The sequence below is a fragment of the Chelonia mydas genome, chromosome 2, assembly GCF_015237465.2.
Source record: "Chelonia mydas isolate rCheMyd1 chromosome 2, rCheMyd1.pri.v2, whole genome shotgun sequence".
NCBI lineage: Eukaryota > Metazoa > Chordata > Testudines > Cheloniidae > Chelonia > Chelonia mydas.
In genome coordinates this window covers 124,390,931-124,463,019 of record NC_057850.1, presented here as the reverse complement: position 1 = coordinate 124,463,019, position 72,089 = coordinate 124,390,931, and positions in this window count along the sequence as shown.

Genomic DNA, 72,089 nt, shown 5'->3' with positions numbered 1-72,089 from the left:
ATGACAACTTTTTTTTTCTTTTTTTTTGTTAGAGTGTGCTACTTTTCTGGTACCTCTTAGCTCTGGGAATGTTATTGCAAAAAGTAGGACACACTGTATTGACTAATGCAAAGAGGATAGTGTCTATGGGCCAGATAGTCTCTGGTTCTTTGCATACAAGCACTAGGGTATAATGGCTGCAAAGGAGTTTTCTTTCTTCCTGGTACACTCCTTACAAAGGCAAGAGTTAAGCTGATGCTTTTAGGCAGGAAGACACAGACTAATATGAAATCAATCAAACAAAAACATTCAGCAGACAGATACTTATGGCCTGTGAGGGAGGTAAGGGAGAAGTAAGTAGTGACCAACATTCTATTCCGATGTTAGGAAAAAATTGTGGTATCTCCAATGTTGGCAAATAGTGACTTTTAAGTGGTGATCAGTTAAAATACTTGGCATAGAGAGAGAATGATTTTGCAAGATTTGTAACTGAAACTTTAATCACTAGCAGTGTGTGAAATATTCTCAATGAAATATTTCTCATATCTTTTATGAATATAAAATGGGTCCTTTTTAAAAAAAAGTCATACAGAGTTGAAAGTGATTTCATAATTATTTGAAAGTCAAGTTGTTTTTTTTTGTCATTTTCTTTTTTTCTGTGTGAAAATTGTAGAGGTAATTTAACTGAATTACACAGAAGAGCAAAATCAGATGGGCACAAACTCACCCAAACTGGCAGAAAATTTCAAGAAAAATTTAATAGACTTTTTTTTCACCAGTTTTACATTTCTCTTAATTGGAAACAAACAAACCCCATAACTTGAGTTTCACCCATTTCTTAGCTTAACATATCCAAAGTCCTATTTGATGTTTTCTAATGGTTCCCACTCAGTTTTTTACCTACTATTACCTGGAGTCTTATTTTGGTTTTATTTATATTGGTGTAAATGTAGATTTTTAAGAAAGAGTAGAGATCTGTTTTCAGTGCAGACAAAATATGTATCTTTAACATTTATTCAAGGAACCATGAGTTTGAGGCATTTTTGGCCCTGATTCTGGAAGGTGCTGTGTGGGCAGCCTGACCTAAGGGTGAGTGTTGGGTGCAATTCAAGGGTCTAGAGGCCGGGAACCAATTATCAGGAATCAGGAGAGGTTGGAATGCCAGGCGATCAGAATTGAGAGAAAAACCAGAGGGCAGGGATCAGGAGTTAGTTACTATGAGTCTGGATACCAGGTGGTCAGGTTTGGACAATGGAACTAGAGGGCAGGCCCAGGAGGTTAGGGTCAGAAGGCAGGAACAGGTAAACACCAGACCAGTGGTCCATTGCATGGATAAAGACTGGTTTTATAGACAAGTTCATGTTCCTCCTTTGGTTTAAATGGGGGCTGTAGCCTAGTCAAGTCTTGGAGATCTCCCAACAGTGGCCTTGTGCCCCAGTTGGGCTTCAGGGACATTCCCTTTCAGCTGCTGTCTGTGAGATGCCAGGTGGAGAATTTGAATGTAGTGATTCCCCAGGATCCCTACAGACCCAGGTTTGAGACTCACATGGTTTGAAAGGTACTTAAGCATGTACCAAACTTGAAGCATGTGAGTAGTCCCATTTAAGTCCACTAACAGAGCCAGCCCTAGGGGTGGCGAGCAGAGTGGTCACCCTGGGCACAACCTTCTGGGGACACCATATTCCTATATCATGCAGCTCTGGGTTTTTTTGCTTGGCTGACCAAATGTGTGTGTGTGTGTGTGTGTGTGTGTGTGTGTGTGTGTTGGAACATGGAAAAAACTGTCCACACTGGGGCCAACTCTGTCACACTGTTGACTTTCCTGTGCTTCAAGTCAAGCATGTGTGTAAGTGCTTTGTTGAGTCAGGGCCAGAGTTCTCAGCACCTAGCAGGAGTGAGCGAGTAAGTCTCAAGATATCACAATTATTAAATATGAAAAATTATAGGTTAATGATGCATCATATTTTTGTAAATACTGTTTAATAGTAGAAATTAAATAGATTAGCAGATTGATCTTATGCAGACATTTAATTTAAAGTAAACTTAATTTGTTGTAGCCGTATTAAGCTGCATTGACAATGGTGATTGCTAAACAATTCAAAAAATGAGCATTAGGAAAATGTGTAATATAAATAGATAGTTTTGTTACTGCATAGTAGTTATTGTATACATTGGTCCTTCTTCTATGGTAACTATTTAATTATTAATGTATTAATTAGCGACTCTAAATGCTACACTTAATTAAATATGTCTATTAGAACTATATTTTAAAAAGCTTTATTCTGTTAGTTGTTAGATAATTCTGACATCACAACACAATTCGTACAAGACTCAATACATCTTCTTGTTCAGTGATCTCCAAAGGAGCCACTGAGGACAGAAATGTGTGTGCCTATTTCTTTTTAACTCCGAAAGTTCTGATCCCAAACCCATTGAAGCGAATGGGAAGACTCCCACTGACTTCACTGGACTTTCACAGGAAACATCATGATGTCTTACTTTGCATGCCTAAGGGCAGACTCAGAAGACGGGAAGAAGTACAATTCAAAGGCAGTTGGCTGGCAATATAGTAATGAACTGGAAGAAATAGATTTTCAACAATGTAATGAAATTAAAATACATTTTCAAAAATGCATGCCTAAATTACAAGTATAAAGTCTGAAGCTGCACTTGTAACACTCACAACAGGGTGTGAAATTTCCAGGTTTCTATTGTCTAATTTGCGATAGCATGTGTAATTGCCTTTTCTGGGGAAAACAGCTGTTGTTTCACATGCTGAGCTTAAGCGCACCTTTATAAAAATGTAGATATAAAAAGGTAAGTATATGCAAAACCTGTTCACAAATTATTTGTATGGTTTCTTTTGCCTATGTCTTTGTCTGTTGTTTTTGTTTCCTCTTTACAGGCCAGATCTAGTTCCCAGTACTTGTCTCTTCCCAATTCCATTTGACTTTCCTATTCTTTTGACTTTCTGTCTTCTGAGAGTTTTCTTCTCAACCACATGCTCATACTGTAGTAGTGTCTCAGTACAGAGGATAGTACCACTGGAGATATGTGTTAATTACAAAATAATGTGACTCCATTACACCTGTATACCATTCACCTGCAGCACAAACACCAACCATATACTCCCAGTACTCTGTACCACACTCAACGTACATGTACATTTACCATCCTTCCACTACTTAGTCCCTCATTCGTGACCACAAATTATCTTCCAATTTATCTTCTATGACACAATAATATCTTTCCTGTTCCATTTTACATATACATTGAAGAGCTATCCAATTCCCTTCCTGCGTTTCTGACATATTGTGTTTCTGTCATGCTAAACATTGGCAACTTTGCAGCCATTTCAGCCATTTACTACTCATAATGGTTTAGCTTCCTGCCTTTGTGAACATCTTCATACGTATGTGTATATTGGTATCTATATAGATATATACACCCTGGCAGTAAGCTATGTAAACTCTGTTGGGTAAAGCACAAGGGACATGGTTTAAGATATCTGCAGGGGCTGGTGAAACTTAACATATAAACTTTGTAAATATTCCTAATCCACAGGGTTTCTGGCCAAACTATTAGGTGTTCAAAAATGAGCAAATCTGATCTGGAAAGTCTTGAGACACAATAAACACAAACCCACAATTAAGTTTTGACAGTCACTTTATCAATTAGAACGGCTCAGATTCCACAGTCAAGTTGTTATGAGACATTGGACAATTCTATGGTTCCAGAATTGTAGAAAACACAGGGGCCTGTCTATTGCAGTGGTTTTCAAAAAAATTTCTGGCGATCCAGTTGAAGAAAATTGTTGATGCCCGCGACACAATGGAGCTGGGGAGGAGGGATTTCGGGTGTGGGAGGGGCTCAGGGCTATGGCTGGGGCAGAGGGTTGGGGTGCGGGGGTGAGAGCTCCGTGGTGGGGCTGGGAATGAGGGGTTCAGAGTGTGGGAGGGGGGCTCTGGGTTGAGGTAGGGTGTTGGGGTGCAGGAGAGTGTCAGGGCTCCTGGCTGGGAGTGCAAGCTCTGGGTTGGGGTTGGGGATGAGGGGGTTGGGGTGCAGGAGGGGGCTCTTGGTTTGGGGAGGCCCAGGGCTGGGGCAGGGGCAGGGGCAGGGGATTGGGCCGTGGGGTGGGGCGCGGGCTTACCTCAGGTGGCTCCCAGTCAGCATCTCAGTGGGAGTGCTAAGGCAGGCTTACTGCCTGTCCTAGCACTGCAGACTGTGCTGCACCCTCCCCAGCCCCCATTGGCTGGTTCCCAGCAAATGGGTATGCGGAGCTGGTGCATGGGGTGGAGGAGGTGCGCAGAGCTCCGTGGCCTCCCTGCCTAGGAGTCGGACCTGCTGCTGGCCACTTCCGGGGCACAGCGCAGTGTCAGAACAGGTAGGAACTAGCCTGCCTTAGCTGGGCAGCATTGCCCACGGGACTCTTAACCGGAGCCGCCACCATCCAGGGCCTTACATTCTGTGACCCAGTACTGGATCACAACCTGCAGTTTGAAAACCACTAGTCTACAGTACACGCTACAGAGTTAACCCCTCTCTCGCTCTCTCCCTCCCTCCCTTTTCCAGGTTGTCACCTCCTAAAAGGTGGACTTCCCTTTATTCTGAAACGCCGAATGCTATATACTCCTACAACTTCTTAAATATAACCTCACAACAAATGCAGTGAATTGAATGAATACGCCACACAGTTGAAAAAGACATCCTTAGAGACAGATTGTGTTGAGGGAAATGGAGAGCCATGTTGCCTCAGGAGGCACAATCCCTCTTCCCAGTAGGCAGAGCAGGGCAGCGCATGCTGCACTATCCCTGCAGGTTTCCAACACCTGCTGAGGGGCTGGGGCGACAGGAGAAGCCTGCTACTCTGTTACATTGCATGAATCCCAATGAAGCACACACAGTGCTTGCATTCAGGAAAATATTAATGAATCAGCCTCTCTTATTTCTGGTCCCAAAAGCCAATCTCAACTAAAACCAAGTCTTTCAAGTATGTCAGACTCTTCAAAAAGATTCGTTTTGAGTTTGGTTCTAATGATGGGGAAAGGTTTGAAGGGCTTTTGTTTTTAATCCCCAACCTAGTTCATCTGTGCCTTATTTTGATATCAATGCATTAATTAGTAAGGATGGGAAAGCTGTTATAAAGTAACCTTAGGACTGCAGGGGGAAGTACTTTGGAAGTCAGCAATGACAGGGAAAGAAATATAGAAACGTTACATGCACAATTTTAATATGGTTTTAATGAGCTGTAGTTTTGCTTTGGTATATCACTGGCCCTTTCATGTGGTCTGCTCAGGGCAGCCTTTTCCTTTCCATAGGCTAGCATCTTTAATGTCTGTATCTCTAATCAGTACAGTATACAATTTCCATTTTTTTTTGTTTTCTTTTGATTTATCTCTACAGTCTCAATTTTGATGTTATTCAGGAGCTATGAAAACCCCCAGATTAAACTGGTTTAAACGGAATTTTTATTTGCTTAATTAGCTTCCCTAGAACGGCTTAAGAACCACACAGTCGGTACTGTGAATCATGTAATTATTGTTACATTAATTCTCCTATTTGAGTATTTTACTCTTGATGTCATCTCTCCCTTTCAAATTCTGGCTGGTGAGTTTACTACTGCAATGAACTGAGCACCATCAGAAGTGTTCAGATATTATTGAATGTCATCAATGCCCTTCCATGTGATGCAGAGATTGTATACATAAGCAGTAACGACACCCTATTTATGTGGTATAAAGTGTTAAAATAAAATAGTAATAAGTTTCAGCAAATATGTTAAACCCATTTTTAAGCTGTGCAATTGCTTACAAATTTGTCAGGGTTGGCTTAGTGCCCCAATATACACAAAGCTCACAAAGTTTGAAAAGTCATGGTTCACCCTGAAAGAAGATTTTGTCTGCTGTACTTTAATATTTTATAGACTGATCTTTAAGAATATATAGCCCTCATGCTCCCATCTGCTTTAAGCTATCTTCGTGGTTCCCTGAACCTGGCCTTGCTCTGGTGCAAGGCAGAGCAGCCAAAGGATTCTAAGGTGTCTGCCAGCAGCCATGGATTAGCCAGACACAAGTATTGTAGAAATATGTTTGTAGGAGATTATAATTTAGAGATGATTCCTCATAAGAAACAGTATTATGAACACAGAAATTTGGAGTTGTGCCCTGGAGCAAGGGGTGGGGAACACCGCATGGCTGTGTGCAGCAGCTCACTACAGAAGCTCTCCAGTTTGTTTTATTAAAGTTTTATTCCTTTCTTATGCACTGGGTTGTTATTTAATGAACCACAAGATCATTACACGTATGTCCAGGCCACACCCCTTTTTGCTAGGCATGACCCCTACACTGGGGATCAGGAGGGGAAGTGGCAGAGGAGCCAAAATGGTTATTTTATCCAAGGATTATTCAAGGATTCCCTGAGGTAGGAGAAATTCTTCAGTGGTCAGATATGCCAGGTTTCAGGTTGCCTTGCGCTGCTAGACTCGTTCAATGCAGGCCAAATGGCTTGGAGAATCAGGTCCAGTTTGCATTAATGTATACAGAGTGAGGCTTCTGGGAGTGTCATTTGAGGTTCTCAAAACAGTAATGCCTAGAGGCACTTGGGTGCCAGTAGATTTGGGCCTCAGTCTAGATGTTCTTTGGCTCCAGAGGATCCTCTGGGTTGTGTGGGTTTGGGGAATGGTGGTTTGGGGAATGGAACCACCAGTTTCTAGTTTTGTGGTAGAGGGCAAGTCTGCTTGCCCTCTCCCTCAGGGCTTGGAAACGTCTTGTTTGCATTCATATTTTTGCCATACTGGCACCTCTTTGAAGCTACTTGCTTGTTCTCAGCTTTCTTTTCACTTTTTTAAAGTAAATCTCTGGCTGTTATGGTTTCAAAGGAAACACAAAACATTTGAACCAAGCACATACAATTCAGAAATGTCTGCATGAGTCTGCAAAGAACCTAAACAAGAGTTCTGAGAGATGTGAATTCCACCCACTACCTCAATGAGATGTTAACTCACATGCCCAGTGATGCTAATGTAAATGTCAACACTGTTAACTATTTATTCTTTATATCAGAAAGCAGATGATAGATCTGCAAAAATTTACTGAAATGATGTCTAATTCTGATGACCCAAGTGGGATGAGTTTACTTTGTGGGAGGAGCTTGGAAGAGTACCACCGTCTCTCTCCACCCCTCCCCACCCCACCCCAGTCTTGCCCCTGCCTCCCCAGTGGAAGAATTAACAGAAAACTCTATAGAGTTGCATTCCTCTATGTAGGTTATTCCAGTCTAAGGTAAAATAGGTGCTAAGTATTTAAGCGTGTTTACTATGTGGTATTCCTAAATTTCTAGGTACAGTTCATAATGTCTTGTTATAATGTTTGCTTTTAAACAACCATCTTAGGCTATTCCAGTATTAATGGATGGCATTTTTCCACCGTATACATAATCAGAAATTTCTCTCTTCATTGCCAAGTCTCGTTATATAAATTTATATTGCCTGTATTTGGACTGTTAAAATCTAACTTATAGTTTCTGCCCCAAGAGGATAAGAAGTTGTGCCTATGTGCTCCACTGTGTATCCCTGAGAAAAAATTCACTTTCTAACTGTGAATTTTTTCATGGTAAATTGATTCTGTGATCGAAAAATAAACAGCATTTGCTTTCATGAAATGCTGTAGGGAAAGAAAAATAATCATTTTTTTCTAGACAAAGGCACTATAATAGAACCAATATCTATATTAAAAGTGGCCATTTTTGTATTTTACATGAGGAATACACTGGGGGTTTCACCTTTAAGTACTTGATTGTTAACAAATTCATGGGATGAACCTTCTGTACTGTTAAATAACACCTGATAGCTGAACCAGCCAAAAATAATAATTCTGATGTGGCAAAGCAACCATAACAGAAAACAAGCAAAATTACTGTTCCACATGGAAATTCTAGGTACTTTAGTTAATGTTTCCATCACATAATACAAGCAGATTTTTCTTTTTTCAAGATGTCCATAGATGTTCCTTTCTAGGACACCTTCCCTAATAGAACTACCTCTTCACCTTGAGTCTGAATGCTATTGAATATACAACAAGGAAGACTTATCCTGCAAAAACATGTTCCATCAACTGTGCCTTTTGTCTTTTCACTTTCAAGGATAGTTGAGGTCACTCTGTGTAGCCCTATACTTTTTAAAAATAGTCTTTGCCAACTGTGTTTCATTAAGAGAAAAAAAAGACATTTTCAGGGATAACAAGAATACCCAGAGTTATAATAGTTAATGCCAATAAAAATTTTGGAAGGGATATTAAACCTCATGCTCCAAAGTTTATATCAATTGCTAATTATCAGATATCAGGATGAGATATGAATGTGTGTGTGCCTGCGATGGTGGTGGAAGAGGGGCTGGGGGGCGGGACAGATTATCCCACACCTGCCTACCATGGAAGAGTTGTACCTTCCTCTGAATCTTCTGTTGTTGGACATTGTCTGAGAGTGGATATTGGAGTAGGTGGACCTCACATTGGATCCAGCATGTCAATTCGTATTCTCCTATGTTTTTAAGACTTTTTAGGGAAAACCTTTTGTTGATGTTATAAAATTAGTTTTTTTCTGAGTGAAGAGTTGTTTTTATTTATTGAAGTACTGACTACGGTGTGACAGATGTGGAATTGCTGTGTATTAATCTGTGAACAATGAGTTGTAACCATTTTATGAGCACTGTATGTGAACTTGTCAGCCATGGGAGATATGGTATATTTGATTATTGGAATTTCCTGCATGACTATATTGATCTAACTTAATTGGAGGCTGTGGGAAGAGCAATCAGGAAAGCAACACAATACATCTAGATAAAGACACCCCAACACATCTGAAAGACAATGAGCCAAGCTGTTAGCTTCAAGAATTCTGTCTCGATCTCTACTAGGTTGCAAGCTTTATTCTGCCAAAATGAGGAGGTTAGCAATCAAAAGAATCCTAAAGAGTTAAAAAAGTCTTTCTTGGGGGAAAGGGGTATAATTTGTCAGCAGCTATCTAGTGAGACAGGCTGACTCAGAGAGAGTGTGGCTGTGGAGGGGAGCTGAAACAGTAGGTCCTTCCCAGATTCAGGAAATGGTAAGCATTAGGGGAAAAGCAAGATATGCCTATAGTCTATTTTGCTTTTTTTAAAGGTATGTTTTCTCTGAAATGCTTTTATTCTAAATAAAATATATTTAGCTTTATTAAGTATTAGTTGTATTAAGCACTGTCATTGTTATGGAGGTTACAGAAGTGTAAGCAGGGCCATACAGGTTTTGGGGGGCCCAGGGAAAAATCTGAAACTGAGACTGCAGAGGGGGTTGGAGGCAGGGTTGGAGAGTAAGCCCACCTCTGCACTAACTCTGCAGCAGTGGCTACTTTCTCATAGACTTTAAGGCCAGAAGAGACCATTGTGATCATCTAGTTCAGCAGTTCTCAAACTGTGGGTTGGGACTCCAAAGTGGGTCCCCACCCTAGTTCTGGGGTCATGTAGTAATTTTTGTTGTGAGAAGGGAGTTGTGGTGCAATGAAGTTTGAGAACCCCTGATCTAGTCTGACTCCTGCACATCTCAGGCAATAGAACCTCCCCTTGCCACTCCTGTAACAGGTCCACAACCTCTGGCTGAATTACTGAAGTCCTCAAATCTTCATTTAAAGACTTCACGTTATAGAGAATCCACCATTTACTCAAGGTCAAACCAGCAAGTGACTTTATGCCCCATGCTGCAGAGCAAAGCAAAAACAAAAAAACTCAGGGACTCGGCCAGTCTGACCTGGGGGGAAATTTTTTCCCGTCCCAGATATGGTGATCAGTTAGACCCTAAACATGTGGACAAGAGCCACCAGCCAGACAGATGGGGAAGAATTCTCTCTAGCAACTCAAAGCCCTCCCCATATAGTGTCCAATCTCTAGCCATTGGAGATATTTCCTAAGAGCAGTTGTGGATGGGCTACATACCATTGTAGGCAATCTTGTCATACCTCCATAAACATATTGAGCTCAGTCTTGAAATGAGTTATGTCGTCCCCCCCCCCCACTATGCCCCTTGGAAGACTGTTCCAGAGTGCCAATGTGACCTAGTACACAGGGTATGGTACCACACAGATCTGGCTCAGCCTTCTCTCTGTCATTACAGAGGTGGCTAGGTCAAACCTGAGTGGCACTGCTGTCCCCATGCATCAGGTCACAATACTACTCAATAAAATTCTATGGATTTTGGGGCCCCTCCTAGACCGGGGTCCCAGGGCAAACCCCATCAGTCAGATAGTCCCTGGTTCTTTGCATACATGCACTAGGGCACGATGGGTGCAAGGAGTGTTCTTTCTCCCTTGTGCACACTATACAAAGACCAGAGTTAAGTTGATACCCTTGTCAGTGAGATGATGTCAGATATTCAGTTAACAAATGGGAATAATGCCTGTTATTCCTCATTTTCCTATGGCATCAGCTAAACTGCATCAGTTTGTGCAAAAACTGTTCATAGGCTTCCACAATGCCATTCACTTGTTTTGCCTTCCTCCCAGCACCCCTTTGGAACAGCAGTAGCAGAGCTGGCTTCCTGAACTTTATCCATCTTTCTCATCCCATGGAACTTCTCTGGAACAGCAGCATCTCCCCTCCCCACCCCCATCTCCCTGGGTGGTCAGCCAGTGTGCCCCGTTTTTTTCTTTAGACCCTTTAAAATATAGTCTGTTACCACATCTTATTCAGCACCAGCATCTAGTTCAAAAGTTACGGAAGTTCCATTTCTTCCTAAGGTAATAGTCCAATCATTTGGTGCAGCGACTTCAGTTAAAGCTCCTAAAGAAAACTCTTCTTCTGTGCTGTTAGCACCGTTCTTCTCCTGCTACACAGCATGAATATATTTTTTCTTTTTGTGCATTCACTGTTCTTGCTTTAACCCTTGCAGAATGATTGATTTTTTTGCACTTGTTGCAATGTTGTGCAAAGGAAGGACATTGCAGAGGTCTGTTTGAGCTTCCACACCTTGTACAATTCTTTATGTTGTCCTCAACAAACTTCTTTCTTGAAACTCACTTTTTGAAGGCTTGTTGTAAATTTCTGCTGTGTCTTGGTGCTTTCCCTTTGCAATATGGATTTGTGATTCTGTCCACAAAAGCAGTATCTTGTTTTCCCTCCAAAAGTGTAAATCTGTTCTGGGTAACCTCTGCTGCTGGACATCGTCTTACTATCTTGTCCAGGTTCAAATATGGATCTTCCAACTGTCTTTTTCTAATCTTTGGATATCAAATACTTAGCACTGTTTGATCTCTGAGTATTGAATCTGAAAGCAGTCCTTAATTACACATTTGGCTCAACAGTTTGAGATCCAAAATAAATTCTTCAAACGACTTTCCTTTTCTGAGTTCTCATGTGAAATTTATATCTTTCAAAAGTTTCATTTGTCTTGGGTGTGCAGTAGTCTTCAAACTTCTTATAACCATCTTAGAATGTGCTTGCTCTGCCTGACTTACCTCCATAATATTATAAACCTCTAGTACTTCTGTCCCCACAATATCTTTAAAAAACTTACCTTCTGCTTATCTTCTTTTATAATGCAGCCGCTCACTTGCATGTACAGGTTGAATCTGCTGAAATCTCTTCCAATTGTCTGCTGCATTGCCAAATAATTTAAACTCTGTTGGAGAACTCAGCTGCTCCATTTTCTTTACCCCTTTTATCCTGTAGTCTCTTCTCCAAGCACTCTTATCTGTCCTCTTCTGGTACCAGGTGGTGGTTGTGGGTTTTGCGTAAGGCAGTTGTTCTCACCCTGCAGCCCAACCAACACAAAGCTGCGGCCCCTGTGACATCCTCAGGGCCAAATAGGTAGTATATATATTGTGTGGATGAGGCCCATATAACACAGAGAGAGCTGCATATGTGGCCCACAATGGAAAATAGGTTGAGGACCACTGGAATTAGAAGACTCAGTCAGGACATTAGGAAGATCAGAATATATTATTTATTACAGATTCAGCTCAGCAACTCAAAGTATGGGGTTATAGCTCAGATGGCCGTATCAGAACTGCTCACAGCAGTTCCTAATGTATCTCAGCTGGGTGCGACCCTTAAAGGGACATATCCTCACAGAAAAAAAAGGGGGCATTGAAAATGAAGAGCTAACTGGAGTTGCCAGTACTGGCAATTCCCATGAGAGCTGGTGCATAGACAGATGTCCAGGAGGAAGAGAGGGGTGGAGGATGAAGGAGGCTAACAGGTAGGGCTGATCTCACTGTTCCTATTGTCTCTTCTTTTTTTCCCTTTTTAGTAGTCTTTTTAAGAAAATTACCATGTTAGCTTGGATAAAAGGTTTAAATCAAGCAGGGTTACTCAAGGAGCTTGAGCCCTCAAACACTTACTCACATCTGTAATTCTTATTCATCTGAGAAGCCAAATGATTTCAATGGCAATATTCATGTGAGTGTTTGCAGGATCAGGCCCTAGATTGTGACGGGTTACATAATTATGGACCTCATTTTGCTCTCAAACCAGGCACAAACTTAATGGAATAATACAGGTGTAAATACTGTGTTTGGTGAGAAAATAATCAGACCTCTCTGTCTTCCAGCTCCCTTTCTGAGGAGAAGAATCAAGGTTTTCATGTTCAAATTAGGTTTGTTCAGGGTACGTTAAAACCTCGAGGTTATTCAGGCTTGTTTAATAGAGCCAGAGTGAGTAATGGACTAAAGTACTTTTGTTTTTAATTCATTTAATTTATTTTTTCTAGTAGCTTTAGGTCTTTATAGTACTACTAGATATAGTTCCTTGCCACTAAATCTCAATTCTCCCTGTTTGCTGGAAGAACATTTATTTCTCTGTTGAAAGTTGCTGCCTTTGGGCTCAGTCCCACAAGCCTTATGGACAAATGGAATTTTCATTGACCTCAGTGGGAGTACGGACTACTCACTGGAGTGTCAGGGTGCCTGATAGGACCCCCTTTTCATCAGAAAAGGGAAAGCAATGACAAAATCAATAGGCTGCCTAAAGAGAGAAAACTCATTGCTTCCACAGCTACCTGAGAAATTCTGCAAGGGTTAGAGGAACATATCTTGGAACCTGAAGGGACTGGGGAGAAGCAGCCCTTTCCCTCAAAAGTAAGCACATCTGGTCATGGGGTGGCAGGAAGAACACAAAGGGTACTTCTAACTGAAATAAAAGACCCATGGCATGGCTGCAGTTGATGTAAATCAGCTGACTGGAGCTTGCGCAGTTTGGGCTTCAGAGCTTAAAACATTGCAGTGTAGATCTTTACACTGAGGCTGAAGCCTGATCTGAAATCCCATGTAGGGGATGGGTCCCTGAGCCTTGGCTCCAGCCCAAGCCTGAATGTCTATACTGTAGTTTTTAGCTCTGTAGTCTGAGCCCTGCAAACCTGAGTCAATTGACCCATGCTCTGAGACTTGGTGCTGTGGGTTTTTTGTTGCAGTGTAGCCATATCTAAAGCTGTCATATACCTCTCAAGCATGTAGTGAAGCCAGCTTTGAGCACTGACTACCACGTTGCCTCCCAGTTTGAGTGGCATTAGAACTAATGCTTCTGGGCTCCACTCTCTGCTGACAGCAGGAAGCAGGGATAATAAGCTAGGATTTGTCTTCTGATCAGCCCACTTGTCATTCTCTCTTTCTCTCCAGCCCTTCAAAGAGAAGAATTGAATCCCACAGTCTCCATGAGAGGTCACGGTGGATGGATACAGAATTAGTTTTGTTTCTTCTCCCTTTCCAGCAACAGTATAAAGGGACAGCTGCTCTGCAGGAAGAAAGATCTTGTCACTCAGGGCTTTGTTGCATGCAGAACGTGAGCTTCTCCAGAAATTTCTTTTCACCCTCCCCACCCGATACTGCCACATCCATCTCTGATCTTTTGGAGGGGATTGTGCTTCTGACCACAAACCACAGGCTGCCAAATGCTTTTGGAGGCAGAGAAAATGTTTCTGCATCCCTGTCCTCCTACAAAAATTCCAAGACTTTGATTCTTCTCCTTTTAGGCAAAAAGTACCCCTCCAGTGGTCTTGCTGCTGCCTCCCCTATGTTGCTGTTTTACACAATAGGAGTGAATCTGCCTTGTAGGGTTTATTCCAGAAGCTTGGCAGCTTTGGTTCTATGAATGCAAAGCTTCAGGAAGATCCCCCCATGCCTTCAAAATGCCCCCAACAATCTGCCACCTCAGAACCTAGAATGCTCCACTTCCCTCATTTTTACCATTTGTTGTCTTCTGGGGAGTTGGTTATCTCATCCTCCCATTCCACACTCACTTTAGGAGGAGCTGGGTTTCATCTTTCTCATGAAGATGCAAGAAGATCCTTGCATCTTCAAGAGGGACAATGGGTAAAGGGGACTGCTTCTCTTAAATTCATAAATCCCTTCGGGGGGCAGAAGGAAAATGATCCCCCAATGGGGCAGCAAGGAAGGAGAAACACCATGTTTCCCATTGCAGCTTGCTCTGTACTGAGCCCAGCTGCAGATATTGCCTGATTTTTAGAGGGTTAATATATATTATAGGCTCACCAATTGATCTGACCAGAGGATTATAAGGTTCTTGTCCGGAATCAAGCTACACAGAGTTATATGTAGTGAATATATTCAGGAACAGTCAACATGGATTCACCAAGGGCAAGTCATGCCTGACCAACCTGATTGCCTTCTATGATGAGATAACTGGCTCTGTGGATATGGGGAAAGCGGTGGACATGATATATCTTGACCAATGTTCCCTCTAATTTTTGACAGGCCATGTGTGCAAAAAATTTCTTCTGTGCAAATTGTGCTTCTGTGCAAATTTTTGTGCATGCAGTTTTTTGCCATGTGTGCGGGGTTTAGGAGCTGTGTGCGCGTGCACACACGCACAGCTTAGAGGGAACAGTGATCTTGATTTTAGCAAAGCTTTTTATATGGTCTCCCACAGTATTCTTGCCAGCAAGTTAAAAAAGTATGGATTGAATGAATGGACTATAAGGTGGATAGAAGGCTGGCTAGATCATCAGGCTTAATGGGTAGTGATCAACGGCTCAATGTCTAGTTGGCAACCGGTATCAAGCGGAGTGCCCCAGGGGTCAGTCCTGCGGCAGGTTTTGTTCAACATCTTCAATAATGATCTGGATGATGGGATAGATTGAACCCTCAGCAAGTCCGCGGATGACACTAAGATGGATAGATCTTGGAGAAGAGATAGATACGCTGAAGAAGAGGGATAGGGTCCAGAGTGACCTAGACAAATTGGAGGATTGGGCAAAAAGAAATCTGATGAGGTTCAACAAGGACAAGTGCAGAGTCATGCATGGGATGGGAGAATCCCATGCATTGCTGCAGGCTGGGGACCAACTGGCTAAGCAGCAATTCTGCCAAAAAGGACCTGGGAATTACAGAAGACGAGAAGCTGGATATCAGTCAGCAGTGTGCCCTTGTTGCCAAGAAGGCTAACGGCATATTGGGCTGCATTAGTAAGAGCATTGCCAGCAGATCAAGGGAAGTGATTATTCCCCTCTATTCATCACTATGAGGCCACATCTGGTGTCCCTTTTTGGGTCCCTCACTACAGAAAGGATGTGGACAAATTGGAGAGAGTCTAGTGGAGGGTAACAAAAGAGATTAGGGGGCTGGGGCACATGCCTTATGAGGAGAGGCTGAGGGAACTGAGTTTATTTAGTCTGCAGAAGAGAAGAGTGAGGGGGGATTTGATAGCAGCCTTCAAATACCTGAAGGGGGAATTCCAAAGAGGATGGAGCTAGGCTGTTCTCAGTGGTGGCAGATGACAAAACAAGGAGCAATGGTCTCAATTTGGAGTGGGGGAGGTCTAGGTTGGATATTAGGAAGAACTACCTAGGGAGGTGGTGGAATCTCCATCCTTAGAGGTTTTTAAAGCCCAACTTGACAAAGCCCTGTCTGGGATGATTTAGTTGGGGTTGTTCCTGCTTTGAGCAGGGGGTTGGACTAAATGACCTCCTGAGGTCTCTTCCAACCCTAATCTTCTATGATTCTGTGAATTCAATATCTTGTAAGGACCATCAGGGTGTGTGGCAAGAACACTCATGCTGAGGACAAAACACAGCCTTGGAGACTTTTATTAAAATAAATGAAAAGTTTATCAAAGCTCCAAACCACAGAACCAAAAGGAAATAATACAGTTCTGGGTGTATCTGTGATATCATCCTTTACAAAAGCTTTGTAAATTAGCATAGCCACATCCTTTCTTGGGGAGCTGGTGGTAAGACAAAGGACCAGCTTTATCCCTGGTATGTGATAGTGCAGGTACCTCAGTGCTTGTCTGATAGTGAATAATAGAGCGGTAGTGTCAAATGATGAGTAGCTGAGTTAACAATAAAGAGCTAAAAGACCCAAAAGCTAAAGAAGATGAAAAAGCATAAAAAAGCTTCAGAGCTCAAAAGCTGCTCCCACAGGGTGGTCTGGCCTTACAGGGCCTGAATATTCATGTTAATGCTCAGCCTTTCATGCCCAAATCTAATTTCCTCACTCACATATTATTGGGGGGCACTTATTATGTAGGCTAGCACATTCATACATATTAATGCCAATTAGTTCATTCTTGAAACCTGTTACTTCTGGCCTGAACCAGTTTCTGGTTGTTACTTCCATGTTCTTGTGGTGTACCTTGCAGTTACCGTTAAGTCCCAAATTTCTTTAGGTAAACATGTCTAGCTCCCCAAAATCTAAAAGGGGTAACCATTAGGCAATTTATCTTTGCCAAAGGTTACAAGCCAAATTTATGCTAACGTGCTTAAGCTATCATACAGGATACAGGCCTGTAGGTTCCTTGTGTTACAGCCAAACATCATAGAATAATCCACTATGAAAATACAGGCCAAATATAATAAAACAAACAGCAAACCAATAAATGAAGGCACGATATAATAAAGCAAGCCAGCAGGCTAGCCCTATGGGTTACCCAGATAACACTTCAAATCCTTGGATGGTAGAGAACACAGGCAGTGGCCACTGACTCATGTACCACATGAAGCTACAAGTTAAGTGAAATGGCCAACCAGAACCCTTTGGCAATCTTGTGGAGAATGCTGCCCGATTTTAGATCGTGGAGGATTAAGCATGTCTGAGGATGTCATTCTCCGAGAACACCACAAAGGTAAGGTTGAAGAAAAAAGTAGCTGGGGTGTGTAGGAAAGTATATGAACAACAGCTATCAAAATTGGTCACTGGAACCCGAGCCTAACTTACGTTCTGAGGGGCTGAGTGTGCTGGTGAAAATTTTCACACAGCCCTAGAATAGAAGCAACTAAAACTAGAAAGAAATAAAACTAATTAACTAAAGTTATTTAGGTTTCAGAGTAACAGCCGTGTTAGTCTGTATTCGCAAAAAGAAAAGGAGTACTTGTGGCACCTTAGAGACTAACCAATTTATTTGAGCATAAGCTTTCGTGAGCTACAGCTCACTTCATCGGATGCATACTGTGGAAAGTGTAGAAGATCTTTTTATACACACAAAGCATGAAAAAATACCTCCCCCCACCCCACTCTCCTGCTGGTAATAGCTTATCTAAAGTGATCACTCTCCTTACAATGTGTATGATAATCAAGTTGGGCCATTTCCAGCACAAATTCAGGTTTTCTTCCCCCCCCCCAGCCTCCTCCCCCCCCCACAAACCCACTCTCCTGTTGGTAATAGCTTATCTAAAGTGACCACTCTCCTTACAATGTGTATGATAATCAAGGTGGGCATTTCCAGCACAAATCCAGGGTTTAACAAGAATGTCTGGGGGTGGGGGGTAAGGTAAAAACAAGGGGAAATAGGTTACCTTGCATAATGACTTAGCTACTCCCAGACATCTTCATCATCTGGACCCATGGAAAAGAAGCCCTTGATGAATTCCACCATGATTTCAACAATTTCCATCCCACCATCAACCTCAGCCTGGTCCAGTCCACACAAGAGATCCACTTCCTGGACACTACAGTGCTCATAAACGATGGTCACATAAACACCACCCTATACCGGAAACCTACTGACCGCTATTCCTACCTACATGCCTCCAGCTTTCACCCTGACCACACCACACGATCCATCGTCTATAGCCAAGCTCTGCGATACAACCGCATTTGCTCCAACCCCTCAGACAGAGACAAACATCTACAAGATCTCTATCAAGCATTCTTACAACTACAATACCCACCTGCGGAAGTGAAGAAACAGATTGATAGAGCCAGAAGAGTTCCCAGAAGTCACCTACTACAGGACAGGCCTAACAAAGAAAATAACAGAACGCCACTAGCCGTCACCTTCAGCCCCCAACTAAAACCCCTCCAACACATTATTAAGGATCTACAACCTATCCTGAAGGATGACCCAACACTTTCACAAATCTTGGGAGACAGGCCAGTCCTTGCCTACAGACAGCCCCCCAACCTGAAGCAAATACTCACCAGCAACCACACACCACACAACAGAACCACTAACCCAGGAACCTATCCTTGCAACAAAGCCCGTTGCCAACTGTGCCCAAATATCTATTCAGGGGACACCATCACAGGGCCTAATAACATCAGCCACACTATCAGAGGCTCGTTCACCTGCACATCCACCAATGTGATATATGCCATCATGTGCCAGCAACACCCCTCTGCCATGTACATTGGTCAAATTGGACAGTCTCTACGTAAAAGAATAAATGGACACAAATCAGATGTCAAGAATTATAACATTCATAAATCAGTCAGAGAACACTTCAATCTCTCTGGTCACGCGATTACAGACATGAAAGTTGCGATATTACAACAAAAAAAACTTCAAATCCAGACTCCAGCGAGAGACTGTTGAATTGGAATTCATTTGCAAATTGGATACAATTAACTTAGGGTTGAATAGAGACTGGGAGTGGCTAAGTCATTGTGCAAGGTCACCAATTTCCCCTTGTTTTTTCCTACCCCCCATCCTCAGACGTTCTTGTTAAACCCTGGATTTGTGCTGGAAATGGCCCAACTTGATTTTCATACACATTGTAAGGAGAGTGATCACTTTAGATAAGCTATTACCAGCAGGAGAGTGGGGGGGAGGTATTTTTTCATGCTTTGTGTGTATAAAAAGAACTTCTACACTTTCCACAGTATGCATCCGATGAAGTGAGCTGTAGCTCACGAAAGCTTATGCTGAAATAAATTGGTTAGTCTCTAAGGTGCCACAAGTACTCCTTTTCTTTTTTTTAAAGTTATTTAAAAACCCAAAAACAAATGCCTATGGTTCCCTAGCTAACAATGTAAGAATTCTGAAGTTCTTTCTGCCTCATCTTAGTGTAAGGACAGCTAAGGTAAATGTTAGTGCTGGGGTTTTTTAGCCTTTTGCCAAGAATACCTACAAGAGGAAAGATGGCCCACTGATTAGGGCATTAGCCTAGAGTTTGGGAGAATTCTGCTCTGCCTCACACTTCCTGCTTGAGGTTGGGCACGTCACTTAGTCTCTCTATGTCTCAGTTCTCCATCTGTAAAATGAGATGAAAATGGAGAACCTCACATGGGTGTTGTGAGGATAAATACATTACAGATTATGAAGCATTTTGAGATTTTCTGATTAGAAAACACTATATAAGAGGTAGGTATTATTATTAGGAGACAAAAATAAACATTTTCCTTAGATGTGAAATGCCTCACATACAGTAATTGGTCATTCATGACACAGTATTCACCCAATGCTGCCTTTATGAATATTTTCTTTAATAGGTGTATTAGGAGCAATTGCATCACTTGTGTAAATTTATACTAATTTCAACAGAAACAAATCACACAAATGAACAATACAAAAACAAGGACACTCATTCAGCTAATAATAATAATAATAATAAATAATATAATACACAAAGTCTGGTACAAACCAACAAATGCAAGAAAATTCCATATAAAAAACTGGCCCAGATAACCCCTTGGGTAAACTCCATTGACTTTAATGGAGTGACACCCAGAGATCAATTTGTTCAAGTTGCTATGACCTTCATAAGTAGATATTGTATCTATGTGTATGGCTACACTTGCAGATGTAGTGCGCTCTGAGTTAAACCAGCCCTTGTAGAGCGCAGTAGGGAAAGTGCTGCAGTCTGTCCACACTGAAAGCTTCAAGTGCACTGGCATGGACACATTTCCGGCACTTGCAGTGGCATTGGGCACAGTGCATTATGGGCAGCTATCCCATCATGCAAGTGACTGCAACATGCTTTTCAAATGGGGGGGTGGAGTGAGACAAGGAGTGTGTTGTGTGTATGTGGGGGGAGAGAGAGTGGGTTTTGGGGGGGCTGAGAGCATGTCAGCACGCTGTCTTGTAAGTTCAGACAGCAGCAGACCCCCCCGCCACATCTCTCTCTCTCACACACAGCATTCCACACTAATGGTTGCTTTGTCTCAGAGCAGATATTAAGCATGCCCACTGTCAGAAATGGAGCTTTCAAAGGGCATAGCCGCATTCCTACAGTGATTCAAAAACAATTACAAGAGTGGCCACTTGACTTAAGAGGATTATGGGACGTTTCCGGAGGCTGATCAGAGCAAAATAATGCAACATCTTGTCCACGCTGGCGCCACGGTGCTCCAGTGGGGGAGCAACAAACGTTATTCCACTCGCCAAGGTGGAGTACCAGCAGCGCTGTAGCTGCAAAGTCAGAGCTCTCTACGTGTCTTGCCAGTGTGGACGGGTAGTGAACTAGTGCGCCCGGCGCTCCTTTATTGCTCTGTAACTCGCAAGTGTAGCCCAGCCCTGAACAGTGGTGCCATTTTTGAGGCTTTTAACTTAGGGACTAGCTCACCATTACAGGGTTTAAAAAACAACAACTTTTGTCAGACTAAGCAAATATTTTTAAAGGATTCCATTCCTGGGTAACTATTGTGAAGTGGTTAATGGGTTTGCTTCAGGGACAGGGGGGAGGGATAGCTCAGTGGTTTGAGCATTGGCCTGCTAAACCCAGGGTTGTGAGTTCTATCCTTGAGGGGGCCATTTAGGGATCTGGGCCAAAAATTGGGGATTGGCCCTGCTTTGAGCAGGGGGTTGGACTAGATGACCTCCTGAGGTCCCTTCCAACGCTGATATTCTATGACAGATTTGGTCCATTTTGTATCTTGATAAGCAGTCTGATGAATGCATGCTAAATTGAGACTGTTTTTCCAATCCATTGTAGAACCATCCAAAAGTTTGTGTCTTTTAATAGACTCTTCCATTTCCCCATGTTTATGTTGTCCTTCTATCTTTTCTGCAACATTTTCCCTGTTTTAAAAAAATCATATATTTTCAATGTACATTTTTTTCAGTTCTCCTCACCCACTGAGAAGGGGTGGAAATGACAACACAGTTATAATATTAAACTGCAGCTGTATTTAAATAGGGTTGTTAGAGATACAGCAAGGATGAATCTGGTGCTGCTTGTCCAGAATGGTTTCATAACAACTTTATCTATGTTTTTTTTTTAAACAGCTTGTGGAGATGAGGGCAAAAATCACCTCCGTGCACATGTGTGGAGGCATATTCGTTGAAATCCCTGTTGGGAGAAAAAACATATAATCAATGACAAACTCCTTCCTCAGCCCCAAAAGGATGATCATTTATTTTTCAGAGTTGAACTGAGAGATTTCTTTGTTAAATACATCATACAGTGAAGGAGGTCTGATTCCTTTGGGAGTTTAGTTTTATAATGAAGCCTAAGGAAGCTCCCACATAAATATCCCAAATTTCATTATTGATGTTTGAGCAACTTCTAATTTTGCACTTTATCATTTCAAAAAGTTTCCAAGCATCCAACCCTTTGATTCCATGTTGTAGATTGTTGGCACTATGTTTTAGATCCAACTGGTTGCTATGTGCCTTTGTGCCAACTATTAAACTTATTCTCAGTTGTTGTTATCCAGATTAGGTTTAGAACTGTGTTGCCTAAAGGTTCCAGTTGCTAGGTAACATCCCTTTTCCTAGTTGCCAAAGTGCCCCCTTCAATGCAGACAGAGAGCAAGCAGAGCCAAATTCGTCTCTGGAATACCTCACTGAAGTCTATAGAGAGTTACATCAAGAGAGAAATAGTCCCATACACTTTTGTTCCTCTTCTCTTACTTCCCCAACATAAGACATTGCTTCAAAACTGCAGAGGACAGTTTCAATCAGTTAGCTTCTGTTATCTAAAATTAAAGAAAAAATGCCATCTTCCTTCACCATTCCTCCCCATTCCCTTTGTAAGAAAAGAATAAATGAACAAAATGTATTAAACACACTCAGGAAAAATAACATAAAAGAGTTGTTTTCGTGGTGCATGTCTGAGATACACTGCCAGATCCTCATCTTCATGTAAATCTGCATAGCTCCATTTACTTCAATGGAGCCAATCCAACTGACACCAGGTAAGACTCCAGCCTCATGTATTTTCCTGGTTTGTGTAGATTGTTTAACAGGAGTTACAGAGGCTGCCATTAAATTAAATCAGCATTTATCACACTGGAATACTTAATATGTATTTATTACCACATTTGTTCCATGTGCAGATGTAGGGGGGCACCAAAGAGATACTGGTACAGAAGATGGCAGCCTAAAATATAAATAAAATAAATTAAAGTAGTGTTGGGTCACTTACCTGCTATGAGCCTGGCCAATTTGAACCCCAGGCTTAGACCCAGTACACATAAATACCCACCCCAGTAGAGAGGTTCCATTTTGTGTGAGAAATCTGGAGGACTTTTTTATGTTACAGTGGATCAGAAAAATGGAATTGCAGTTGTAGATCTAGTTACATGCAATCAGGCAGTTACAAGACTAAGTATTAAGATTTGCACCCACAATTAAAAAAATATTTTTTTAACATTTCCAGTGATACATTCTAGGTTTAAACAACCAACTGATGTATACCTCTAAAATATTGTATTAATAGTAATAAATATTTATATAGTGCCGAAACCTTCCATGCTGCTTTAGAGAAATAGACACAGCCCCTGCCCTGAATAGCTCACAGTTGAAATGAGAGAATATGAAGATAGTAGACAAATGAAGGGATAGGGCAAAGAGATGAGAGATAAAAGAAAAATATTGCAATGTCAATTATGCTAAACAAAAGTGTGGAAGGCAATGGTGGGAAGGCAAAAGAAATGGGTTTCAGTGATGCCTCCTAGTACAGAAAAGGGGATAGGAAACTGGCAGGCTACTTTCACAGAATATTTTCTGAATTGTTCTTTTTTGGGAAAGGAATTTATCACTCCTATGAAGCAACAAAAGATCCAGGCTATAAACCCCATGTATTTGAGGGTACTGCCAGTGGCCTGGTCCGAGTCCTTGTGCCTCTTGACTCATTGTCGGGGCCCTCACTCTGCTTTGTCTCCATGGCAGTCTGGCTCCACTGGAACTAGGGACATTCCAAAAGGCCACTGCCTCTGAAACCCCCGCTTGTAGGTGGGATTTTCCCCAGCGTAGGAGAAGTTCATGCAAAAAATAACACTTACTGTGGAATCTGCAAGGAATTAAATCACATATAACACACTCCCACTACCTTCTGTAGCCTCAGTCTCACAATATCCCCAATCCCCATTTCTCTCACCCTCCAAGGGGCTGCTGTGAATTATGGGGAATGGGAAATAATGCTGCAAAGATGGTGTGCCCTTTCCTCTGGCTTTCCAGGTGGGTATCTGTGGGGTTTTGTCCTCTTTGTCTGCAGAGGTGGAGGGAATGATTTGGTCTGTGCTTATTGGATAGGAGATTAAAGTGAATATTCTTTCACCTAAGATGCTAACATGACAAATCCACTAAAAATATAGACAATTGATTCAATAGCTGAAATTGGAGTTACGATTCAAGAAAACAACCCTCCCACACAAAAAATAAAGTGAGCCAGAACACAGATATGTAGATGTAAAGGGTACCCTGTCTGTCAAAAAAAAAAAAATGCAGTCAGAGAACAATAACATTCCCCCACCCCCAATTCTAAAGGTACACGGCACTGGGATATTTCTTTGCAGTAATAAACACCAGCATCCCATGAAGCACAGAATAACATACAGTGCAAGAATCTGTACATGTACATATACTGGAGTTTATTTTGCATAGTCTCTTCTTCATTCTTACCAGCACTTTAGTTGTCACAATTGTCCCTGATATATTCAGATTTAAACAAAAGGATGTGATACATGCTCAGTCTCAAAAGACTAAACTGCAAGTGTCAGCCCTTCCCCTGAGGTGTGTCTTAACTCTCATCCCTTTTCTCTCCCTCGTGCTTGCTATCACCATATTTGGAAAGTTCTCTCCTCTCGTCTCCTTCTGTGGGTTATGGACTGTTGTTTTTTTTGTTTTTTTTCTTGGGGCTTGGGGCCTCCACTCAGTGACTCCTCACTGTGTCAGATACACAGGAGTGCTGTCCTTTAAGAAATTCATAAATACTACAAGCTGGCAAGGAGTATAAACCCCAGTATGCAGAGGACAATAAAGTAAGTAAAACAAACCCAACAAGGGAAGGACATATTAAAAATAACAGCATAACAAAGGGGGAAATCTTTTTGGGAACAGGAACACTGGATGTGGGAAAGGAAGGGGTTAAGATTAATAATAAACCAACATTTGTAATTAAGCGAATCACCCACTTTCCAACACGAACTCCTCCAAACCCAACTTCCTTTCTGGAACTTTCCCTAGGTGGAAGGTATGGCTGACACTGCATGTCCCAAAATGAAGTGTTTGCAGCACTGTGGTGTTGATGAGCTTAAACAAAAGTCATCTTATTTTTTCTTCACTCTGGGTGAGGCAGGGTCTTCTCCTGTCTCCAGCTGGGCTCACTGGTTCTGTGGCCTGGAATCCTCTTGGGGTCTTGACTTGCAGTTGGTAGCCTGTACAGGGTCAGATGTGATCTACAGCTCCAGCAACGTGGTACTCCCATTCCCCCTCACCAGCCTAGGCATTGGTTTAGTAAAATGACAGAATCAGTCATTAGAGATGGGAAAAAAATATGAGATCATCTTGTCACACTGTAGGGTTTACCCTACTGGGATTTTCCTAGTTATGTTCAGTCTAGTTTTACATTCCCCAATCAATGGGGTATCTTCCACTTCCTAGACTAACCAGAACGTGGTAAGAAAGTTTCCTATATGCAGATTAAATTTCCCTTTACTTAATTCCATCCAGTTATTGTTCCTAGAGGATACCAGTACTGACTGAATCCCCTGAGACATTCCCGTGGTACCTAGGAACTCCACAGAGGTCTCCCAGCCAAGTATTCACTTTGCCCTCCTGGATTGTAAACTCTAACTATATCACAGCATGAGGATGCCTTGAGAGTAAGAGAGAACAGTCAAATTTAGTAAGATTTCAATGTCAACTTGAAGGCCCTGATCCTTGGCTGAGTCCAAGGAACACAATGCATCTCAGGAAGGGGGGAACAATGGTGTCTTTAATTCAGATTTGCGCTTTCCTGATCCTAGGACTGCTGTATACTGATCCAGACCTCTGGCAGGATTTAGAACAGTATGAGGCCTGCTTTAATTTTCCCAGCTGCCTATTACTGCAAGGGGCACCAGGGTGCAAGGGATGATAACATTACCTCTGCAGAGTGTGGGATAACATAGGAGCCATTATTTCAGTTCTCAGCCACTAAAGGTGCCCCATACGTTGGCAAGAGCCTCTTGGGCCCAGACAGGTTGGCTTTAGGGCTGCTTGATGCTGCTAGAGCAACACAGTTGACTTAACTCAGCTGCCACAGATAGTAACTGAAATATCCAAGAGTGACGCTGTATGGAATCTGGGGGACACTTTAGGATATTATGAATACCAATATTGTAAAATTGCAACAAGTTATGCCAGATATGCCTTGTAAGGTATCTACAAAAATGTTATAATTTGCCAGGTATGATAATCTCCTGTATGTGTATGTCAGGTTTCAGAGTAACAGCCATAGTTACAGAATACAGAATAGTCTGTATTCGCAAAAAGAAAAGGAGTACTTGTGGCACCTTAGAGACTAACCAATTTATTTGAGCATAAGCTTTCATGAGCTACAGCTCACTTCATCGGATGCATCCGATAAATTGGTTAGTCTCTAAGGTGCCACAAGTACTCCTTTTCTTTTTGTATGTGTATGTATCACCTTTGTATTGTAAGTTATATGTGTAAGCAGGGTCTGAATGAATGCTTCCCTGACAGCTAGCTGGGATGGGGAGAGACTCTGGCTATGGTTATGTAAATATAGTTTGCTCCTGCTTTGCTTAGATTTGCTTAGATATTCAGCAGACGGAGCAGTGTTTAGCTCATTGTAATCAATTTGGCTGGTTTTGGGTCACAAATCACGTTAGTACTGAATGCAGGGGTAGAGAAATGCTGTTATCAGTGTTGTGATTATTGTGAGAATGCAGGGAAGCAGGACTGTGCTTAATCTGTTCCAAGTGTGGGGGTGTCATCCTTAGTGGAGAGGACCTTGAGACAGGGGATTGACTGTGAAAGCCCTGTGAAAGTAAGAGGGGTGGGAACAGAAGTCCTGGTCAGGAGGCTGAACAATTCCCTACTCCCTGCCCTGGGGTCCTCTCTAAATGGGCTTAACCTGTTCTTCCCCACTGTTCAAAGAATAGAGTTAAATAGGCTTCATTAGGAGCCTGTTTTGTTATTTTAACTGCTCAATCAGAGCTGAAACCAGTTGTGGTAGGACTGTGTTTCTGCTCTGCCTGCTAAGAGCTGAAATTCCTTGAGATGAGGCAGTGTTTCTGCCCAGCCTGCAAAAGAGCTGAAAATCACTGAGAGATTGATGTGCAGAAGTCACAGCAGAGAGGCAGAAGGTGACTGACAGTCAACTGGTGAATGAGTGACCAGCAGGTCGGAGGCAAAGAGGCACGATGAGTGGCGACCTGGGTGGCAGCGGAGAGGCATGATGAGTGGCCAGCTGGCTGGCTGGTGGAGGAGTGCAGCAAGAGCGGTGAGCAGGTGGCCGGTGAGCATGCCAGCAGCGCGAGTAAGATGTCTCTTTACCCCTGACTCAGGGTGGGAGGTGAACTCTGCAGATGCGCCTCTGAATTCTGGGTCTGCACTGACCAAACACAACAACTGTGAGTAGGGTGCAGAGAAGGGTCAGGCATGTGAAAGATACTTTTGGGTTGCTGGACTTAAGAACCTGAGGGGAAAAGAGCACTGCCTAACCTACTTGGGGATGGGTCTTTTACTCATGGTTTATGTTTTTGAACCCTGTTTGCGGTGTTTCCCAAATAAATTCTGAGTTAGTTCCCTCCTTTTATTAAGAGTTTTTTTTCTACACTCGGACTCTGTGCTTGTGAGTGGGGAAGTATTGCCTCTCAGAGGTGCCCAGGGATGGAGTGTAACTTTCCCAGGTCACTGGGTGGGGACTCGAGCTGGTTTTGTGTTGTATCGATGGAAAGGAACACCTAGATATTGAACCTGGCCCTGGTTGCTGCTGGCTACACCTGGCAGAAGGGTTATATATGTATGGTATGTCTGTAGTTCCAAACTTGTGCTGTGTATCTCGGTGACACCCCCAGAGAGATTGGCAATAGCACTGCCTAGACTGCTTGATGTCTTATTAAAGGACATCAGCTATACAACTGATCCACTGAGAGAAGGCAAGGGATACACCTTATGACACAGTGAGGCATGCAGGGGCATGTCTATGGAGAGAAATCTAAGGCCTTTCAATGTCATGGGCCATGAGTTTCTGTTTTAAACAAAGGAAGTACCAGACACATGGCAAAAAGACTATAAATGGGCAGCTGCATCTTCTCCATTTTGTCTTCATTCCTGCTTCTTATCTCTGGAGTAACCTTTCTACAAATGAAGCTATGATCAAAGGATTGAATGACCCATCCAAGCTGTGGATTCCAGAGGGACTTTCAAACCAGCAAACACACCAATACTGCTAGGAACCTGATGGACTTTGAAATCTTTGTATATATGTGACTGTTTTACCATTTAACATCTCTCTTCTTGTTCTTTCTTTTTTCTTTATAATAAACCTTTAGTTTTCTACACTAAAGGATTGTCTGGCAGCGTGTTTTTTTCAGTAAGATCCAAACCTATACTGACCTGGTAACATGGCTGACCCTTTGGGGTCTAGAGATCATTTTGTATATGTGAGCAGAGTTTTTTAAATAACTTCTCATTGTACTGGACCTAGGTGCTGATTGGGAGGCAGATAACTGGAATGCAATAAAGGGGCTGTCTGATTTCTTTTTTGCTTCTTGATAACCAGTGTGGGAGATCAGAAGCACAATTTGTGACTGGTTGGGGAGCTTAACTTCAGTGTTACCCACCAGTCTTGAGAATATCTGCTTTCTCTTTTTTAGCCTGCCTTGAGTAGGGTTGCCATATGTCCGGTTTTCAACTGGAACATCCGGGTGAAAAAAAAGGGACCCTCGCAGCTCCGGTCAGCACCGCTGACCGGGTGGTTAAAAGTCCGGTCAGTAGTGCAGCGGGGCTAAGGCAGGCTCCCTATCTTCCCTGGCTCTGCATGGCTCCCGGAAGCAGCATCATGTCCCCACTCCAGCTCCTAGGCATAGGGGCAGCCAAGGGGCCCCACACTGCCCCCGCTCCAAGCACTGACCCCACAGCTACCCTTGGCCAGGAACTGCAGCCAATGGGAGCTGCAGGGGTAGGGCCTGTGGAAGGGGCAGCACGCAGAGCTGCCTTGCCGCGCCTCTACATAGGAGCAAGAGGACGGACATACCACTGCTTCCAGGAGCCTCCTGAGGTAAGCGCCACCTGGACCCTGCATCCCTGCCCCCCTCCTGCATTCCAACCCACTGCCTTAGCCCGGAGCCCCCTCTTGCAACCTGAACTCCTCACTTTTGGTCCCATCCCAGAGTCCACACCCCCAGCAAGAGCCCTCCTGTACCCAACCCACCTGAGACAGCCAGGTGAAAATAAGCAAGTGAGGAAGGGAGGGGGGATGGATGACCTTTCCTGTGAGGGCTACCCCAGGTCACACCAAGTATCTCAATTTTTTCTTCTGTGAAAGCAAAGCGCTTTAGAGCCACAGGCTCTAAAAACAAAAGGTTTTAGTGCTACTTGTAAACAACTATCATCATGTCATGAGGAGACTTAGAAGGCTCAAGCATGACACCACAGGTAAATGTAAGGGTGTTACCATCAGTAGTTCATTGTGTTAGGGCACAGCCATTCCAAGCTTTGTAAGCCAGTACAGTACAGTACAAGTATCTTTAAATCAATTCAGGATTTTACAGGAAGCCAATGTTTTGTTTTTAGTACCAATTTGATGCTTATATAGGTTATGTTTGCAGAGTACAATAGGCGTTGAATACTGTACTAACTGTACTGAAGCAAACATCTGGGAGAACTACAAGCAATAAATTGCAATAATCTATAGCTTGGTGCTAAAAATTGGTAAGAAAGAGCTGTGCATGTGGCTGACACAGCAGTTATCTCAATCTTGGGAAGATGTACTGTGGTTTGATGTGCTTCTCATTAGAAAATCCAAGGTTAGAAATAATACCAAGATGATCAGCAACTGTGCTCTGCACTAAGTTCACATTTTCAGGCTGAATGATATGCTGTGTAATAGGAACAGTACATTCATTTGGCAAATATTTTATTGTGACAGTAAACCACAGAAATGGAAGATAGTTTGTCAATCAGGATGTACTTTTCCCTCTTTGGTGAAAGTAACCAATGAATGGCCACTTATAAATAACTGATTAAACTGAACACCTGCAACTGCCATCAATTTCCATTAGGTTTGTGAAAACTGGACCACTTAGGTACCTAAGATCCAGGTACTCAAAATTGAAAATTTCAGCAAAACTGTGCATGCACTGTAGGGTCGCCTATGTACATATAGCTGAGTTGAGTTGTGTGAACATATTCTCTTTGCATGTCTTTCATTGTAGACAGGAATTCACTTAAGGGTTTTGAGAATGATTCATGTATGTCCATATGCAGGAGCATGCACGTGTATTCCTGTGCATGTGAAAATATCTACTTAAACCAAATCCAACCCTTAGCATTTTAGGCTTTTTAATTTATGAATTAACTAAATCTCACCATTTGCCTTTTTTTTCCACGGGAGTGGGATTTAATAAAGCAAAATTGAACAGTTTTGTCTAGTCAGACTATTAGGATCAGTCTAGTAATAGTCCATTCATATGGCTATGACAGCACTGAAACAATGGGCTTGCACCTGCCCCAATTCTTAACTTCTTAAATGATCACTCTGTTTCACTTGCATTTTTTTCAGACTGTGGCTCCAGAGATCTGTGACTTAAATGAAATCACTGTTCTCTTCATTCACTGTTTGAATAATTCATCAATGAGCAGAAAATGTTCCCTTTTGCTTTGTTTATTCCACTGTACATTAATATCAAAATAAACAAACAACTGAATAATACAGTGTCTGTCTTGAGAAAGGCTTTGCTTACCCAAGGAAAGATAGTGTCTGGCCTGAACTGTATAGAATTAAGTGGAAATAAATTTATCCTTATGGTAATGTACACACACGGTGACGTGTGTGTCTCAAAGTTACTGCTTTGACTGCAAATAAATGCAGATACTAATAACATTTGGTTGATTATTTAATGAATAATTGTAATCATAATTACTTAGTACATTATTCACAGAATTAATTATGCCATAATTTCTTCATAAAAATAGATACAGGCATTTTCAAAGCTCTACAGGCTGGGAGATGCAGATTAATATCAGGACTAGAACTCTAGCAAAGATAAATTGTGTTCTTAACATACACCAGTAAGTGAAGGATAAATGGGAGCTGGGTACAAGAGGAAATAACTCGGCTCAACATTTGACTTGTCTACTTGTAAGTCATGAATCATTTCCTCAAGGGACATTTCCAGTATCTAACCTTATGTGTTTTGGTATTATCTCAATCCATCCTTAAATCGCTCTAAGGTTTCCAAATTCTAGTCTGAATTGACCTTTTACATCTTCCTCTGCTTCCTTTTAATTATAAATATATATTTTGTAATGGACTTGTAATTGCTATATTTTGATAATGCATCTGATTTTATAGATATTAAGATGATTGACAAGATTCAGCTATAGTTAAATCTTCTGATAATTAACACTTTATCCATCTATGAAAGTAGAATATTGACAGTCTTATGAATTTGGTTTTAACAAATGAGGTATATTTCAATTATTTTCAACACGGACATTTCAGCCATTTTTCAGTTGGTCTAGTGACACAGTTCATTGTTATAGAAGCAGATTAGCAACCCTTTTTATATAATGTTCCTTTTTATATAATGTAGGGAGGTATGAAAGCTTGTTTAACAAGCATAATTTCAATACAAAAAATGTGTAAAAGTCTTCAAATTTTAAAGTATAGTGTCTTCAAATAAAGGCACTGCAGGGTGTTGCACATAAAAGGGCAGGACAGTGAAGATACTGTAACAATCAGAACTGCTTTAAATATGAAGCCCAGTGTTTTGGCATAGAAATAGGTTGAGCTGCTAGGGCCAAATTCTGGCTAGCATGGTTGCACCCAAGCTCTGTCCTCAAACCCACAGACAGGCTAGTCTAGTATTTTCAGTATTTATATATTCTGGGTGAAATACCAGACTCACTGAAGACAGTGGGAGTTTCACAATTAACTTCAGTGGTGCCACGATTTCACCCCATGTGTTTATAGATATATGTGTGTTGTGACAGGGTCAGGCCAGATGGCTACAGGAAAGTGATAGAAGACAGATATTAGCCCCAGGTTAAACAGATCCCTTTCCCCTGGGTAAGGTAACAGGGGTAGTTCCAGACCAATCAGGAACTTGCTGGAACCAGTTAAGGCAGACAGGCTAATTAGGACACCTGGAGCCAATTAAAAAGCTGCTAGAATCAATTAAGACAGGAAGGATAATCAGGGCACCTGGTTTAAAAAAGGACCTCACTTCAGTCAGCAAGGGGCAAGCAAGGAGCTGACAGTGAGAGGGTGTACTGCTGGAGGACTGAGGTGTACATGCTGTCAAGGTTCCTTCCCCACTCTGAATGCACGGGTACAGATGTGGGGACCTGCATGAAAACCTACTAAGCTTACTTTTACCAGCTTAGGTTAATACTTCTCAAAGGTACAAACTATTTTATCCTTTTCCCTTGGACTTTTGCTGCCACGACCAAATGTCTAACACCGGTATTATTATTATTAGGAAAGAGTTCGTTTGGAAACTTCTTTCCCCCCAAAATCCTCCCAAATCTTACCCCCTTTTTTCTGGGGAAGGTTTGAGAAAAATCCTCATCAATTTGCATAAGTGACCACAGACCCAAACCCTTGGATCTTAAGAACAATGAAAAAAGCATTCAGTTTCTTAAAAGAAGAATTTTAATAGAAGAAAAAGTAAAAAAAATCACCTCTGTAAAATCAGGATGGTAAATACCTTACAGGGTAACTAGATTCAAAACATAGAGACTCCCTCTAGGCAAAACCTTAAGTTACAAAAACAGGAATATCCATTCCATTCAGCACAGCTTATTTTCTCAGCCATTTAAACAAACAGAACCTAACGCATCTCTAGCTAGATTACTTACTAAGTTCTAAGTCTCCATTCCTGTTCTGTCCCCGGCAAAAGCATCACACAGACAGACCCAGACCCTTTGTTTCTCCCCGCCTCCAGCTTTGAAAGTATCTTGTCTCCTCATTGGTCATTGTGGTCAGGTGCCAGCGAGGTTATCCTAGCTTCTCAACCCTTTACAGGTGAAAGGGTTTTTCCTCTGGCGAGGAGGGATTTTAAAGGTGTTTACCCTTCCCTTTATATTTATGACACACGCGTTATCAGACATCAGGAGGAAGGTCCTGTGGTGAGGATACAGAAGGTGTTGGGAGGAGGCCATGGAGAAGTAGCCCAGGGAGTTGTAGCTGTCACACAGGTGTTACACGAAACACTGTAGACAGCTGTGATCCATAGGGCCCTGGGCTGGAACCTGGAGTAGAGGGTGGGCCCGGGTTCCCCCAACTCCCTATTGGATACAGGAGGTGTTGACCTGGACTGTGGGGTCCCATCAGAGGGGAAGGTCCCTGGCCTGTCCCCCAACCCACTTGGACCAACAGGGACTGTCTCCTTCCTTTTCCCCATGCTGGCCAGTGATGAGGTTAGCTGAGTGAACGGCAGGTTTGAGCCAAAAGCAAAAGTGGCGAAACTGAGGGCCGCTGTGAATCTCTGAGGCAAGCAAATCTGCCAATAAGGGCAGGACCCACCAAGGCAGAGGAGGAATTTTGTCAGTGTATAAAAAAAAAGTTAATGTACATAAAGGAAAGAAGAAGCAAGAACCTGAACACAAGTTAATAAAGAGGATATGTTGATGTTAATATATTAACAAGTGTTGAGCTATGAAAAGTAAGATGAACCAGGGAATGAGCTGAGAGAATTGGGGTTCAATCTTCTTTTTAAAAAGTTCCATTTTAAAGGGATTCTCACATTACTAATGCAAATAAAAATGCCAAATGGAGTTTAGTGGTGTTTCTGCATAAATTATGCTTATTTGATATTCATAAAATCTTTCTCTCCATGGATAAGTGGGAAATTCTCATTTAAAAGTCCTGAGAGACTACAGCCACTAAATGTGAAGGCATAGTTAGCCAAAAACAACAACAACTTTTGAAAAGAGGTTTGTAAATGACTGCATGCTTAAGGAATTGGTAACTTAAATGCAAATAGCTGTGTATATTTGTCCAGGGTTATTCCTTTTACTCTTTACTAAAATGAAGATGTTCTTGTTATTTGAGGAAGTTAAATTGAATAACAACATATATTTCAAAGTCAATTTTTCAAAATGATCTTAACCCAGACTCTTCAGATTCTCTGACCTGCTAAGTTTACTTTGGACTACATAAGGCATGGTAGTGTGTTGTAAGTTCTTTCTTCTTGGCTGGGACCTCTGGACATGACCACAATATAAACAGATGATTAATAATACTTAATCATTTGTTTCTATTGTGCCAGGTACATCATGTTACCGTTATTATTAATAATAACAGTAACAATGATGCCATAAGATCATTCTTCAGACTGTAATCATGGTGTCTTAGACAGAGCATTTGTGATACAGTAAAACTTTTAAGGCCATCCCTGCTGAGAATTCCTGTCCACTGATGTTCTTTAAAAAAATTAATATACCAAGAACTATGCTCACTGCTGGTTAATAATGAAGTACCCAAAAAATGCAATTCCACTTTTGAAGATACTGTTCATAACTCTTACAGCATACTCCAAACAATGGAACAATTACAGTAAGAATAAATAAATAGTGTATGTAATGGCAGTAGACAAGGAGGCATGAAGGTCTGGAAATAGCAAATAAGGACGGCTATATATCTTAGCCCTGGTCTACACTAGGACTTTAGGTTGAATTTAGCAGCGTTAAATCGATGTAAACCTGCACCCGTCCACACGATGAAGCCCTTTATTTCGACTTAAAGGGCTCTTAAAATCAATTTCCGTACTCCACCCCTGACAAGTGGATTAGCGCTTAAATCGGCCTTCCCGGGTCGAATTTGGGGTACTGTGGACACAATTCGACGGTATTGGCCTCCGGGAGCTATCCCAGAGTGCTCCATTGTGACTGCTCTGGACAGAACTCTCAACTCAGATGCACTGGCCAGGTAGACAGGAAAAGAACTGCAAACTTTTGAATCTCGTTTCCTGTTTGGCCAGCATGGCAAGCTGCAGGTGACCATGCAGAGCTCATCAGCAGAGGTGACCATGATGGAGTCCCAGAATCGCAAAAGAGCTCCAGCATGGACTGAACGGGAGGTATGGGATCTGATCGCTGTACGGGGAGAGGAATCCTTGCTATCAGAACTCCGTTCCAGTTTTCGAAATGCCAAAACCTTTGTCAAAATATCCCAGGGCATGAAGGACAGAGGCCATAACAGGGATCCGAAGCAGTGCCGCGTGAAACTTAAGGAGCTGAGGCAAGCCTACCAGAAAACCAGAGGGGCGAATGGCCGCTCTGGGTCAGAGCCCCAAACATGCCACTTCTATGATGAGCTGCATGCCATTTTAGGGGGTTCAGCCACCACTACCCCAGCCGTGTTGTTTGACTCCTTCAATGGAGATGGAGGCAACACGGAAGCAGGTTTTGGGGATGAAGAAGATGATGATGATGATGAGGTTGTAGATTGCTCACAGCAAGTGAGCAAGCGGAGAAACTGGTTTTCCCGACAGCCAGGAACTGTTTCTCACCCTGGACCTGGAGCCAGTACCCCCCGAACCCACCCAAGGCTGCCTCCTGGACCTGGCAGGCAGAGAAGGGACCTCCGGTGCGTGTACCTTTTAAAATAATATACATGGTTTAAAAGCAAACATGTGAAAGGATTAATTTGCCCTGGCATTCGCGGCTCTCCTGGATGTACTCCCAAAGCCTTTGCAAAAGGTTTCTGGGGAGGGCAGTCTTATTGCGTCCTTCATGGTAGGACACTTTACCACTCCAGGCCAGTAACACGTACTCGGGAATCATTGTACAACAAAGCATTGCAGTGTATGTTTGCTGGAGTTCAAACATCATCCGTTCTTTATCTCTCTGTGTTATCCTCAGGAAAGTGAGACATCATTCATGGTCTCCTGGTTGAAATAGGGTGCTTTTCTCCAGGGGACATTCAGAGGAGCCCGTTCCTGCTGAGCTGTTTGCCTGTGGCTGAACAGAAATGTTCCCCGCTGTTAGCCACGGGGAGGGGGGAGGGTTGAGGGGGTAGCCACGCGGTGGGGGGAGGCAAAATGCGACCTTGTAAAGAAAGCACATGTGCTATGTATGTAATGTTAACAGCAAGGTTTACCCTGAAAGAGTGTAGCCACTGTTTTATAAAATGTGTCTTTTTAAATACCGCTGTCCTTTTTTTTTTCTCCACCAGCTGCATGTGTTTCAATGATCACAGGATCTTCTCCTTCCCAGAGGCTAGTGAAGATTAGAAAGAAAAAAAAATGCACTCGTGATGAAATGTTCTCTGAGCTCATGCTGTCCTCTCACACTGACAGAGCACAGACGAATGCGTGGAGGCAAATAATGTCAGAGTGCAGGAAAGCACAAAATGACCGGGAGGAGAGGTGGCGGGCTGAAGAGAGTAAGTGGCGGCTGAAGACAGGGCTGAAGCTCAAATGTGGCGGCAGCGTGATGAGAGGAGGCAGAATTCAATGCTGAGGCTGCTGGAGGACCAAACCAGTATTCTCCAGTGTATGGTTGAGTTGCAGCAAAGGCAGCTGGAGCACAGACTGCCACTACAGCCCCTGTGTAACCAACCGCCCTCCTCCCCAAGTTCCATAGCCTCCACACCCAGACGCCCAAGAACGTGGGGGGGGGGGGGCACTGGCCAACCAGCCACTCCGCCACAGAGGATTGCCCCCAAAAAAGAAGGCTGGCATTCAATAAATTTTAAAGTTGTAAACTTTTAAAGTGCTGTGTGGCATTTTCCTTCCCTCCTCCACCACCCCTCCTGGGCTACCTTGGTAGACATCCCCCTATTTGTGTGATGAATGAATAAAGAATGCATGAATGTGAAGCAACAATGACTTTATTGCCTCTGCAAGCGGTGATCGAAGGGAGGAGGAGAGGGTGGTTAGCTTACAGGGAAGTAGAGTGAACCAAGGGGCGGGGGGTTTCATCAAGGAGAAACAAAGAGAACTTTCACACCGTAGCCTGGCCAGTCATGAAACTGGTTTTCAAAGCTTCTCTGATGCGTACCGCGCCCTCCTGTGCTCTTCTATCCGCCCTGGTGTCTGGCTGCGCGTAACCAGCAGCCAGGCGATTTGCCTAAACCTCCCACCCCGCCATAAATGTCTCCCCCTTACTCTCACAGATATTGTGGAGCACACAGCAAGCAGTAATAACAGTGGGAATATTGGTTTCGCTGAGGTCTAAGTGAGTCAGTAAACTGCGCCAGCGCGCTTTTAAACATCCAAATGCACATTCTACCACCATTCTGCACTTGCTCAGCCTGTAGTTGAACAGCTCCTGACTACTGTCCAGGCTGCCTGTGTACGGCTTCATGAGCCATGGCATGAAGGGGTAGGCTGGGTCCCCAAGGATACATATAGGCATTTCAACGTCCCGAACAGTTATTTTCTGGTCTGGGAATAAAGTCCCTTCCTGCAGCTTTTGAAACAGACCAGAGTTCCTGAAGATGCGAGCGTCATGTACCTTTCCCAGCCATCCCACGCTGATGTTGGTGAAACGTCCCTTGTGATCCACCAGAGCTTGCAGCACTATTGAAAAGTACCCCTTGCGGTTTATGTACTCGTCGGCTTGGTGCACCGGTGCCAAGATAGGGATATGGGTTCCGTCTATGGCCCCACCACAGTTAGGGAATCCCATTGCAGCAAAACCATCCACTATGACCTGCACATTTCCCAGGGTCACTACCCTTGATATCAGCAGATTTTTGTTTGCATGGGCTACTTGCATCACAGCAGCCCCAACAGTAGATTTGCCCACTCCAGATTGATTCCCAACTGACCGGTAGCTGTCTCGCATTGCAAGCTTCCACAGGGCTATCGCCACTCACTTCTCAACTGTGAGGGCTGCTCTCATCTTGGTATTCATGCACTTCAGGGCAGGGGAAAGCAAGTCACAAAGTTCCATGGAAGTGTCCTTACACATTGAAAGTTTCGCAGCCACTGGGAATCATCCCAGACCTGCAACACTATGCTGTCCCACCGGTCTGTGCTTGTTTCCCGAGCCCAGATTCAGCGTTCCACAGCATGAACCTGCCCCATTAGCACCATGATGCATGCATTGGCAGGGCCCATGCTTTCAGAGAAATCTGTGTCCATGTCCTGATCACTCACGTGACCGCGCTGACATCGCCTCCTCGCCCGGTATCGCTCTGCCAGGTTTTGGTGCTGCATATACTGCTGGATAATGCGTGTGGTGTTTAATGTGCTCCTAATTGCCAAAGTGAGCTGAGCGGCCTCCATGCTTGCCTTGGTATGGCATCCGCACAGAAAAAAGGCGCGGAACAATTGTCTGCCGTTGCTCTGACGGAGGGAGGGGCGACTGACGACACGGCTTACAGGGTTGGCTTCAGGGAGCTAAATCAACAAAGGGGGTGGCTTTACATCAAGGAGTATTTCAGGCAGGACTTCACGGAGGGTTCCAATAAGAAATGGTGCACCTAAGTTATTGTTCTTATTGGAACAAGGAGGTTAGTCTGGCCTCTGATTGATACATGGCTAGATTTACTTCGCTGCACCTTCTCTGTGAGTGACTGCAGTGTGACCTAGAGGAATGAGTCCCCTAGACGGGGGAGGGGGGGGGAAGCAAATGAGTACAAAACAAATCTGGTCTATTTCTTGTTTTGATCCACTCCATCTATCTTTTACATCTTTGGCTGGCAGCAGACGGTGCAGAAGGACTGCAAGCCATCCACATCTCATGGCTGCTTGGCAGAAGATGGTACAATAGGACTGCTAGCCATCCTCATCTCTTGCCTGCCCGGCAGAAGATGGTACAGTACAGCTGCTAGCAATCCGTATCGCCTGCCTGCTCACCATAAGACGGTTCCATAGGACTGACTGCAGGACTAAAGAGAATGACCTGGTCAAGTCACTCCAAATTTAGTCCCTGCGCCCATGTCTGCCCAGGCGCTCCTGGCCAACGTGGCCAGGAGCACCTCGGACATGACGTTGACGGCTACCAGTCGTATTGCACCGTCTGCTGCCAGAAGGCAATGGGTTGCTGCTACTGTGTAGCAATGCAGTACCGCGTCTGCCAGCACCCAGGAGACATACGGTGACAGTGAGCTGAGCGGGCTCCATGCTTGCCGTGGTATGGCGTCTGCACAGGTAACTCAGGAAAAAAGGCGCGAAACGATTGTCTGCCCTTGCTTTCACGGAGGGAGGGAGGGAGCGGGGGCCTGATGATATGTACCCAGAACCACCCGCGACAATGTTTTAGCCCCATTAGGCATTGGGATCTCAACCCAGAATTCCAATGGGCAGCGGAGACTGCGGGAACTGTGGGATAGCTACCCACAGTGCAACACTCCGGAAGTCGACGCTTGCCTTGGTACTGTGGAAGCACTCTGCTGAGTTAATGCACTTAATGCACTTAGAGCATTTTCTATGGGGACACACACACTCGAATATATAAAACCGATTTCTAAAAAACCGACTTCTATAAATTCGACCTAATTCCGTAGTGTAGACATACCCTTAGAAACGATGTAGTCTAGATGTTATGACACTGGATTGGGAGTTAGGAGACCTGAATTCTGCTGCTCACTCTGTCACTGAATTGCTGTGTGATGCTGGGCCAGTCATTTGACCTTTCTGTGCCTTTATTTCTTTTCACACACTCCCTCCCCCAAATCTTTCTCTGTCTTGTGTTTTAGGATTGTAAGATCTTTCCATCAGGGATTGTCTCTTACTATGTATTTCTACAGTGCTTGGCACAATGAGACCCAGATGTCAGCTGAGGCCACTAGGTGCTACAGTTATGTAAATAATAAGTAATAATAATAGTACTGTGGGAAATGGCATACAGCTGATAGTTCAAGGCACCATAGAAAAAGCAGGTCATGTGATGCATTTTATACACAGAGTGTGACGTGGGGGAAGGAATGACAAAACTTTTCAGGTAGCTTTAGCTTCACCATTGATTCACATGTGACTTTCATGGGAAATAGATGAATTCATTTCCACAGCTGGAAACCTGATGGGAAGGGAACCTAAGGGTTCTTTTATAAGTAAATGAAGCCAGATGGTGACATCTGTTTAGAAGTGATTCTGGGATTTTAGTACAGAAGTAACATACTACATTATTTAAAGTTTTAATTTAGCTGATGTCTTAACTATTCATACATCGGGGCGGGGGTGGAGGGAAGGGAGGAGGAAGAATTACCTAGAGATTTAAGATACTTGTCATTTTTCTTGCAATGGATTTGATATGAACATGAGTGTAATAAAGCAATGTTAACAATACAATTGTTTTATAATTGGTACTACTATCATAAAATCCACCAAATCCATGAGTATGGAGTGGCATTAAGTAGCATTAACTCTAGGTGGGATCTCCGCAAAGTATTGGAAGCTGTGGAATACATGACACTATGGAGAGTTGCTGGTCTTCTGCCCTCCCCTTCCTTTCCCCATCTGCACCCCCAAAACCCTGTGGATCTCCTTCCACCCTGACTCCCCAGCAGACGGTCTCCCTTTCACATCCCACGAGGGATTTCAGCTTATGGAGGCTCCCCTCCACTAAGTGGAGAGAACAACCGGGAACATCAACATTACATATGTAAGAATTCACCTATTAGAAAAGCCAAAGATCCCTTGCGGGAAAAGAACAATAGTCAACATTTCAAGCAGGAAGTATTTCTTTGCTGACTCTAATTTTATCTATATTATCATATCAAATTCTCATTACACATTCCTAATTTAATTTCTAGCAGGAAAAAGGACACCCTGTATTAGTTCTCTGGAGTATTTAACAAAAATCAGATTGATAATATTTAATGCAATGGATTGCTACAAGTGCCTCATTAGAAACTCTGTACTAATTTAGTATTAAAAATTAATTTGCTTTCTGTTTGACTTGAAATTCAGAGTAAATAGACTGTAAGACTTTCTGTTGGGGGATGACTAAAGTTAAATTGTTACTGAGCAAATTGGTATGACCCTACCGATTGCTTTCCGATTAGTGGTGTTTGAGCTCAAATTCCACATATGGAGGGACGAAGTGGAGACAACACTTTTCCTATGGGTTGATTTTTTTTTTAAGATGGCAGGTGATGTAACTGCTTAGTGGTTTGAAATGTTAAAACAAGTCTTAGGAGAGATGTCCTCATAGATGATAGAAAAGACAGTTAAATGTGCCTGCTGCGTTCATTTTCATAGAGATACTCAGTTTAACATTCCACTTGTGTGTGTATATTGTAGGCAGTACACATAGTGTGACTAGTGAGGAGAATGAGAATGTTACAAGGAGCTGAAAGGGAGCAGGGGAGGGAGACTTGGCTGTGATGAAGTGGGGAGAAATGGGGGCTAATAAGTGTGTTATGAGGAAATTAACAATTCTGTCTTCAGAGTAGGGTTTGACTATTGTGCAGTAAATAATGCATATGTCACCCATTGACAAACCAGGGTAAAACAAAATATTGAATAGCTGCTCATTGAATACAGTTCATCCTGTACACTGAGGCAGGGGTCCTATGTAAAAAGTAGTATGTAATCATGTAATTAAAGATTGTCATAATGCATACACTCAAGGGGGTTGAATTAAGATAGCATAAGCCATCTTAATTCTAGTATTTCCTGAGATTTGGGTGTTTGACTTTTCACAACCTTAATGTTCTTTTAACATAGTACTTTGTGTAAAACATGTATACAATATCAAGTATTGGTATTTTTTAGTGAGATGTGACAACATTTGGGTTTGAGTTTTACCTCTAATTGGATTTTTCTGATTTTCAAATGAGGACAACCTTCTTCTCCCCCCCACCCCCCATTGGTGACTCTACTGTTAATGTAGAAAAGGAGCCTGGATTAGGTGTTTTTATGTTTTTCTTTGAATCTGGACCATTTAAAGTATCAAGTCAGGAAGCCACAAAATAATAAACTGCATATGCATATATGTACGCACATAGGATCTGATCCTACAAATCCTAATTTTACGCATCTGCAGAGTCCCTTTTCCCTCTGAGGGACTAATCATGTGCAAAAAGTCACATGAACATTTGAGTTTTCAGGATCAGGGTCATACTGTGTAAAGTAATATGTAATTCATATATAAAATAAACAAACTGGGCTGAGTTGGAAGTGGACAGTTTGCATGGCTACCATAAGTAAAAAAAAATAAAAATTATACTGTTGTAGCCATGTTGGTCCCAGGATATTATAGAGACAAGGTGGGTGAGGTAATATCTTTTGTTGAACCCACTTCTGTTGGCTAAAGACAAGCTTTTGAGCTACACAGAGGTAGTCTTCGGGTCCTGAAGAAGGGCTCTGTGTAGCTCTAAGTAGCTCACCCGCCTTGTCTTTCTTACGTCAAAATTAGCATTACATGTTAGCTGTACTTGTGGAGTAGCCTGAAATGCTAGTGGAGTCTTCACAGGCCTGTGGTAATGTAGACTTGGTAGGTCCCCTAGTTTTGTGTGGAAAACCATGGTTTTCAAAAAGCTGTAGGAAATCATGACTCCATAAAGCAGACCAGGCTGTTTATAACAACCCCCATTGCTCACACGCACTGTCAAAGTTTGGATGGAATAGGAAGAGAGGGTTTGCTGAAAAAAGTAAGAATCTCAGGAGTTAAGTGCACATTTTCATTGTTTTATTATTTGCAAATGGCTCATAAATATAAAGACTAATAGGACTGACAAATTTTATAACGGGTTTTTAATATGTGGTAGAGCTGTGAAAGCTCAGAGAAAAGCTGCTCGGACAGCAAGTTCTCATTTTATTTCTTCAACTCTCTCCAGGTTAATAGGCTCTTTTATATACACATAAATTTTCATAATAATAATAAACATTCCATTCATTACAAATATTAAAACTCAAGTGGGAATTTACATTCTTTCCACATTGGTACTGTTATGAAATTGTAATTTTGTTACCTCCACTACTGGGCATAAAAATGCTTTTTATTTAGGAATCTCATATAGGACGCTGGGAGATTTAAGTCCTGTGTTACCTCTAGAAAGTTATTTCATTTACAGGGTTTCCCCAACATTATTTGAAATCAGTGAGAACTTTGCCCTTTATAGTAGTGGACTCAGTAGCAGATCCTTATTGCAATAAATTTTAGTTTACATTCTCTAACCCCAATACACTTTTTTTTTTCAGTTGCTCAAAATTTTTCTTGATTCTTGGTCTTATTCCAAAGATTTGGGTTTTTGTTTGCATGTTTTCTTTTTGGGAAATTTAAGCAAAATTCATTCACCCATTTTTGAGATATGGGCATTTGTTTTTACTGTTTGTATATTGGGACTGAAATTTCACACCTTGCATAATTCAAAAGCAGTCAACATTATAAACACCAAACTTAACTCACTTTTAGGGTCCTGGTGGTGTAATAATCCAATTTGGGAGAAGATCTGTTCAATATCTTTAACGTTATGGAATTTTTCAGTTTGAATATCCATGTATACACATTAGTACATGTGACACTCAGCCAGAAAGGGTAAGCAACTAGCAGTCTGAATGACCCAAATTCAACCTTTAAAGACATATTAGAAAAGTATATAAATGAGAATTAGGGCTATTCCTTATAAATAGCTAACACAGCCATATTAGATAGACTAGAGCTTTGAAATGTACACCTGCATTGTTAGAGAACTGGAGGTAATGCTAATTGTATGTGATTACTTATATCTTGTTAGATGTTAACCATGTAAACAGACGGTTCCTGTCTATCACTATGTTCTGTTGATTCAGAGATCAAAAGGGAATATTAACCTTTTGTTGAAGTTTGGGTGTAACAATATCAGTGTCTTTATTTCTCTTTTGAAGTTAGTAGTAAACTACCTGTAAATGGTGGGAGATGGGCAGTTGCCATATGGTAATCCATGCAGTTAATCTCCGGTGGTACATAGGAAATAGGAGGTTCTACTTCAAAGCCACAATGCTGCACCCAAGGAATGCCTGCTGTCAAGAGGCTGCCAGAGAACTATAAAAAGAACTCTAGGGCCCTGATCCTGTATCTCAGATCTGCTTAAGCTTTGTCAGGGGAAGTTTGAGTTGCAAGACTGAGGTCTCCAGCTCCAGTCTGGATCACCCTGATATTGGACATTGAACTAATTCTGAAAGAACTCTTTGCAACTTTGAAGCTCACACCACCTCTACTATGAAACTGACCTAAGAACTGTATTCGTATCCGTACGTATAATGATCTTTTAACCAATATTCTCTTTTCTTTTTTAATACATGTTAGTTTAGCTAATAAGAATTGGCTGTAGCATGTATTTGGATAGGATCTGAAATACTCATTGACCTGGTGGGCAATGTGTCTGATCCTTTGGGACTGGTAGAACTTTTTATAAGATGACCATGATTTTCAGTAATTCTCATCATATTTGACTTGGCTGTCTGGGTGGGACCCCAGGGCTGGATTGTTTTAAGGGAACTGTGTTTTGGCTTCTGGGTATTGTAGAAGTTGTTTTGTTGCTGGCTTGGTGAATCTAAGTATTAGAATAACCACCAGTTCTGGGGATTGTCTGCCCCATTCTTTGCAGTTTGCCCTGATTGAGCAATCTCAGCATAGCCCTCCTGGGACCCAAGTCACGCTAAATTTTTTTCTATTGGATTTTTTTAATTTTTTTTTTTTTTGCTGCAGCCTGAAACAGAAAAGTTTCGATTGTTGTGTACATACTCAGTGCTTTACCTTTATGGTGCCTTTGACTGCTTAAGGTCCTCTGAGCTAAAAGTCTCATTTAAGCTCTCCATAGTTAAGACAACTTGAGTTAAGACTTTATTTAAGAACATCACTGTTAAGGAGACATGGAGTTGAACTTGGGGTTAGGGATGGGGGAAGGCAATGGTACTCTTTCAAGCTTTGCATACTTGAGATGCCCACTTGATGTGCCATGGCAAACTGTGCAGATTTGGTTTCATTCCTAAATGTAAAGAGTTTTTCAAAGCACTTCCATTTTGCTCAGAGTACCTGCCTCAGAATTGGCTGGGGTAAATTTTAGCCACGATGCTTTTCATCTTGATGCTGATTTTGGCTAGGCATTGGGAGAGATGGGACATGCTGCTGTTTGTTTGATATAGCGCAAGATGACAGATGTGTGCAACTAGTATTTCAACTTGTGCTGTCTCTCCAGTTTCTTGATAGCTTCATATAGAAATTGACTTTTATGTGAAAATGGGATTGAACTTCGGGGGGCTCATCAGGTGGGGACCCTAGAGCTAGAGGAGCAGTTTCTCATAACATCCATCTTGTTCTGATCTGAGAAGAAAGACTTGAGTCTTTGCAACATAGTTCTATTTTCACCCTTGTAGCTTTATGAAGTTAGGACAGGAATATCTGGTGAGCAGCAGTATCAAAGGCAGATGAGGATGCATATCCTTCTCTTGTTGATGAACAGGAAGTCATCCACTAGAGAAACAAGTGCTGCCTCAGTGTAATGCCCTGCCCTTGATCTTGACTGAGGGGAGTTCCAGATACTTGCTGCTAATAGCTGGCACAGTCGTTTTTAGTTTACTGATTAATTTAATTAGAAACTGGGAAGAAGTTCATGAGGTGTCTTCTGTCAAATAATGGTTTCTTTAGCACTGGACACACCAATGCATATTTTAGGGTGGGTGACAGTCTGTGTTAGTAGCCTTACTCCAAGCATTCTCTACTCTCATAATCTAGAAAGGACAAGGTTCAGAGTCACAGGTGATCACCTTGTTTGTTGTCACTGCTTCCATGAATAATATTTGTTGGAACAAGTCAGATTCTTCAACGGAGGGATTGCGTTTCTGGTCCTGTTCCTGGCTTGTTGCTTTTGGTAGCCCAAAGGTCATCTCAGTTGTGGTTGATCTCTGTGAAATAGGAAAAATTCCTCACAGTAAGAAATGCTTTAGTTTGGGGGTGAGAAGAAGCAGACTGGGATTATGACAAAATGTATAGTTTGGAAAATTTCTGCAGGCATAACCTTGTTGCTTCAGTGACAGAAGGAAGGTTGGCTTTTTTCCTCCTTGGTAGCAATGGCATAGGATTGAACATTATACAAGTTTGCATTAAATGCCATTTTAAATGCAAAATATAACATTAATAAATAAAATTTTTGTGGGGCCACTGTGGTGAGATTGTTTTTTGTTAATATATAGTGGATTTGCCCAGACTTAACTCGATAGTGATGTCAGACAAATTGTTGGCTTTAAACTTTATAAAGGATTTGAGCTTGATTAGATATAGAACATTTGGCAACAGATAATGCTCATAAAATTGCTGAGCTTATTTAGATTTTTCTGCTGGCAGCCAGATTTTTACTGACTGCCAAAAGAAAAATCTTCAATTCTTCTGAGATTCCGTAGATGGTTTCAGAAAGTTTGATGTATTTTAATCCTTAGAAAAGCTAACAAACTTGAAGGGTAATACAAAATATGGTATTACATTCGCTGGCATCCTTTCATCAAACTAACCGATGCTATGCTAATGACTTAGAAACCAGCTTCCCTTAAATAATTTGTTCCAGTGTAGCTATGTCTTTAATTTTATCTTTACTTAATATGACTGCAAAGTGTGTGGGTATCTGAAAATGGATGCAGTGACAAGTATTTGATCTTTTCATTTTTTTTAACCCCAGAAAGAATGTCATTTTCTTAAAGTACATATTCTATCATGTTGATTATATGTTGATTTAGGACTCGGCAGGAAACTGTGCACAACAACTGTGTGATGGGTAGACAACTGCATCAATTTCTCTTTGCTTATACTTTGTCACTAAATATTCATATATACTCCCTGATTTATTTAACAGTGCCAATGATTAGTAGTTGTTTTAGCAAGCTTAGTTTTATGAAGATGTGTCCCATGAACTAGTGTGTACCATGGCAAAAAGATTACTTTTCATGTATATGATGCTTATACTGCTTTCACTTCCAATGATCTCAAAGCACTTTACAAACATGAATTAAGCTAAACAAAAACTCTTGCAGAGTAGTTAAGTAATATTATGCATATTTCAAAGATGACTAAGCTGAAGCACAGAGATGTTAACTGATTTGTTGTTAACACAAAGTGTCAATGCAGAATAGGTAGTCAAGCCATCCTGATTCCTAGAACTATGAATTAACCAGGAGATCACAGACTCTCTTGGGGTCTATTTAACAACTTAAAGCAAAATTCTCTTCTGAAAATTTCTCTATAAAAATGAGTAACATTGTTTATGGACTTTTGCTTCAACATCATACTTGTGCCAAAAAAGCACAAAAAATATTCGAAATCCGTCCACAAGCACCACAAACATGCCACTGCAGTAAAGGAAGCAAAAAATGAGCCTTCTACTCCTCCACTATCAACACTATAGAAATACAGCCAGCAGAGGTATTTTGCAGTTAGCCATCTAATCAATCCAGGCTGCAAAACCCAGGCACCAGACCCCAAGCATTAACCTCTGTCAAAAGCTGTCAGCGTACTTCACTGATAAAATCAAGTGAATACTAGGGAGCTGATTAGGAAAGAAAAGCCCACCCCCAACCAGATTTTATTATCCACTCCATCATCCCTGATTGAGTTTTGCCCCATCACACATGCCAAAGGTCAAGAAGCCCTGAAAGATATATCCACAACCTGTGAAATGGATTCCCACCCCACCTATCTGGTAAAAGCCAATGAATAACAACTGTGCTCCCTACCAGTGGAAATAGTCAATCCACACTCCTTGAAAAATGCAATAGCTCACCCACTCCTGAAGAAGCCAATGATTGACCTTGAAGGCTTTTTTATCCATCTCCACCCTCCCATTCCGGGGTAAAATAATTGAAAAAATAGTAACCATCCAGCTCCAACAACTAGTGATATCAACCATCATCCATGCCTCACAATCAGAGTTCAGACTCATACATATCACAGAGACTGGCCAAGTAACACTAAAATATAACTTTCTTATGGCCACAGATACATGTATAACTCTTCTGCCAGGTGGTTTTAGCAACAATAAGGGCTGGATTCAATAGCTAGTGGTTCCTTTTAACATTACAAAACAGAACCAGCTCACTCCCCCACCCAGAAACCTTGGGAATCAGGACACTAGCCCTGGGCATTGCAAGTACTGAGTCTGTATATAACAAAATAATACTTTAATTAAAAAGGAGAGGGAACACAACAATGATTCAAAAGTACGCAAATCATAAGTAAACACCCCAGCTCACAATATCTTGGGCAGTAGCCCTTTGCCTCAGTTTTTCTCTTTGTAGTGTGAAAGTCATGAAAGTTTAGATGACTGTGCCTTTACCATGCCTCTCCCTTTTCCCCCTGCTGAACCCCATTCTTGGTTGTTTGTCTGAAGTCAGCAAAATCCCAGAATTCAGAGGTGTGTTCATGTGGGCTCACCTCCTACTCCTGAAGGGGGTGTGTGGTCAAGCAATGCAATTGCTCACTGTTGCCCCTGCTCACCGCTACTGATGCCTAGTGCTTGCTGTTACCTCTGTGTCTAGCTGTGAAGCCATGGGCTGAGATTCCACTACTTATCTCAGTTCTTAGTGATTTCAGCTCTTGGTAATTTCACCGAATAGTAGCGAATCTTATTGCTACTGCTGTATCCTCTGCATTGTCTTTCACTGCAACACTATCCCCCCCCATCAGCTCTAAGATTCAGCCACTCAGACCTTCTCATTAGTGACTTCAGCACTTGTGATCATTGAGCAGAAATAAGGGCTCTCCATTGAGTCTGGTCAGTTCTGTCTTTAACAATGGAGAGGAAAATTAAATGATATCTAGGACTCTTTAAACAAGTCCACACAACCAGGCAGACACACTTGTCCCTACATCCTCAGACTTTCATTTGGCATTAGCATCAATACCCCTGCTCAGAGAGTGAGGATAAACTTAGGGTGACCCCTTTAACTAGGGCATATTAGGTACAGGTATGCTATGCTTTAATTGTACTATAAGAATAATAACATTTCATTACCCATGTGTTCAAGATAAAGTGAATATTAACTCCAAACAGCCAACATTGATAACTTTGGCAAAGCAGGTCTGTCTGCTGATCACTTAAGCAAAGTAGGTGTGTCTATGCAATGTGACAAAGCTCTGTCCTTGCCTACGTGAGTCCCACATTTCCTGGTGGATTTCACTAGCCTCAGAGGCTCACTGTGACCCTCCACATAACCCTTCTTTCTCTACAGACAAAGGTTACAGTCTACTGAGCCATTTTCATCATAAGCCAGCAAGGGAGGCGAGGAGACGTTATCCTTCCTTGCACAGTCTCTGTTGTCTCCCAGTCTCAGTGATTAACCAGGGGGCAAAGGTGGTGGGGGGGAGCCCAGGCCCACCCTCTACTCCGAGCTCCAGCCCAGGGACCCTAATAGTATCAGCTGTGGTAGCTGACCTTTTAGAAACATGATATGTACAATTCCCTGGGCCACTTCCCCCACAGCAGCCCTCACTTCCTCAAGCTCCACTTCACCCTTACCTCAGGGCCTCCTTCCTTGTGCCTGATATGGTGTGTACTGCTCAATCTCTCCAACAGCACAACTTCCTCCCACAGCTCCTGACATGCACATCCACCTGACTGACTGGGAGGCTTTTCATAGAATCATAGAATATCAGGGTTGGAAGGGACCCCAGAAGGTCATCTAGTCCAACCCCCTGCTCGAAGCAGGACCAATTCCCAGTTAAATCATCCCAGCCAGGGCTTTGTCAAGCCTGACCTTAAAAACCTCTAAGGAAGGAGATTCTACCACCTCCCTAGGTAACGCATTCCAGTGTTTCACCACCCTCTTAGTGAAAAAGTTTTTCCTAATATCCAATCTAAAGTTTTTCCTAATATCCAATCTAAACCTCCCCCATTGCAACTTGAGACCATTACTCCTCATTCTGTCATCTGCTACCATTGAGAACAGTCTAGAGCCATCCTCTTTTAATTAGTTTCAGCCAGCCCCTGATTGGCTTCAGGTGTCCCAATCAACCTAGCCTTCTCCCTGCCTTCTGGAAAGTTCTTAATTGGCTCCAGGTGTCCTAATTGACCTGGAGCAGCTTCCATTTCACTTAACCTGGTACCAGGGATTTGTTTAGCCTGGAGCTAATATATCTATCTCCCACTACTTTTCTATAGCCATCTGGCCTTGCCCCGTCACAGCAAATATAATTTGCTCCTGAGGGGAGAGCTCATTCAGACTCTGCTTACACTGGCAAGATCTTCATGCTCATACAGGTAAACTTCTCTGCACCCTTTGATGAAATGGACCACAGGTACTGCAAAGCTGCCTATACGACGTGGTAGGAGTAGAGGGCCTGGCACTACAGTGACTCAAATCATTCTTCTTGAGCAGAACTCAGAGTGGTGATGGATAACTGCTTCTCCTCTCCAAAGCCCCTCACCCTAGAGGTATTGTAGCCAGACAGCCAGCCCCCCCTCAGACCAGCATTGCTGGAAACACACGGGAGCCAAAACAACAGGGCACTCAACATAAATTCCAGCACAGCCTTTGAAGCTGTGAGAAGCACAGGTGTGCTGTGACAATGTGCCTCTGGGAACATATACAACGATTAGGCTCACAGCAGACAGAGAAGCTGTGACAGACATGGCTCTTAGCCCCTACTAAATAGCGTGATGCACACACCCCAACATCCTAGGTGGGAAAATATTTACCCTGATAAAAGAAGTGTCCAGTAGTCGAAACTTATTGTTTCTCCCTTGCAAGTGTGAACTACTCTTGCGAGAGCTGGCGTCGCCCAGACAGACCAGCCCCAATTTGGCATAAGAAAGGAGAAAGAGAATAAAGGAGTACAGAGGTATAAGTATGGGACCTACAGCACCATGATTTTTGAGTGCTTTTCACTATCTATCTGCTGGTCAGATAAGTGACAGCCTCCCAAGGCTTCTGCAGCTAAGAGGGTCCCTAAGCCTTGTCCCTTATTCGTCTTTCCGCGGAATTGAGTGACCGATCCTGGCTTGGCACCGCTGGAATCGAGAGATGCAAGGAGGGTAAGAAGCACCCACACCTGATCTCCTATCTTTAGTGTACACATATTTTGAAATAGAGCTCTATACTTTGTTTTCTTTTCTTTGGGATTGTGGCTTCAGTTTTGTAACTTGTTTGTGTGTGTAACATCTCTACATTTAAATAAGTAGGCACTAGCAATTTTGTAACCACATGATTAGAATCTAGTTTAATAAATTTTGGTAACCATTGTGCATAAGCCTGACTTGTTTCTCTGGTTTACTGTAAAGCAGCCAACACAATTAAAGAACCTCAGCCGTTTTGGCTATAAAGCCTGGCCATTAGGTGAGAGTACTAAGAGCCTAGCGTTGAGTTGTGCCGCCTCCACGGGGCAAACTCTTGGGGCACCTGTCAGTCAATCCTGGCTGCCCGCTGCGAAGGAGCTCTGAGCTCTAGCAGTTAAAGTCACGGGTGTGGAGAGGCTCTTAGTGCTGCCATTGGGGCACCTGTCAGTCAGTGTTGACTGCCCGCTGCGAAGGAGCTCTGAGCTCTAGCAGTTAAAGTCACGGGTGGTTAGGACCTTGGGGCATCCGTCAGCCTAGCCCGGGCTGCCCGCCGCGAAGGGACAGTGCGTCCTAGCGGTTAAAGTCACGGATGGTATAAACGGGCATAGCTGGCACCTCACCAAACATCCCTGGCCATCGGCTAACAGGTATCCGTTGTATTCCTTCTTTTTTCCAGTTTCTATATGAGATTACCAAGATTCATAGATTCATAGATTCATAGATATTTAGGTCAGAAGGGACCATTATGATCATCTAGTCTGACCTCCTGCACAACGCAGGCCACAGAATTTCACCCACCACTCCCACAAAAAAAACCTCACACCTATATCTGTGCTATTGAAGTCCTCAAATTGTAGTTTAAAGACCTCAAGGAGCAGAGAATCCTCCAGCAAGTGATCCGTGCCCCATGCTACAGAGGAAGGCGAAAAACCTCCAGGGCCTTCCAATCTGCCCTGGAGGAAAATTCCTTCCCGACCCCAAATATGGCGATCAGCTAAACCCTGAGCATATGGGCAAGATTCATCAGCCAGATACTACAGAAAATTCTTTCCCGGGTAACTTGGATCTTACCCCATCTAAAACCCATCACAGGCCATTGGGCCTATTTACCATGAATATTTAATTACCAAAGCCATGTTATCCCATCATACCATCTCCTCCATAAACTTATCGAGTTTAATCTTAAAGCAAGATAGATCTTTTGCCCCCACTACTTCCCTCGGAAGGCTATTCCAAAACTTCACTCCTCTGATGGTTAGAAACCTTCGTCTAATTTCTAATCTAAATTTCCTAGTGGCCAGTTTATATCCATTTGTTCTTGTGTCCACATTGGTACTGAGTTTAAATAATTCCTCTCCCTCTCTGGTATTTATCCCTCTGATATATTTATAGAGAGCAATCATATCTCCCCTCAACCTTCTTTTAGTTAGGCTAAACAAGCCAAGCTCCCTGAGTCTCCTTTCATAAGACAAGTTTTCCATTCCTCGGATCATCCTAGTAGCCCTTCTCTGTACCTGTTCCAGTTTGAATTCATCCTTCTTAAACATGGGAGACCAGAACTGCACACAGTACTCCAGGTGAGGTCTCACCAGTGCCTTATATAACGGTACTAAGACCTCCTTATCCCTACTGGAAATACCTCTCCTGATGCATCCCAAGACGACATTAGCTTTTTTCACAGCCATATCACATTGGCAGCTCATAGTCATCCTATGATCAACCAATACTCCAAGGTCCTTTTCCTCCTCCGTTACTTCTAGTTGATGCGTCCCTAGCTTATAACTAAAATTCTTGTTATTAATCCCTAAATGCATGACCTTACACTTCTCACTATTAAATTTCATCCTATTCCTATTACTCCAGTTTACAAGGTCATCCAGATCCTCCTGTAGGGTATCCCTATCCTTCTCTAAATTAGCAATACCTCCCAGCTTTGTATCATCTGCAAACTTTATTAGCACACTCCCACTTTTTGTGCCCAGGTCAGTAATAAAAAGATTAAATAAGATTGGTCCCAAAACCGATCCCTGAGGAACTCCACTGGTAACCTCCCTCCAACTTGACAGTTCACCTTTCAGTAGGACCCGTTGTAGTCTCCCCTTTAACCAATTCATGAAAGTGGTGTGAAGTCTCGGAATCCTATTGGACTCCTTGCTAAGCCTGAATGATCAGATAGCAACAGTATCTAAATATGTACTTTTTTTCCCTCCAGCTTGTTAAGAAACTATCTCCCTTACTACCAATTGCGGGCTTTGGCTACAATGATCCATGCATTTGTCACCTGCAGGCTGGATTACTGCAATTCATTGTATCTGAAGCTGAAGGTGAACGTGATGCACAGGCTCCAGATGGTAGAGTATGTGGCTCCATGCCTTCTCCATAGCCCCAGTGCACACATCAGACCTGTTCTCAAGTCCCTCCACTGACTCCTGCTCATTTAAGGCTTTAGTCCTTATTTTCAAAGCAAAAAATGGATCAAGCCCCAGGTCCATTAAAGACCAAATTTTGATCTATGAACCACTATGAAACGCTGCACCATCTGTGCTCTTCTTGGACAATGCACATCACAAACCCAGGACAAACAATGTGAGAGCTGGGGAAAAAGAAGTCTTGGTTGAAGGGATCAGACTTTGTAACACACTTTTAGTGGAGGTCAGGTGAAACCAGAACCTGCTCATTTTCAGGAAACCTTGTGAATCTTCCTCTTTGAAAAGGCCTTTCTACAATAAGAATGACACTCACAATATGACATCTTGTACAAAATAAAACACTGATACACTTAGATCCTGTAGTGGCCTGTGATTGTCCCTCCCCATCAAGCTTCGAGGGAGGCTACTTGCCTCACTCACACAGCAGATAGTCAATTATTAGGCTCGGACTCTGGCCCCCTGGGCAGGGCTGAAAACTGCCCAGTCTACAGCCCAAGCCTTCTGGCTAGCGCAGACAGTAAACACAGTCAGGGCTCTGGTCCTCTCAGTGGGACAGAGCAAAAGGCTATCTTTAGCCAGCCTTCTGGCAGACAGCCAACACACAAGACACAGGTCTTCAGGCCAAGGGTGAGCAGGCTGCCACTCCAGGGGCTACCAGCTACACAGCAGGGGGACATGGGCCTACCCTACTCTACCAGCCTGGTGCCCTAACAGTGGTGGGTGGTCCCGCCACTGGGTTAGTGGGGATCCCACCGCAACATGCTGACTCATATTGCAACAGCATAATCTGACTAATGTCTGGTTTTCCTGGGCCACTTCCTACCACAGTCCATTGGCAGTGCTCCATCATCTCCCGTCTCCCCTGGGTAAACTGCAGACGGCAATCCCAGCAACTTCTCTTGACACTCTCTCCTCTTGGGTCAGGGTGCTACACAGCTCAGTAGCGGAGCTGGAATTGTGCAGAGGGCTAGAGACATCTGCCTCCTTTGCTGGTTCCCTCCCAACTGAGCTGAAGAGCCCACTTCTTATCCTTCCTGTCATGCCTCTCTGCTTCCGGCATGGGGGCGGGGGCAGTGACAGGGCTGTCTTGGCTCTGCTCACTATCGGAAATGTAGTGGTCCCTCCTTGTCAAGCTTGGAGGGAGGCCACTCTGCATCTCTACAGATCCCTATTATCATACAGTCCTTCATCAATCATTATCACCTCCATCCAGACTTAAGTATTTCCTACCTCCTTCTCACTTTTTGGTTTGCAATGGAAATATGCTGCTGGGTGTGTATTGTTTTGTATATTAAAGACACTGTATGGATATATTGCCTGTAGGGAAATTTAGTTGTAGTAGGAGTTCTATGTGTTTCCTCAGAATATAATGCCTTTCTTCCATCTCCAGTTTCCTGCTGCTCCACATTTCCCACCTCTAGCAGCTGCAGCAGCATAGCCTGCAGTAGATAATAGTGCAATTAAATTAATTGTAAAATACTTGAAAACATTTTAAAATCCTTTCCAGTGTTGTGCTGCAAAGATGTGAAAACTGCTTTCTATATGCGTGGCCTGACCACAGCTGTAAGAAACCAGGAAAGAAGGGAAGGAAAAAAGAAAAGAAAAGAGAGAGAATACTGTATCCTGGCACTTAGAGACATTTATAGTTCTGCAATGAGTATTTTGCCACCCTCACCCTATATATAGAGAATAAGGACAGAAGCTTTCTTCAGCCTGCTTATCCAAGCTGAATAACAGTCTCTTGTAAGAAATATATTGTCCTTTAAAACTCATCATCCATCAACTTCCGCTGAGAACAATGGAAACTACTTGACCGGGAGCTTTTTTGAAAATCCGAGCCTTCATTTTCTTCTTTCCTTCTTGCTTCTTGGGCTGGTCTGGACAAGAACCAGCTCTTCCTCTTTCTTCCCAGGACTTTCTATTCCCTCCTCTTTAAATCTCTGCACTGGGACTAAATGCCTTAGGATAAGGGCATTGGGAAACAGATCCATTATCTGGAAATGTATACAGGAGTTTCATGGCATCTGAATGGTTTTGTAGAACTGTCTCCATTCACTCTATTCACACAGTTAAAATTGTCAGAAAACATACTACCTCCATATCTTCAGCTGCTGATCCCAAAGTACGCTTTTGGGCAATGAGTCTTGTGGTGCATTCTGTGTGGCGACATATGCTGAGCTGAGGAAACAAAATGCTGATATATTTATACCTCCTTGTGCAGAAGCTCACAAACTATTAGCAGCTTTTCTGTGGTTCTGGTGTCTTGAGAAGGATTCAATAATAGAAGCATAAGAGAAGAACCTGGTCCTGGGTTATGTCAGTGTATGTTAGCAGTGTAAAGGAACAGAGGGAACTCAGGTAAAATTAAATTGTTTTTCTTGCATTGGCCATAATGAATGTGTTTGTACCAATAATTAGTATATACTTGGAACAAGATGACAGAAGTACCTGATAGAAAAACCACTGTGCTATATATTCAAGAAAACATAATATTATCTTTGTAGTGGGGATGTTTATATTCAGCCTTCATACTGAATGTAGGTGCTGCAGATACTTGATAGTAGTAAGATTCCTAGAGACTTTGAAAAATGGACAACTATAAGTTAAAAAGTGTTTGTTAGAGTAGTGTTTAGGTTTTTAGGCATTTTGGGGAGGGTCAAAGGCGTGAGTGAAGAGTGAAAGATTCTTTTGCAGGCTGCAAGAGGCCAAAGGGGAAAGGAGAAAGAGAGCAGAGAACGGATTAACTCAGCACTGCAGCTAGCAAGCTCAGTCCAATGATAAGACGCTGGCCCCAGCTCAAGGACTCTGCTCACAGCCGAGACTTGGTTGACAGCCAAGAAAGATGGTGGAGTGAATGTTTCCTCTTGGATCTGCAGACTACCCTTGCATGGCAGAAGTGTCCCCATTTCACAATACATAAGCGACTGGTAACTGCTGATAGTGGTCTGGCACAATGGCAGCCCCCCACGTCCTCCCCGTCCCCTCACCACCACAGCCACGGTCAACTTCCTGGTGACTGCCAAGACACCCTCCAGCAACCTCCTTTTGAGCACGGTGCCCCCTGACCACATTGCCCTGGGCACCACCCTTAAGGCCAGCCCTGCCAGGGTCAGCCTCAGGGAAATTGGCAACCTGTATGAACTTGTATTTTGGAGCCCTGGCTCCCGCTGCCTCCCCCACTCATCCTCCCCATCTCCCTAGTCCCCGCTGTTTCCCTGGGCTCCCCACTCCATCCCCAGAACCCCTGGACCCCACTGCCTCCCCCACATAGCCCCAACCAACTCCCTTCACTCCTTTCCCTCCCCAGGAAGGCTAGTCCAGACCGGTACTTGAGCAGGTAAATGTGGCTGTCAGTGAGGAAGGGCTAGGACACAGCAGGCTTCCCCACGTCCCCTCTGGCAGAAAGCTGTGCTGCCAGTCCAGTCTCGCTTGCCTGCTCTAGGTGCCACTTAGTGGGTCTCCGCAGGAGCGCTAGCTGCTGGTGCCTTTTGTAGGCACGTCCCTTCAACAGCGCTCAGCCTGACTCCCACCCTGGCAGAAATCGGGGGGCGCGGGGATGTGGCCATGCTTGCCTCCTCCCACACATCACCTATAGTACAATGACTATGCCATGTTTCGGAACACCAATTGCATTTACATGCACAAACTTTACCACCCCCCCAAAGCAAAAGAACAACCCCCCCCAAATATTTTGACTATGTTCAGCCTGACATGGGCCTAATTCTTTTGAGAATAGAGTGCTTTGATGTACACACTCAGCAGTACAAAATAATTGGATGTTGGACCGCTTGGGAATGATCATATAAATGCATTAAAAGAACTATTTGTCAGTTGTGAACTTTTGCATCACTTAAGATAGAAACATGGTATAAGTCATGTTCAGTGCAGTGAGAAGTAGGTCTTTATTCTTTGTCAGCTCTTACATTCTGCTCAGCCTCCCCTCAAAGTCCTAGTACAAAACAGCATGTATCAGATGGTCCTCTGATAAAGATAAGAGGCCATCTCACATCACTTATGGTAGAAGAAAGTTAACTGTTTAATGTATCACTCCTTTTTATTTTTTGAACCAACAGAACTTTCAATTTTTATCTTCCCACTGATTTGAAAAACAGTTTATGAATAGTTTGTCTTATCTTGATTTCCCATGAGTCATGGCCTATATTTTAAAAGTGATTTTGGGCACCTCAATTTTTAAAAGGCCTGAGTTCCTGAAAGTGTTGAGCATTTGCCCTCTGAAAATCAGCCCCCTTTGAAGAGTCTCAGGTTGAACACCTACAGCCACTTTTGAAAATGAAGGTCCATTTGTCTGAAAGAGAGAAGAATGTGAAGTGGTTAAGAGCAACCAACTCTCACGACTGCTACCAAGATCTGTCCAGTTATATGGGACTATGCAGTTGGAAATGTAGGGATCTAGTCTTTTCTATCACTTTATCAGGGATTCCATTAATGCCAATGGGACAGACAGTTGCAGGACAAGAGGAAAATATGCCATCCAATTATTACACGTTTTCTATATTTTGTGAGAAATATACACAAATATTGTTGTGATGCCAATCAATGTAATACATGTCACCATTGTGAGATATTACCAATTCACAGAAAAATATGTACCTTTGTATATCTAATCTAATCTAATTTTAGGGTTTGATATTGATGCCTCACTGTAATATCTGAGTACCTTCCACGTAAAATTGATAGCAATAACAAAGTCCCTAGTCGACTTTATGAAATTTCTGTCACTTCTCTGTTTTCAGGCTACTGCCTTTTCTTGGGAGTGGAGTACAGATTTTGTTTTTGATTTTTTGGATGGGAGTTTTAAATAGAAGGTGGTGTCAATATTGAGGGTGTAATTCTTATGGTGGAAAATCCTTTTCAAAGATGAATCTTTGGCAACATTTCCTAAGACAGTCAAACTCTGGATTTACCTAATTTCCTGTGGAAGTTTGTTCCAAATATCTTAAATTAAGGCACTAAAAGACACAGATGCTATGTAGGAAAGATGTAGAGTGCTTCTATACCACAGATGTAGCAAAAAGTGTAATAGAAGGGTACATATAGAAATGGGCAGAGAGCTTGTCTGAGCACTGTCAAGAGATGAAAGCCACATATACCCAATATTTCAAAATAGTCCTCGTACGCTGAGCTATTCACTGAAAAGTTTATACTTTGCAATGGAAGCAAATTTTTGTAGATAGCAAACTGGGCTGCTTGGAACAACATTAACTTGCTGCCAATTTTTGGTAACAACCTATATTGTTTTCCAGGGTAGGTACATTTGTCCTAACTCCTCCCAAATTTCATCATTACTTCACCCTTTTTTGAAGTCTATGGATTCTCTGCAGATCTCTGCATGTGTCCATTTTTGTACTGTAACTTTGTTTTGCAACATCCCAAGTAGTTTTTGGCTTGTGTAGAATTATGTGGAATGTTTTGTAGCAAGCTTTCACCATTTGAACCATCAGTTCATATGGCCCCTGGAAACCAGCCACCCAAAGACACACACACACAAACACACAGAGCATTGGGGAGGGAACAAATGATTGACAGAAGTCACTATAATCCACTGCTGATAAACAAGATTCTCTCTCCTCAGGCTGTGTCAGCAAAAGTATAATAGGAACCAATTCTATTCTCAGGTGCGCTGTTGTGAATCCAGAGTAACTCCATAGTTACTGGAGTCATTGAAAGCAGACTTTGTCCCATTTAAAGGAAATGGGATAGATATAACTTCAGCTTGTCAGGTACTGTATGTGAAAAGGTCAGCCAGAATGTGACAGTGTTCACTAGGGACTAATAAGTATAAATAGCTAACCCAAATAGAGGAAATTATAAGGAAGCAATTAAAGAATGCCATAAAGATTTTTACATTTCAGAGGAAGCCAGCTGATGGTGTGACAAAAGTGTAGATTAAGGGAGCTCAATATTAAAGTGATAGATTGAACAACAACCAAGTAATCCCTAATGGAGCCAGGGCATTTGATTGGTTTAATAATGTTTAATTGCATATTAATTACTCATGAATGGTAAATGCCAGATTGACAGGAACTGGGTTTTGTATGAAATTCAGATGAACTAAGAAAATGGTCCAGTTCCTCAGTTGGTGTAAATCAATGTAGATCCATTAAAGTCAGTGGTGCTATATTGATTACATCAGCTGAGGATCTGGCACATCAGTTTCATTGATGCAAACTTAATTTTATGTTCTGCAGCAGATTGAAAAAGCCATGGAAAACATCAAAATTTACAACTAAATTCTTTCTGTTCTAATGTAAATCAGTATGATAAGAGTATTATAATGAAGGGCATCTAATAGTATGGGTGTTAATCATGGGTTAGACCTGCTCATTCCACCATAATGGAGGCATCTTCAGCTACATTTTTTCTGTCCCTTCTTCTGATTTCAGACTCTCTTCTACTGCACAGTACACTATGACTCCAGGAGGTTGTGAACAGAGCAAAACTACATAAAAGAGATGGAAAATATAAGTATCACTCCTAGAGATGATAGCGTGAATAGAATAAAAACTATAATATTTACAAACTTAATTATGGTTACATTTTTCAAAGTCACCTACATGATTTAGGAGCCTAAGTTCCATTTTCAAAAGTGACTTAGGGACAAATTTTCAAAGGTATTAGGCACTTTTGAAAGCCCTATTAGATGCCTAATCTGTATTTTTAGGTGTCTGTATCAGAGTGTTAGTCTGGATCTGTAAAAACGGCAAAGAGTCCTGTGGCATCTTATAGACTAACAGACGTATTGGAGCATAAGCTTTCGTGGATGAATACCCACTTCATCGGATGCATGTAGTGGAAATTTCCAGAGGCAGGTATACATATGTAAGCAAGAATCAGGCTAGGGATAACAAGGTTAGTTCAATCAGGGGCTGTGAGGCCCGTTTCTAGCAGTTGAGGTGTGAACACCAAGGGAGGAGAAACTGCTTTTACAGTTGGTTAGCCAGTCACAGTCTTTGTTTAATCCTGAGCTGACGGTGTTAAATTTGCAAATGAACTGAAGCTTAGCAGTTTCTCTTTGAAGTCTGGTCCTGAAGTTTGTTTGTTTTTTTTTGCTGTAGGATGGCTACCTTTAAATCTGCTGTTGTGTGTCCAGGGAGGTTGAAGTGTTCTCCTACAAGTTTTTGTATATTGCTATTCCTAATATCTGATTTGTGTCCATTTATCCTTTTACGTAGGGACTCTCCAGTTTGGCCGATGTACATAGCAGAGAGGCATTGCTGGCACATGATGGCATATATTACATTGGTGGATGTACAGGTGAATGAACTGGTGATGGTGTGGCTGATCTGGTTAGGTCCTTTGATGGTGTCGCTGGTGTAGATATGTGGGCAGAGTTGGCATCGAGGTTTGTTGCATGGATTTGTTCCTGAGTTACAGTTACTATGGTGCAGTGTGTAGTTGCCGGTGAGAATATGCTTCAGGTTGGAGGGATGTCTGTGGGTGAGGACTGGCCTGCCTCCCAAGGCCTGTGAAAGTGAGGGATCGTTGTCCAGGATGGGTTGTAGATCACTGATCTTATTTGACTTTCAATGAGAGTTAGGCCCTAAATTGCAAAGTGACTTTAGAAAATGGAACTTTGGCTTCTTAGTCAGTAAGGGTAATTTTCAAAATTACCTATATTCAGAACATTTTGATCTCTAGGGAAAATCTATCCAAATCAGTGTAAATATCCTCTATTATGAAAAATGAAAATTAGTTTCCTTATCTGTAATTTTTATTTCCCGCACCGTGGACATGTACTGGTCTGGATGTTACTCATGGGAAGTAGCAAGCTGTACAAGCCAATTCCTTGGGAAAGAAGAAACTTCAAATACAAGGCAATATAAAACCTTCAAAGAGAAACAAAATTAGAAAAATTCCAATTTTTTTGTTTTAATTTTATTTGCTTTATTATGCTTTGTCCAGACTAGGAGCATTTTAATTAATTGCTGTTCAAAAGCATGTTAGTACCTAGTTTAGGCAGCTTTTAACACCCTTAAAAACTTGTCAGCTGGTCATAGTCAATGCTAGGCTCCCAAAAGGTTGTGAAAGCTGAGGAAAGAATCTAATTCTTACAGTGCTTGATGAAGCAGTCGCAAATGTCAAGTGACTGTATTACAAATCTCATTGTACAAAGCTTTGTTTCTCAGTCTCAAGCCACTTACTGAGGGTACTTTCTTATATGCTTGGTATATGTTTGATTTTCTCTATTCTGAAACCAAGTATGGAAAGCCTTCAAATATTCTTAGAGGTAACTGTGAAGGAAGAATAAGGTCTCTGATCCCATGCCTACACTGGAGAGGCCTATAGTAGCAAATCCTCTTAGCATAGATCTATCTTATAATGGCAAAAAAGTAGTGTTTTCTGGTATTACTTATACCAGTTCTTGGAACGTCATAAACTACACCAGCAAATAGACGTTTTATTGGTATAACTGCATCTACACTGAGGCTTATATTGGAATAGCTATCTCAGTAAAAAGTCACACCCCTAACTGACATAGCTCTGCTGGTGAGTTTTAAGTGTTGACACAGCCTCACTTTCTCCATTCTTTGTTCCAGCATAGATAGTTTTTAAAGCCCATTTCACATCCAAAGCATGAAGCTATCTTTTAGTCATATTAGAATTAAGAGTAAAAACAAGGAAGAGAAATTGATGAGTTTTAGGAAAACTCTGTTCTTTTCAGTCAAGGAAAAACTGAAGAGAGCAAATAAGGAATTCTATAGACCTAATTCATCTGATGTCTCAGCAGTTTGTTTTGCATAGATTCCAAGGCCAGAGGCACCATAGTGATCATCTAGTATGACGTCCCATATAACACAGGCCATAGATCTTCCCCAAAATAATTCCTAGAGCATAGCTTTAAAAAAAATTTTAAAAAATCCAACCTTGATTTAAAAATTTTCAGCGTGATGGAGAATACATCACAACCCTTAGTAATTCTTTTCCAATGGTTAATTATGATGATGGTTAAAAATTTACACTTTATTTCCCATTTGAATTTGTTTAGTTTCAACTTCCAGCCATTGGATCATGTTATAACTTTCTATGCTAGATTCAATATCCTGTTATTAAATATATGTTCCCTATGTAGGCACTTATAGACTGTAATCATGTCATCCTTGTCTTTCTTAAGCTAAATACATTGAGCTCCTTGATTCTATCACTACAAGGCATGTTTTCTAATTCTTTAAACATTCTTGTGGCTCTTCTCTGAAACCTCTCCAATTTATCAACATCCTACTTGAATTGTGATCACAGAACTGGACATAATATAACAGCAGTTGCATTGATAAAAATGATAAATAGCATAGGGCCAAGAAATGATCCCTGTGGGACCCCACTAGCAACATACCTGCTCAGTGATGGTTCCCTGTTTACAAATACATTTTGAGACCTATCTGCCAACTTTGAATCAATTTAATGTGTGCCATGTTAAATTTATATCATTCTAATTTTTAATCCATATGCATGTCAAACTATTTATATGATGTCAACACTGTTACCTTTATCAGCCATCAAAAACTCTCATCAAAAAAAGATATTAGGTTAGTCTGACACAATTATTTTTCATAAATACATGTTGATTTGCATTAATTATATCACCCTACTTTCATTTTTTATTAATTTAGCCCTGGTCTATACTAGTGGGGGGGATTGATCTAAGTTACACAACTTCAGCTACGTGACTAACTTAGCTGAAGTCGACGTACTTAGATCAACTTACTGTGGTGTCTTCACCACGGTGAGTCGACTGCTGCCACTCCCAGTTGACTCCACTTCCGCCTCTCGCCGCGGTGGAGTACAGGTGTTGACGGCAGAGCAATCAGGGATAGATTTATCGCATCTACACTAGGTGCAATAAATCGATCCCCAATAGATCAATCACAACCCACCAATCCAGCGGGTAGTGTAGACATACCCTAAGTCCCATATCAACTGCTTCTTGATCTTGCCTGGGATTGATGTGAGATGACTGGCCTACAAATACCCATGTCATCCCATTTACCCTTTTAAAATATTCACACAACATTAGCTTTGTCCCAGTTTTCCTGAACTTCCCCAGTGTTTCAAGACCTACTGAAAAGCAACTTTAACAATCCAGAGAACTCATTAGACAACTCTTTCATAACTCTTGGATGCAAGTTATTCAGACTTGGTGATTTTTAAATGTCTAACTTTAGCACCTGCTGTTTAACATCCCCCTGAGATAGTAATGGAATGGAAAGAGTGTTATATGATATGACTATATCATCTCCCCTCCACCCCCAAATACAGAACAGAAATATTTATTGAATACTTCCATCTTTTTTTAAAATTATATTGATAATTCTAAATTTCCATTTGGTAATAGACCAATACCATTGTCAGGATTCTTTTTGTTCCTAATACACTTAAAAAACCCTCCTTCTCATTTTTTTATTTAACTCTGCTGTCCATAGATTTTTCTTTGTGTTCCTTTGTTTCCCTTGTCAGCTTTATACAATTCCTTCCTTCTGATTTATATTATTGTAACAGGAAATTCTCATGCTTTGTTGTGGAGAACAGTGGGCCTAAACCTGCTCTCAGATGAAAACAGGGTAAATGGGAGTCTGGTTAAAGTATGGTCCTTCAGCTGTCCAGCAGAGAGAGTCTGAACTTGTGGTAAATGAACACATCTAACCTATGAATAACATCCAGAATAGTCGCTGCCACTGTATGAAAAGGAATGGTACTTACAGTATAGACTAGACAACATAAAACTAATTGGGTAGCTGCATTTGCCTTGTTTCTACTCCTTCAAGGACTAACAACATCATACAAGGTGACAAGCACCCTTACATCTCATTGAATTGAGTGTAAGCTGAGACCACTCATTACTCAGATGACATGCTCATCAACTTACATGAAGTGCTCAATATCATCTGTGGGTGAATACTTTTTTCACAAAGTGATCACTATATCTGACCTCTCAGTTCTGAGACTCAAAGGAAACCTGCACAACACCTTCAAAAGACGAGCCTGGGAGCTTAAATCTGTAACTTTGTTAGACATTAAAAATCATGGACTGAATAAAGACACTACATTTATGGGTTATTATAACAATCTATAACCCGTTCACTCCCCCCCAACCCCCCGCCACTTTCCCCTTATGACTAGAGAGGTGTTAACTGGACACTTCACTTTGAATGGTCCCTTGAAATATGTTTTAACTACTTATGCTAAACAATCTGTTCCACCTTGTGTTTTGCCATGACACAAAGTACATTTTCTAGACCTGAAGAAGATTTCTGTGTAAGTGTGAAAGCTTATTTCTATCACCATCAATAGTTGGTCCAATAAAAGGCCACCCAACCACACATGCATCTTGTGTGCAATATTCCAGGACGGGGTGGCCAACCTGAGCCTGAGAAGGAGCCAGAATTTACCAATGTATATTGCCAAAGAGCCACATTAATATGTCAGCAGCCTCCCATCAGCTCTCCCTGCCTGCTCCCAGAACCTCCCACCCACTGGCAACTCCGCCGATCAGCGCCTCCCCCTCCCTCCCCACACCTCCCAATCAGCTGTTTCGTGGTGTGCAGGAAGCTGGGGCGGGGAGCAGGAGCGAGGGCACGGCAGGCTCAGGGGAGGGGGTGGGAAGGGGTGGAGTGAGGGTAGGGCCCGTGGCAGAGCCAGAGGTTGAGCAGTGAGCATCCCCCTGCACACTGGAAAGTTGGCACCTGTTGCTCCAGCCCTGGAGTCGGTGCCTATACAAGGAACCGCATATTAACTTCTGAAGAGTCGTGTGTGGCTCCGGAGCCACAGGTTGGCCACCCCTGTTCCAGGAGATTCCAGGAGACCTGTTCCAGGTCTTGACTCTCTCCTGCCTTGAACCTTGTGGAGTCAAATAGTGAAATGCTACTATTCTGATGTGGTAACATTTTACTTTGCACAGTTGTAAATGACTCCACAATGTGCAAGGCAGGTTTGAAGGCAGCAACAGTTCTGGCAGCAATAATTCACTTCAGTGTTCTTTCCTTCTGTGTATAATGGCTGCCCACTGTAAGGCAGTGTTCTCTGTGAGGAGGCTTATTTTTTAAAAGAAAATCCTTCTGAGAGAACCAGAATGATCTGTGACTAAGTTTTGGGTTATTGGGCCCAGCTTCTGCTCCCAAGTAAGTGGGAAAATTCCCATTAACTTTAGTGGCATCCAAATCAAGCCTCACTAGAGGAGCTGAAGGAGTTTTTTTTAGTGAGTTTTAGGGACAACTATAATAGTTTTCCTTTTCTAAGCCCTGTGTACATAATACTTTTGCAGCATGTGTTCCTTTTCAGTTGTGAGAGGCCCATGAAGTTGTTTGAGTATTTAAAAAAAAAATCTTTTTGTTTACTTTGTATTATATTCAGAAGGAGAAAATGTCATTAACAGCTGCTGTTAACACTTTGGGTTTTTTGAACTCCAGGAGAATAAAGTTATAAACCCCACAAAAACTAAAAGAAAGGTAGAAAGGAAATTAAGAGAAATATTGCTGTCTTGTCTCCTGAAGTTGCTTAGATGCGTAACATTGAGTAGGCCACTGAAAAGTAATAACAAATAGATAACATCCAGACAGAACATCCTGTCAGTCTGTCATAAGGTGAGCCTGTACCTCGCCAGATGAAGTGAATGACTACAGAGGACAAATTATGGGGAAGAGCAGATGACTGAACCAAGGTTCCTGGGGTACATAAAAGTAGCCTGAGTTCAAGGAAAGACTCTCTTGCTCCCAGGCAGAGGGCCTGAGGAGTGCAGCCTGCAGGAAGCTGGAGCCAGCAGGGGGTACATATACACTGCACAAAAGACATGTGGCAGCAAGTCTCAGAGACCTGGTCAACTGACTTCGGCTTGAATTATGTGGCTAAAAATAGCAACGTAGAGGTTCCCACTTGGGCTGGAGTCTGAGCTCTGAAACTCACCTGCCTCACTGAGCCTGAAGTTCTACTGATATTTTTAGCCCTGTAACATGAGCCTGAGTCAGTTGACCAGTTGCTGTAGGTCTTTTATTTGGATAACATGTAGACATACACTAAGAAGACTGGAATTTAAAAGAGAACCTACTGGGAAAAGGGCAGGTGCTGCTAACTTTCCAGAACTCTCAGGCAGAAGGTTGCATGAGTTTGCTGGGTAAGGAGCCCTGGTAAGACTGAGAATCTGAAGGGAGGGCTATAAGTAAGGGGCACAAGCACCGACTTTTCAAACAGCTGGGGAAAGCTCAACACCCGGCTCTGCCCCAGGCCAAGCTCCCACTCCACCCTTCTCCCCCCCGCCCCGGCCCTACACCTTCTATGCCTCTTCCGGCCCAGTTCTGCTCTTCCCCTGAGCTTGCCACATCCCCATTCCTCCCCCTCCTTCCCTGCATGCCGCAAAACAGGGCGGGGTGGGAGCGAGGAGGAGGAGCTGATCAGCACGGCCCGCTGGTGGGTGGGAGGCACACTGGGGCTGTGGGGAAGCTGATTGGGGGTTGCCTGTGAGTGCTCAGCACCAACCATTTTCCCCTGTGCGCGCTCCAGCCCCAGAAAACCCATGGAGTCGGCACCTATGGTAAGGGGAAATCGAAGTAGTGGATAGGCGGAAGAACAGACGGAGTTGGTCATTCTACACAGCCCAAGAGTCTTTTGCTCCTGAACCAGTTGAGAGCAGAATCTTTGCTTCAAGAGATCATGGTAAAAAATGGATTCCATTGTCTAGTTCTAGTCCTACCAACACCAAACTTTCTGACTATACCACTTACTTCCTGTCTCTAGGTAGTGATTATGAGTTCTCCAGAGGACTCATTATGATCACTTGAAAGGTAGCTTAATGGGAATATTTACTATGTGCAAATTCAATTTAGTCCATCTCAAGAGGAGGTTGGAAGAAGTGATGCATAGATTGGGAGGCAAAAAATTAGGGGGAAACGTATGGGAATCCCTAAGACCTCATATTGTATTTCCTTAATATGGATACATATTTTTAAATGTTTATACCTCTTTTATTACAGTCAGTCCAATGTCTCTATTATGGAAATAAGGCTGCGGGAGATAATCTGTATAGCAAAAAAATTCTGGATACTACTGTCATCACCCCCAGTTCAATGAATGCCTATCTGAGCATGTGTAGAACAAATTCCAGTTGAGATATTTTAGCATATTTTGTTATACTACTTTAATATGATTATATCAAAAAGTATAGAGAGCAGGTTAGTGTCCTTAACAGAGAACTCATGGAAAGGCTTGAGAAAGAGAGATGGAGGAGAAATTAATGGGAGATGGACAGATTTGTGTGCGGTGATCAAGAAACATCCAAAAGAAATGGGAAGTTATATGAACACCTGGTGGCTACAACGCTGTAGAGGAATCTATGGGCAGATACATAACTGATGAAAACTGGTGTAGGATCTGGCCCTTTGGGTCATAAATGCTAGTTCAGATTATTATTTTCTTCCCAAAGAGATAATAATGGGATATCCAGAAGAGATTGAAAAATTCTTCAGAACAGATAATTTAACAAGAGTAGAAGATGTTGCTGTAGTGTTTTCCTTTTCCTTTTAAAGTTTTTTTTAATGTTATACAGTTAAATGACAAAAATAAAAAGACCATTTAATTTAGATCTAGCAGTAAAATTATGAATATTTTATTTTATCCTCCAGTTAACTGTTCCGTACCTTAAGGAGCTTCTTGCACAAATGACCCAGACAGTGATCTGCTTGCTTGCACCTCTGAGACATCTGATTAAAAAAAAAGTATTAAATTGGATTACCTCATGAATATAAAGTGACAAGAAATGGTTCTTCATAAAGCACAGCCAAAGGGAACGTAATGGTTTTGCCTCACCCACATCAGATATACAGCACAAGAAAGCAAGGTTGTCTTATTTCTCCTGAGCTTTTAAAAGGTGAAGCATAGGTGAAAAGGTATTTTCTATTTCCATATAGTACTAGTAAGACTCTCTGATAGTTACAGCGATGGGGTGGGAAGAAGTGCTTACAGATTAGGGTCTAAAGCACCAAAGACTGGATATTTCCAAATGTGTATGTATTTTGTCAATCTGTAGAGTAATGTGATAGTTAAGAAACCATAGAAACCATTAATCTTTCTGAGATACTGTCCAAATCTGAAAAGAGGGATGTTGAAAACCTTTAAAGAGGACTTACTGGCCTTGGAGCCACTTGGAACTGTTTTGTGTATACGATTAATATCCGGCTAGAACATTAGGACTATACCAAAATTTCCTCAGTTGTTAATTTGATACCAACACTGATTTCATTGACTTGATTATATGCTTATTATGGTTACATTGTCTGGGCTCCCTTCACTCCCATTGTCACAGGAGGTGTAAATACACACATCCATGGCAGTAAGGGTAGCTGACCCAAGAAGTAATGCACCCCCCAGTGGAAGGCATGTGGCATTTGCACTGCTGCTCTCCTCTGTGGGTTCTGACAGAGGCATGCATCTTTAACTTGTGACTTGGGTTTCTATCCTACTAATAGTGATTCAATACATTCTCTGACAGCCTTAACCAAACATTTCTCTTGTCTAAGCTCAAGTCCACCAAAGCATGGAAGTACATGGGCCCAATTCCTCAAAATATTTAGGTACCTAACTCCCATTGATTTCAGGAGAAGTTAGGTACCCAAACACCTTTGAGGATTTGGGCTACGGTTACCTTTAAGCATGTGCCTAAGTCCTATTGAGTTCATTAGATCTTAAGCATGTGATTCAAGTTAAATATCTAGTTAAGTGCTTCCCTGAATTGGACATCCAGTCCTTCCCAGTCTTTTCAGTCTCTCTTCATATAGAAATCTCTCCAGTACTGTAACAACTTTTGCTGCCAGTCTTTGAACTCTTTCTATTTTTGCTTTTTATTTATGTATTTATTGAGGTAAAGGAATCCGAACTAAACACAATATTCTAAGTAAGGACATACCATTGATTTATATAATGTTGTTGTTATATCAATGTATATCAATTATTTCCTACCCCATACCTTATATATCCTGACTTCCCCCCCCCTCCCCTCTTTTCATCACTGCTGGACACTGAGCAGTGGTTCTCCTTGGTAATTACAGTTAATTTAGAACCCAACAGTGTGTATAATTAGTTTAAATAATTACTTCCAGTACTTAGCTGCTCTCCATGAGGAGGCTGGAATAAAAGGGGCAGCTGATGTACTAGGTATGAGGAATCCCAAGATGCAAAATAAATTTTGCAACCTCCTGTGGGACTGTTCCTAAGCATCAAGTTAGGAAACCACCCTGTTTACCTTTTACTGTAACTGATTAATAAGCTATTCAAACTGAAGTATCTTCCCCTTTTCCTTCCTGCCAGATGAAGTAAATAATCCTCTTAGCTGTGCATTTGCTGGTTTACTTAGGACACATCAAGTAAGAGTTTGGGGGCTGAAGTACTTATATGATGGAAACCACTTGGTCAATATCAGGGATGTGCAGAGCTAAATAGCTTGAGCTAAAGAACCAGACTGTCAAGTAACACTTGTGATACATCCATATCCTTGCATGGATTGGGCCAGAGCAGGTCATGTAGCAACACTAAGTAGTGCTTGCTTCTGAGATTAGCGTGTAGCTGGCATGCTACCCACGCTATCTGAAAGGTTTTGCTGTACCATGACACTCCCAGCATTCTCACTGGATGGGGCCAATTACACCAGTATTGCCACAAAAAGTAGCTTTCTTATCAATTTTCTATAACCATGATGATGAGCCCTTAAGGGAGGAAGCCTGTGTGCACCTGGCCTAAACAAACCTTCCTTCATTTATAAGCAGCTACTTGTAATATTTCTGATCCTAGCATCCAAACTTTAAGAATAGCCTGAAAAATCTGGGATCTTTAATGTGCATGCGGGTTTGGATTTATAACCTAACTTACTGGATTCATTTTCCCTGTTTCATACATGATCTGATTCTCTCTGGCATCATATAGAATCCTCAGGCACATCCTTTGAACTTAATACATTAATAGTGAGACTGTCGCATTTATTTTCCCTTGGACAGATATTTAAACAGCTCTGAGCAATACTATTTCTAAGTTTCTCTCTCTCGAGCTTTTTGAAAATCCTCTGTATTTACCCATCCTTTTGAGGAGGTTAGAGAAGTGATAAGTCATAATGATGCATGGGGCTTGTCTCAGCCAGAACATGCCTTCCATGTGTCTGCTACTGAAAAATGTGCTTCATCCAAGTTTACTTTTATATTTGTTAGCGTGAAAGAACACCTTCTCGTGAGCCACATTAAATGACCAGAGAAGTACCTCTTTGCTGTATTTTTGTGTCCCTGATTCCAAGCTATCGTGCTTGCTTTTCTCCCATGGAAGTAAAACCAACACAGAACACAAACAGGTTGATACTTACCAATAAATCTTTAGAGGTTTAATGAAGAAGAGAAAGAAATTCCTCCCCTATTGATACCAGAGAGCATAATTCTGAATCTGCAGACAGCAAAATGTGTGAGACAGACCTTGAGAATGTCACAAAGACTAAACATTAGAGAGATAACAAAAATAGCTGGGGAAGTTTGACATTCTAAGGGATTTTGAGACATAACAGCTAGTTGTTACTATTATTGGGCCAGGTTCTCAGCTGATGTAAAATAGGTATAGCTGTAATGAGTCCAGGAAAGCTACCCTGAATTACACCAGTTGAGGATTTGTTCCACTGGTATTATTCCTTTAACATTTATATATTTTCCCCTATGAACTCTATAATCAGTTTCAGGTTTAGAAATTCTATTCTTAGAGATCTTTTCTGTCATGAATTATCCACAAACAGATGTTGATTTTTACAAATTTGTTCATTATTCAAAACCACTAGACAAATAGTTTATGCACACATTTCATCATATTTTATTGTTAGTTAATTGTTTTGCTGTAAATTTTGTTTTGATGATTCACTCTTTTTTCTGTTCTTGCTGTGTGATTGGTCATCTAAATCACTTTGCAATGTTTAATGACTCCAAAGTCCACAAAGAACTTTCAGGATAACCACTTATTTGCTGAAGTGTTTGCAAAATTTTCCCTTGGCATAAATATGTTTATGAACTAAAGATCACATTCCTGTCTCCTCTCCTCCTGCTCACAAGGCAATACCTTACTTCTCAAAGCAATGGAGTAAGGTACTCCTAAAAATGTGAAAGTGGTGCAGAATATGGCCCTTAATTTCAGTAATGAAATTTCAGTAATTAAAGGGCTCATGTACAGCACTGGAGTGAAACTGTATTTTTTTTTAATTGAATCAGTGTTCACATAATCTTTTATTTGTAGTATTTACCAAACTCTGTTCTAGTTTCAATAATTTCTGAAATTAGTAATGGTGAAATTATGTCAGTGTTGTGCTCAGTCGAATTAAATGAGAATAACAAATGAGTGGCGTATCTGGCAGTTTAGTATAAAGGGCAAGTACCCTGTGCACCCTCATTATAGCATTAAATCCATCTCTTTATTCTGATAAATGTCTTTATTCATATGTAAGAAACTCTGTCGCTGCTTGGTTTACTACCCATCCCAATTTTTCTATGGTTATTCTGCTTTTGAACAGGTTGTTCCACTTCCTGCTAGCCAAACTTGTGAACTTTTAATGGGTTCCAACAAGAGAGAGGCCTAAAACAAAAGCCCAGTATTGAACATGCCCAGACTTTGGTGACATTTTTTATCTAGAGCTGAACTTTGTTACTGATGTCCATCTCTTGGCCCAGCAGAATTGTCAAGGCCCTTAAATATCACATTCTGACACAACATTATCAAACTTATGTCACATTTTAACACGCTACCACGTATGCTGCATTGTGTCAACACAATTTGACAGTGTCATGCTTAATGCTTTTGACATATATGGCAACTCTAGATCAGTCTGATATATGGGAACTTGTTGGATTTACAAGAGAAGTCAAGGATATTTCCCAAAGGCAACAATAATGTTAGATAAAGTAGCAACAGAATGTCTCTCTTACCACCCTCAGCACAATCCCTGGACTGTTGTGAATTTTGTACTGGATCAGTGAGGTATTTATTGTTACAGATGAATCTGTTTTCAGTTCATCAGCTGTTCCTTCATAGCTAGAGTTGGCAGACTATTTATAGCAAACAATGTAACTGATGTATTTAGCCCTTTTAGTCTTTCAAATTATTTGTGAAGAGATTCAGATTTTTATTATTTTGGAATCGTTCATTGAACACTAGA